The sequence below is a fragment of the Andrographis paniculata genome, unplaced genomic scaffold (assembly GCF_009805555.1).
Source record: "Andrographis paniculata isolate CXL003 unplaced genomic scaffold, ASM980555v1 Contig62END, whole genome shotgun sequence".
In the NCBI taxonomy this organism is placed as follows: domain Eukaryota; kingdom Viridiplantae; phylum Streptophyta; class Magnoliopsida; order Lamiales; family Acanthaceae; genus Andrographis; species Andrographis paniculata.
In genome coordinates this window covers 879959-952047 of record NW_026137598.1, presented here as the reverse complement: position 1 = coordinate 952047, position 72089 = coordinate 879959, and the positions used below count along the sequence as shown (strand labels likewise).

Genomic DNA, 72089 nt, shown 5'->3' with positions numbered 1-72089 from the left:
GTCAGCTGGTAATAACAGGCGACGCTTCAGAACATAAGACAAATGGTCTCAAATAAAAAATTTTTTAGGATCTCTTTTGTAAATTTTGACTTGGTAAATAATATTTCTTTCTTTTTATTAAGGATCACCTTCCAAGATTCCAATCCTCCAGGAAACCAATCAATTAGCCTCCTTTATAAATACTTGCAGTCTTTGCAGACCAGCAAACAAGCATTTATCCATAAATCACAACTTGAACGCACCTGCTAGCATACATTAACAATGCCACCCCACCATCCTCAAGTTCCTGTAAACAATTGGCTAGGTGTTATTCAACCTTTTTTGTGGGTAATCATCCAGTTGGAGGTCATGCCGAAGACCTGCTATTCATCCTCAAACAACTAGATTTCAAATTCAGGTTTTCCCAACGAGGCAGAAAGACCATCCATCATGTCATTCGCCTGATGAAAAACGTACTAGAAGGATATGAGACCCTTCGGGATATCCAAAGCCGCCTTCCCAAAATTGATCATCACATGGATTTGATTGAACACCATGTGACAACCATACTTCAAGACCTTGGCTGGGATCACACCTTCTTCAACTAACGCGTAGTCTTTTCAAGATTACGCACTCTTGTTGATCGTGAACGCCAAGCTTTGACAGACATAAAAGTCCGAACTGACTATGATCTTGAGAAGATGCAGGACCAATGAGAGAAATACCGACCTAGCTTAGAAGACCTTATTGATGAAGAGCCAGAACTTATCCCTAACCATTGGAATGATGATTCTGACTCAGGAGAAAGTGACCCTCTGCACGACTCAACATCTGAAAATGAATGAACCCTTGGAAAATGGGTTCTGAAAACTTACTGTTTCATGGTTTCTTGTAATCTGAAAAGGCAGGAAAATACCTTTTCAGATATCTAGCATTAATACAGTCTACCTTTTTACTTTCTTGATTTATGATAATAAAGGCACCATTTCCAATCTCCTTCTGAATTATGAATGGCCCCTCCCAATTCGGGGACCACTTTTCTAATTGATCAAACTTCTTATAAGTTGGAAGAATAGTCTTCCAGACCAGGTCTCCTTCTTTGAATGTTCTATAAAAGATTTTCTTTCCATAAGTCTTGGCCCTAATCTCATTTTGCTTCACAATCTGATCAATTGCATGAAGTCGGTTGACATCCAGACTTTCCAATTGCTGCAACATCATTTGTTGCTATTCCTCAGTAAATTCATCATTGGTGAAACTTGTACATCCGGATGAGACCTGCACTTCGGCTGGCAACACAACATCTTGTCCAAAAGTGAGTAGATATGGCGAAAACCCTGTGACAGAACTTCTGTTATTCCTATGCGCCCACAATTCTCGAGATAACAACAAATGCCATTTCCTTGGGTTCCTCTCAATTGTTTTCTTGATGATCCCAATGATAATCTTGTTAGCTGCTTCTGCCTGTCCATTAGCTTGGGGATAATAAGACGAAAAATGATTCAGACGAATACCAAACTCTGCCAAGAAGCTTAAAAAACTCTCCTCAGTAAAGACCAGACCTTGGTCGGTTGTTACTGAATGAGGTATACCATATCTATATATGATCTGATTCAGCACAAAATCTACAACCTCCATCTGATCTACATTTTTCAAAGCGACCGCCTCCACCCATTTGGTAAAATAATATGTTGCAACTAGAATAAAACAATGATTCTTGGATGAGGGAGGATGAATTTTACTAATAATATCCATAGCCCAAGATTTAAAGGGCCATGGTTTCACCATCGTTTGCAATTCTGTTACTGGTAAATGAAATAGTTGCCCATGCTCTGACACTCTTGGCAGCCCTTGGCAAATTGTATGCAATCCTCATAAATCTTTTGCCAAAAGAAACCTAAACGATGAATAGCCCATCTCATGTTCAGACCTGCTCGATGAGCTCCACATATTCCACTATGTACTTCTATCATCACCTCCAAAGCCTGCTCGGGACACAAATATTTCAAAAGCAATCCTTCGAATGTCCTCTTATATAACACTCCTTCTACCAATTGAAATCGCAAAGCTTTCAATCGAATTCCAATTGGTACATTTGCTGCTGGATCTTGTAAATACATGATAAGTTCTGTCCTCCAGTCGGTTCCTGCTTCAATCCTCCAGTCGGCTCATGTTTCAGTCTCAGGGCTGACCTCTGCGCACATATCTTTTAGAATTCCCTTGCAAGCTTTTTGAGCTAAATCATCTGCAAACTGATTCTCTTCTCTAGGGACGAACTCTATTATCACTTCGGAGATCTTTGATAGCAGCCGACCTACCAAATCCCTTTACCTCCGTAGGTGGGGATAATTGCAAACATATTTTTTGTTTACCTGGTTAATCACCAATTGAGAGTCTCCTTTTATAATGACCGACTGAACTTTTCTGGCTATCAATGCCTCAAATCCCAAGATCAAAGCTTCATATTCTGCTGAATTATGGGTCATATCTTCCAATTGCAGCTGCAAATTGACCCTTTGGCCGTCTGGTCCTTCCAACAGGACGCCTGCACCGGATCTGTTTCCTGAGGTAGAACCATCGAAAAACATTAACCAATTTCGGGTGCTTACATAAGATATACACCCAGTCGGTTGCTCCTCACAACCTGTAAAGTCTGCCAAAAAGTCTGCTATTGCCTGGCCTTTGACCGCCCTCAAGGGAGAATGATACAAATCAAAAGGGGCTAATTTAATTGCCCACTTCATAAGTCTCCCCTGCATCGTAGGTCTTTGCAAAATTAATTTGATGAGATCAACCTTTGAAATAACCTCAACTCTTCTAGGCAGCATATAATGTTCAAGTTTTGTGCATGCAAACACCAGTAAATAACACATCTTCTCCGGCATTGTATAATTTACTTCTGGTCATGTGAGAGTCTTGCTCAAATAATAAATTGCCCTTTCCTTTCCATCATTTCCATCTTGAGTTAATAAGCAACTGACCACTTCATGAGTATTTGCCAAATAAAGTTTGAGGGGCTGACCTTCCTTGGGAGGCATCAACACAGGTGGTTGAGCCAATGCTTGCTTTATAGCCTCTCAAGCCATCTGTTGGTCTGGTCCCCACTCAAAAGTGCTTCCTCCAGCCTTCAACAATTTAGTAATTGGTCTGACCTTACCAACAGCATTAGAAATGAACCGCCTGAGATAATTTACTTTTCCCAACAGACTTTGAATTTCTTTAACCGTCTGAGGTGGTTGGCTGGTAAGAATTGCCTTGGCTTTGTTAGCATCGATCTCAATACCCCTCTCATGAACCAAGAACCCCAAGAAACTCCCAGCTGATATACCGAAAGCACACTTAGTCGGGTTCATTTTCAATTTGTATTTCTTCATCCGACTGAAAGCATCTTTAAGATCCCTCAAATGTTCCTCAAAACTAGGAGACTTGACAACAACATCATCAATGTAGACTTCCATAGACTTACCAATGAGATCATGAAAAATTGAGTTCATGGCTTTCTGGTAAGTCGCCCCAGCATTCTTCAAACCAAAAGACATAACTGTCCACTCATAAATGCCTAATGCTCTTGGACATCTAAATGTTGTCTTGTGGATGTCTTCCTCTGCCAAAAAGATTTGGTTATATCCTGCATAACCTTCCATCAAACTTAGAATCCTGTGCCCTGCTGCTGAGTCAATTAGCATGTCGGCCATAGGCATCACATACTCGTCTTTAGGGGTGGCCATATTAAGATCTCTGAAATCGATGCATATCCTGATCTTACCATTTTTCTTCACCACTGGTACAATATTGGCCAACCAATCTGCATAATGGCAAGGTCGGATGAAACCCACTTTGAGGAGCTTCTGAATCTCTTCTTTGATCTGAGGCATCAAGTCAGGACTCATACGTCTTGGAGATTGCTTACAAGGCTTGAAATCATTCTTAATTGGCAATCGATGTTCTATCAGACTTCGCTCCAGACCAGGCATTTCTGAATAGTCCTAAGCCAAACAATCAATATTGTTTCTTATAACCTTGAGCATCAATGTTTGTTGCTCTTTGGACAAATAACCACTCATCCTGATTACTTTTGGAACCAAGTCGGTTCCTAAATTAAATTCCAGCAAAGGATCTTTTGCTGAGAAAGTTGGCTCTGTTTTTTCTAACAAATCAGGCCAACGAAATTGTTCATCTTCTTGGAAATGAACATCACATTTTTTTATTTTTTCTACTTTTTCCAAAAGCTGATCTAAATAATACTTTTTAATAAGTAAACTACAATCTTGTAATTCTGTTTCTTCCATAAGAAAAGTATTATATAAAGTAGGTCTGGCTTACTAAAGAGCCATATAGTACAACTGTTCTTTTAAAAGAACATTGAATTCGGGCCAATGAATCTAAAACCCTTCTTTGGGTAGTCATTAGCTATAAAAAACTGATACATTGGAGGTACATGACCAGAATAGAAAACTGATTCTTCTACTTGTTCTGATGCTCCAAAAGGATTGTCATTTGCCTCCATTTTGAAGACCTGGTTGCCTTCCCAGAACATCAATCAATTGTTGATGCAGTGTTGATGGCACACATTTAGATGCATGAATCCAATCTCGTCCAAGCAGGATTGAATATGTGGTATCCGCATCTACCACGAAAAACACAAAAGAAATCTTCTTTGGACCGACTTCAATGGAGGCGACCAGCATGCCTTCTGGTTTGGTCGGCTGCCCTGTAAAGCTAGTCATCTCAAAATCCACATGAGATAAATCTTGAATTCCCTTCCCTAACTTCTTGAGAGTCTTTAATGGCATTACATAGAAGACGGCCCCATTATCTATGAAAATCTTTGTGATTGGTTTCCCACAAATATGAGCATTAACATATAGAGGCTTCAAATGAGATGCCATGCCTTCATCAGACAGGCCCTTACCCTTATTTTGTATGGACCGACCTCCCTTATTGTAATTTGCAGTGTCCCGAATGCTGGTCGGCTGCTTTGATGAGGCAGCGTCAATGAGCCGACCTTCCTCTACCTTATTCGGCTGCTCAAACGAAATGACCTTGATGGATCAACCTTGCTCAGTATACTTGGCAGTGCCTCGGGTGTTATTCGGTTGCTTTGAAGAGGCGACCTTATCTCTGTATCTCGCAGCGTACCTGCGCTTGGCATTCCGAATCTGAGTACGATTCATGCCTGGGAAGCGATGATCCACATCAATTGGTAAAGGTTTCTTATTTCGAGTCCAATTGCTTCCGACTGCACCCGTCCTCCTGGTCGGGTGGTCCCGAACTAAAACCTGGTCCTTAATTTCCACATTAAAAGAACCATCTTGCTTGTTGCCATTTTTCAGCCAATGTTTTTTCACAGACCTTGAGTTTCTCCTCTGGTCGGCCACAGTTTGATGAATTCCCTTTTTCTTTTCTGGAAGTTGCTTGTATATTAACCATTGTTGTGGTTACTTTTGGAAATGGTTGCTGCTCCACTCCAAAAGTAATATACTTGAGCCGACCTGCCTTAATAGCCTTTTGGATCTCATTTTGAAAATGAGTGCATTGACTTGTATTATGTGTGAAGGAGATATGCCACTTGCAGTACGGCCTCCTTTTGATTTCTTCCTTGGTACCCAACCTCTGCCCCTTTGGAATCCGGATTTGACCATCAGTTAACAGAATGTCAAATATCTCATCGGCCTTTGAATTATCAAAGATCGGTTGCCCTTTAGTTTTTGTTCCTGGTGCTGGCTTTAACTTAGAGCATACATAAGGTTTCCCTGAAATTATTTCAGCCGCCATCTCTTCTGTCTGATCATAAAAAGTCATATGCCTCTGTTTCCATACTAGCCATATGTTGGCCTTTATTACGCCTGAAATTCTGATCCCTTTCCCTGAAAAGAGATTCTAAACGTCCAGCCTTGGATGCGACACTTGCCAAATCCTCAACATCATGTGCAATGAGCGCATCCCTTAGGCGACCATGCATGTTTCGGACCACTAAATTGGTCATCTCTTTCTCACTGATTATTGTAGGACAACGTCCTTTCATCAATCGCAATCTTTCAATAAACTGTGAAGCTGATTCCTCTGGATATTGTTTCATCTCCAATAAATCAGTCAGAGAAACCGTTGGGAGAGGATTGAAAAATCTGGCATGAAATGCCATCTCTAAACCTTCCCAAGTTTGTATTTGCCCAGGTGGCAGATTTACAAACCATGAAAAAGTTGTCCTAGTTAGAGACCATCCAAACAGTTGTAATTTGTAAAAAGGATTGTTACTAATTTCCCCTAACTGTGCCGTGAAACGCCCCACATGCTCTATAGTAGAGGATCCATCATCTCCGGAAAAAGCATGAAAATCTGGTGGCCTGTAATTCCTTGGGAGAGGATATTCATTAATAATCCTTTGTGGAAACGGTCTCTGATAAGCAGGTCGGTTGGCCATCTAAGGATTTAGACCAAGCTGAACCCTCAATACGTGAGCAATTTCATCACCAAAACGAAACTGTTAATGATCAGGAACATCAATGGGATTTTGCACAGGAATAAGAATGGGATCCTGCACATGTCCCCCTGGTCTTTCCTATCTTGTAATGTTCGGTTGCACATTTTCAACCCTTGGTCCCAAACGAATATTATTTGGGAATGTCAGAGGAGTATTTTCTCTATCTGTTCGGTTGAAGGTTCTGGCGCTTGGAAGTGTACTGTCCACATATGATGGCCCTGCGAAATTTGCTTGCATTCTTGATGGTGACACCCCTGGTTGCGTCTGAGTGGGTTGAAGGGTAACCCTTGATAACGCTTGATCTAACATGTTCTGCATAAGATTTTGTTGCTCCCGCAACATGTTCTACATAACCACGGTTTTCTGATTGTTCATTTTTTGAACATAAGACAACCAATCGGTCTGTGGTTGGGGAATCTCCCCTGGATTTGGCATGACTGGTGGTGAAATATTTTCTCCCGCCGGTGCTGATGATGATTGAGGTTGTGAGCCTGCCATATTGATCCTTCTGATGATTCGGCCAGACCTCAGTCGTATGAAATTCTCTGGTAATGTAGGATCAGCAATTTTGCCTTTCTCCCACTGTGGTCGCCAATTTGTTGATGTATTTTTTCAACAAACAAAAAGTAAAATTCAAAGATGTAGAAAATATCTTTAAACTTGATTAATTAGCGTCTGAGATTAGGAATCTCTAAACACTGTACGGTACATAAAGACATAAACTGGAAATTAAAATGCTGGAAATTTAAAGTGGTGATCCCCAAATCTGAATATGCTTTGTTGAAGTTGATTGAAGATAATTTCTCCAGAAAAATCCAAATCCTTAAATACTCCTTGAGAAACGGTACCGAAAACCGTCACCCGACGGTTACAAAGTCTCTTTTTCAACCGTCTGCTAACCCTTCTCTTGCTGACACGTGTCCTCAACCGACCACAGTATCATTCTCGCTTACTCTCAACAGTGTCTAACTTCCTGGACCGACCGCAGACCTTCCGCCTCTTTGGCCCGACCGCAAATCTTCCGCCTTATTGATCCGACTGCAAACCTCCCGAACTGTAGACCATCCGACTTGTTGGTCTAGCCGTAGACCTCCCGACTTAAAGACCATCCGACTTATTGGTCCAGTCGCAGACCTCCCGACTTAAAGACCATCCGACTTGTTGGTCTAGCCGCAGACCTCCTAACTTAAAGACCTTCCGACCTACGGACCTCCCGACCTGAGGATTTTCCGACCTGCGGACCTTCCGACCTGCGGATCTCCCGACCTGAGGACCTTCCGACCTGCGGACCTCCTGACCTAAGAAATTTCCGACCTACGGACTTTTTGTCCTGAGGACTTTCCGACCTGAGGACTTTCCGACCTACGGACTTCCCGTCCTGAGGATTTTCCGTCCTAAGGACTTTCCGACCTGAGGACCTTCCGACCTGAGGACTTTCCATCCTGAGGACTTTCCGACCTGAGGACCTCCCGACGTGAGGACTTTCCGACCTGCGGACCTTCCGACCCGCTATTTTCTTAGAAATATATCTATTTTACCTGAGTTTCCCACGGTGTCCCTCAGCTAGTTCGATCAACTTGATTGCTAGGCCCATTTTTTTTTTTACCTTGGGTTTTTTAACCTAATTCTAAATTTCATACGTAACAGTGATATTAATGATGCTTCTTTTATATGTATTGTCCATCTTTGCACTTAATTGCGTTCTTGTAGTCTCTGGGACAAGAAAGTATTAATACCATAAATAGAATAAAAATATATTTAGTTTTTTTTTTTCGCAATTAAATGCATGGAAATGAAGGTCACACACTGCATTATTGCATTATTATTAGTAGTAGTAGTAAAAAAATCATTAAAAAAAATAATCTTTCTGTAACCAAAAAATAATCTTTCTGTAATCTTAATAATAGTGTTTTTCTATAATTAATATGGGAAACTAGCACTTCTAATTGAAATTAGATCACCTTAAACTATGGGTGTGTTCGGTTAAGTGATTTTATTTTATTTTTTTGGTTTTAATTTTTGGAGTAACTAGTAATTTGAATGTGAGTAAATAAAATATTTTTATATAAAATTGTGAAGATTATGCGGTAAAGAAACAACAAATATCCAAGTAAGGAGTGCTATAAGTATGTTTTCGGCTTACAGTAGTTTAAACAATTAGTATATTATAGTATAAATTTTATATATTCATTTAGTCAACATAAATCATTCTAGATTGCTCCAAGTCTGCTGCCTTTTCAGCTCAAAACATAATAGAGGAACAGGACAACCTTGGAAAGGATGGACTTGTCATTAAATACTTATATATATATATATGTTTGCTTGATATTATTTCAATTATCAACATAAGTTCTTGCAATTTTCTCTCTTCTGAATTACTTGCCCGTATGCTACGTACAAGATAAATGTTCTAGTAAGATTGGATGTTAGAAATTAAGTACAATGAGGATGAATGTATCATTAGTCTTTTATCTTGTATTTTGATTCCTCTCTAGTTTCGATGTGTTTAATTAGCCTATGATTTGAATTCTCATGATTTAATTTCATATTTGGGACAAATCATTATTCCTAAGCATTGTAATTGTATGCACTTCATAGAAATTGACCACTGCATTAATTGTGTTTTGATTTCTTATCTATGCCTTGAAAAAAAAAATATATTTATCAGTGAGGTTTAGCAGCATGATTAGAAAAGAGAAGACATCAGGACACCAAAAAGGTTAGCAAGCCTCAATTTATATGGCAGATCCAATACAAATACATAGCTCAGGTTAGTATTTTTTTAGCTTAAATTTTCACTCCGCTTCTTCTATATGTTCATATCTTCGGTTAGTATTTTATGCATGTCTGGAGCTTAACACATTTTGTGTTAAATCTATCGTTACATAGGCAAATATATAATATATATATTTGATTTTTTTCTTTATAAATTTACCATATGCATACACATTTTTTGAATGGTTTCTATTTGGATGCTTTAGATGTTTTGATTTGTATTCGGTTTTTACACCATTTGTGTCACTACAATTCTCTTTTATAAATGGTATTATAACAATATTTAAAGAGTACATCCATATCGTTAGCGTTTAAAACTTTCTAGAGCATAAGAAACTCATAGAACTAATTTTTTCCTAGTTTTATATCCAAACAACTTGCAAGATTTTATAGTTCCATAGGCCTTTGTTAATACAATAATTTTTGCTCATTTGGTTTGTGGCCACCAAACATTACATTTCTATACTTTCACTATAAGGGCTCTTCTTATATGTTTGATGTTTTGATTTTACATTTCATAATCACACCTGCATGAAGAGACATCAAATTACCGTCTTGTAGATCAAAATAATGCCTTGTAAAGTTCGTATTCCTACATGTTACTTTTTTGCAAAAAACTTCACTTTATGCCAAAGATTCCTTGAATGTTACACAACTATCTGTGCAAATTATGTTGTGTGACTTTGATAGTGTGTGATAGTACGATTGACTGCTATTTTTTTCTTAGGTTGTGCATCTATCCTAAAATGCCATTGATAAGTCTTCTTTGGTCAGATATTTGCTTAAAATCTTAAGAAGGACCTTGAGATGAGGGTTGTCATGGTTGAAATTAAAGATATCCATGCCGAATTGTCTACTTGGATGAATTATCCCATTGGAGCATTAGTATGACCCTTTGTAAGGATACAACTATCTCTATAAATCGTATGACATGTTGTCCACTACTGTAGTTCATGTAATTAATTATTCGATGCATTATAAGGAACTAGCGGCACCGAAAGAATGTCAGAGATGTCAAGGACCAGGGTCCATAAACCACTATGGTTATTTTACATGAATATGTGATGGGATTTTAAACTAATATTTAAAGTTCAGTAAATTAGCATTGTCTTCTGCTTATACTTTGTTAGCCCATAATAATGTTGCTAATAGTTGCAAATACTTCGATATAGATTGCGTCTCGTATTTTTTTAATACTTAATAGCCATTAGATTTTAAGTGTTTGCATGATGCTTAATGTGTATTTGTTGTTTGAATAATTGTGGTGCATGATACATATTTATCTACTGTATTTAGATTTTTGCAGTTACCCTTTGTTCCCGTATTTATTTATGCTCGCTTTATAATTTTTTTTGTTGTTTATATGTTTGTAATATTTATTCGCAATTAAATTCTTATAGAACTTACTTATTCATTGTAGTTGGTTCGTCACACCTAAGTTCCTCTCCTGTACTTTTGTCTCTGCATGAGCATTCATATACCATATATATGTTTGGAACTGGATTGATGCTTTGCATGTTTTCTATACTGGATTGAACATTCTGAATATAATTACGTCTTTTGGGCATAATAAATTGATAATTTTTTTAATAAGTATATAGTTTTGGCTTGTTTGCAATCTATGTAGTCTTTTCTATAGTTGACACGATTGTTAGTGTAATTGATTATACGATGCCTTGGAATGTGGTTGGCTCATTTTTGTTTTGTAGATTTTATGATGATTTTTTGGAGGGAATGTCGAATGTTGTATGTTAATTTCTAGGAAATAGATGTTTCAAACACCATCACAATTATATCATTTTCAGTCCAAAACAAAAAGTTATTTTAACCGACAGACTGTATATTTTTTGTTGCGAAAAAATGTTACAAAAACCATTACAAAAAAAAAATTGCGAATGTCGGAACATATTTGCACCATATTATTTTTTACGGTATGCTTCGTTACTAATAGAATTATATTTTTGTCTCGAACAAGAGACCGTAACAAAAATTGTTATGAAAAGATAATGTGATTATTAGAAAATATTTGCACTACATTATTTGTTATATCTATGTTTTGTTACAAAAAGAATTTTATTTTTTGTCACATACAAAAAACTGTAACAAAAAATCTCTCCACTCACATTGACCATCAATCTTTTGTTACGACATTTGTTGCGAGACAAACTTTTTGTTACTTGAAAAAACATACCGGGCAAAATCCGCAACAAAATTGTCACAAATAGTTTTTTGCTACGAAAAATGAGCATTTGTAATGGATTCAAAGCCGCTAGAAATAGTCACTTTTTTGCTAGTGGTTGTATGTTAATAGATGGCTAGGTTCTCATGGATGAAGTAAGCGAATAAGGAAGGTGAGTAAGCGAAACATATATTTATAACACGTAACGACAAAAATAAGAGAATGTAATTGCATAAAACTATGAAGACACAAAACAACTTCGCTGGTACTTGATCTTAAGGGGATTTACAATAAGACTTCAATGAAGCCTAGAATCAGAACATTATAAGCAAGAAAGTCCACTGTCATTAGAAATTTTGTGGCCCAATAGATCCACGCCTATGCCTAATTAAATATTATAATCTCTGTCTCATTAATGGTTTTACCCTTCTGTTACCTCTCTTTAATCATAATTGAATTCAGAATAAAAACTAAACAAGTCAACAAGACTCCCGCGTACTTAGCTACATTGAACTACTTAGAATCTGTTAGTGAATACGATGCAAAATTAGGCTAAAATAGTTGGTTCTTCTATATTTTTCCACAGCAAAATAGAATTCTAATCCTAACATTTAGACACAAATATGATTCTTGAATAGAAGTAATAATGGAGATATCTTGATATTTTATTACTTATTACAGAAAACAGTAAAAGACTACATTATGGAAGCAGTAAATCAAAGCAGGAATAAAGCAGTAAACTATACTAAAAACCAGTAAGGTGAGCAGCCAGAGGAGGAGAAAAATTCAACTCCCTTGACCATTCCTAACTAGAGAACTCCCTTACAGGGTTGGAGCTCTCGAAAAGCACTAAAAATCTTCAAAATTGGACACTTGAAAAATATGTATGCGTATGTTACAAAAATGATTCTTGCCCTATTTATAGATCTAAGGGATTCGGCAATTGCAGAGCAGTTGAGCGGCAGTGGAAACTGTTTGGGCAGTTAGGCGGTTGACGGTGGATAATCTGTTGAAGCAGTGCACCGGCCATAAGTCCTGGGTGACGCTTCGCTTGCTTCAGAGTGTAAGGGCGCATAACTTCCTCGCTTGTCTGAGTGGCTGGAGGGCATTAACGCAACTCAAGTGATATTGTCATTGCTGGCTAGTATTGGAATTGCTGGACCGCTAAGAGATGAACACTTAGTCAATTTCTGGGTGTTTTACTCTCGCTTCATTACGGTAGATGTCTGATCGCTGGTGCTGGCTCGAGCGGAAAGAGCGTCGCTTGCCGAGCTGAAGCGACGTCGCTTAACTTTCAACACTTAACTTTTCTAGACCAGAATCATCGTTTAAATAGGCCAAAAATATTAATAATCTCAACAGACGCACTTTGGATCATAGCAAGCAAAACAATTCAATAAAGTATGCCATAAATAAGGTATTGTGATAGTTTTCACATAAAACTTCAAGTAATACACAATTTTTTAAGCGAAAAATATGCTATTATCTGGAGTTATCAAACCTCCTCACACTAAATATGTGGGATTTTATTTTATTTTTGCATCGTTTATTATATTTCACGATAGGTCACAGAGTTGTTGGCTCTGTTGTTTTGGGAGACATATGCAAAATAGACAGCGATGTTATTACTGCCTTGACCATGTCGGTTTCTTTAGCAGTTTCAACGGTGGTGGTAGCAGGGACCTCGGTGGCTTGATCTTTGAATGACTCCACGGTTACGTCTATTCCGCCGATGGTTTCTTCAATGATTACGGTCTCCCGCTCTTCCTCAGGTCCAGCAGTAGTTGGCTCATCCACTCCCGGCTGGTTAACGGAAGTGGGTTCATTGCAAGAAATTCCAGCAGTAGTTGGCCCTCATGTCCCCTGCTAGTCGAAGGGAGTAGGTTCATCGCCAGTTAGACTGATCTGGCGGAGTGGAGTCGCTTTCTCCACTCGAGAGAGTCACTCGGGCTGGTCTGTGGGCTCCCTGGTTATAATCCCTTTTCTCAAGCGAGAAAGTGGGACGGTGTCTTCTTTTTCGTGAGCCTCCACCACCTTGCCCTTTCCCTTCTCCTTCCTAGTTGGCTTCTGAGGGGACTCTTATTTTTCTTTGCTTCCATCTTCAGCTTCGGTTTCTTTAAAGCTGGCTCAGAAGCGGGGTCTTCTTTCTTCTTTGACCTTTTCTCTGCAGCGGCCTTCTTCGCGTCCTTTCCACCCTTATTACTCCGGGCCTCCTCCTCGCTAAACAATTTTCTTTGCTCCTCAGCCTCCTAAACAAAAGAGCAGCGATCTTATCTTCCCCAGCTTTAGCGGCTTCCTCGAAGAAAGTTCCTTCCAAATCGGCTCAGCGGCGGCCCCTTCGTCTTCAGCTCCCGACACCAACTCCTCTTCCTCTCTTCTTCCATCGGTAAGCGGACTATCTCCTCCCCTACTACTTTCAACTTCTTCTTTGGCGGGGGAAGGGGGGAGGAGCTGTCGCTTTTTTCTTTTTTTCTCCTTGGGGATCAGACTAAACCCTTTGAACTCCAACCAATTTTTGTGAAACGCTGCCGGCAACAGAGGCTTCATTTGCAAATCAGGGGATGGAGTGGTCATATCGACGCCCGCGTCTACATAGCTCTATAATCAGGGTCTCGTGATCCAGCGTCCTATTTATTTTCTTTCGCAACCAAATGTCTATGCAGATTATCATGCCCATATCGATGTCAGCCTTTTCCTCAAACATTGAACACAGTGCAACCATATATTCGATTATGATGTCAGTCGTGTGCGAGGTTATCATTATCCTGCTCAGTGACCACGTCACTCATTCTTTCTCGTCGTCGTCCACCGACCCATATTTAAAATTTTTTTTCTCGAATTTAGGGGTGGTGTCAAAGGTCCTGTAAAGGAATGATGTTTAGGTTTGTACAATTCATCCCTTGAATGCTCTCTAATAAGATGGTTACAACCCTCATAATACCACTTTGCCATATTCTATGCTTCTCTATTATTATCAACATGGACCTATTTGGATCTAAATATCATGGTACACTACATGAACCTCTACAGGCTTAATTTGTATACAATTTCTCATCCAAGTTTTCTATGATCGTGTTAAAGTTAAACTATATATGTATGGTGTTTCACCTACTAGGCCATGCCATATGTCATATAGATCTTTCCTTCTTGTTTTTTTTTTTTTTTTTTTATCATATCGAAGTTTTAAATGCTAAACATATTATAGAGATTTCAAATTGATTTGGCTGGAATCAGTATGATGGACTCAAGGACAGACCGGATTTGAGAATTATCTGGTTAATTTAGGTGATGAATTATCAATGTTATGTATTCAATAAAATCAAAGGTTCCTTTGGTTAATTTAGGTGATGTATTACAAATGTTATATTTTGGTTCTATATTTAAAAGATAGTCCATATAAGAATTTGATAGAAGATTTTCTCTTGTGCGATATATGTTTTTTATTTATCGTGTGGAAATTAAAATCTTATGTAAGTTCGCATTTTATTGCAGTTGCTTGGCCAATTCTTAAGTGCCTTCTCGGAGATTGGAGCAAGAAGTTTGTTTTTCAATTGCAACTTCTTCATCATCCTTGAGTGACTCCTTGAAAATTGCATAACAACGAGCATGTGTGCTCATTATACTATGTTAACACATATGTTTATTTCTTTTATCTTTTGGATGCTCGATATTCTGGATTTTGGATATGTGTGTTGGAACTCCTTTGATAAGGTTGTTGGGGGGAAAATATTATATTTATGTTTTTGGCGTGTCGGAAACGTTGTTGGCTCGGGGTCATTTTATATGTCATTTTATAAATTTTTTATTTGATATAAAAAAAAAACAGGTATTATGCTATTTGTTATGAAATTAGTTCTATAACAAAGCCCTTCTTTGATGCAAAGAAGACTTTTGTAGCAACATTTTGCTACGGACATTGCCTGACACAAATGGTATTTCACGGTCACATGAACTGTACTTTATTTTTTGATACGGACAAATTCTATAACAAATAATTTTCTAACCAAAAGTCTACTTTTGTAGCGCCTTTATTGTTTCAGATATATTTTGTAACAAGAAGTTTTCTGACAAGATTTCACTTTTGTTCCACATTTTTTTATCCAGACATGTCGTTACAAAAACATGATCGATTCTTTTGCTACGTATAGAAAACGTAACAAATACAATTAACATATGCTTATTTACTACATTGACTACCACTTATTTTTTATGGAGTTTACTGCAACAATGACCTTTTGTACTGTGACTTTTCGTAGTAGTCAAAATCCGTAACAAAGTCGACACAAAAGGCCTTTTTGCATAAAAATTTGGTTTTTTGTTATGAATTTCAGACTGCTACAATAAATCAATTTTTTGTTAGTAGCTAATTACGAGTAGGGAAGGAGAAAAATAATTTCAATAGACCACATATGGTAGATCACCGTGGGTTTTTCTTTTCTTGTTCTAAACCCTCGATCTACGAACTCGTGGTGTAACTTATCGAAATGTAGACTAGACCTCGAAACCTGTTATTTTGATACTTAAACAAATTTGTACCTCACATATTTGTTGAGAAAATTTCAAAAAAAATCCCATATGTATACCAATTTCATTTTTGTCCTGAATTTATTTCTTTGGAAAAATATATCCAACATGTTTGTAAAACTCGCTATTTTTGTTCTTTGTAAAAATAAAATATGGATTTATTTTTAATACTTAGTACAATCGTTTAGGTAAGTACATTTTCTGAAAATATTATTAAATGCGCTTAAATTTGTTAGAATTAATTAATTAGGTGGATGGATGTGGTTAACATAAATTCACAACAAGTAAGTAAATAAATATTGGCTCACATTCTATATATACTAGCACATAAACATAAGTTGTGCACTCAGGCAACCCTTCAGCCCCAAACCCTAAATCACACAAGAGAAGAGAAGAGAAGAGAAGGGAACCGAAAGGAAAGAAAGAGATATGGCTAAAAGTCTACGGCCATCTAAATTCTATAGACATGGCTTGTCCTTTACAAGCACCATTGGCCCTGTATGTTTTCATTTCTTTATTTATTTTTCTTTCTTTGTTTTTTTTGTTGTATCTAGAGGGAGAAATCAATACAAATGATACTAGTCTGATGTTAACTAATTTTATTAACACGTTTGACATGATCATCGATGTGCAGAGGATCCCAATGGCATACCCGTGGAATGTCGTGGGAGAACCATTTCAATTTGAAAGAAACGCGACACTAATTGTATCTCCTAACCAGTCATGGCAAGTGAAGGTGGTACCCTTGGGCATTGGAGGAGAAGGAGAGAAAGGTCCCATACTACATTTCAAAGATGGTTGGGAACTGTTCTACACCGATAACGCCATCACCATCGACAATGTTCTAGTTTTCTCCTACACTGGCAACTGGAGATTTTATGTCGATATATTTGATAATAATGGAATTAGAATCAAATAGCTAATTAATTAGTGCGCTGCCTGTTGGCTTGGCCAGTGTGTGTGGCTGAAAGATTGATGATAGATTAATTTGTATCCGGACATTAATTAATATTTCAATCATGTCAGTTACTTACTTATTGTCAGTCGGCCAGTTACATATTTCTTTGATTTGCTATGTTTTTAAAATGACAAGTTGGATACAATACTAATGTAGCTACACATACCGTCTGGGCTCATTCTGGGGTGGGTTGTAAGATGTGGAAAATTGCAAAATCCTACGCGTATACCCCATTATCAATTTTGTCCTGTATTTATCTTGCAGACAAAATATATGCTACATATTTACAAAAGGCGCTATTTCTACCCTTTCGCCGCACGTGGCCATGGGTAGTGTGAAAGTCACGGAAAGAACAATTTTTGCAAACATGTAGGATATCTTTTGCCAATGAGATAAATACAGGACAAAAATGAGAATGGAGTATACGTGTGGGATATTTTTTACAATTTTCTCTTGTAAAATGTAACCTCATGTCAATTATAAATTAGATATATTATTTTTAATTAGAAGTGGTTTAAAAGTGGTGTAAAACCACTTTATCATTATTCCACGTTGATAGAACGTGGTTTCATTTTTAACATTAGGAATCTGGTTCTTATTCTGCCTATTAAAGGGCCAGAACATTCTAGCACTTAAAAAATTAACTTACGTATGATGGCATTGAGGCTAGGAGGGAGAAATCAGAAGATTCAACTCATCGTCATAACCATAAGATCGTCCTGCTTTTGAGAATGGGTTCGAACCAAGGTCAGTAACATATACATATTTAATCGATTATAATTGCAACAATTTTGTGAGAATCACAAAGTTCAAGGTTCTATGAATTATTTGATTGTATTTAATATTAAACTTACATGTGCTATCAGAGCATGGTTTTGAACTTGGAAATTTTCCGATTAATTGTTAGAATTATGAAAGGATAGATTTTTCCCGCTCCGATCTACGAATGTGTGATTTGCGAAAGTTTTATTTATAAAATTATTATTATAATATAATTGAAATGGTAAAACGTATATATTTATCATAACTTTGTTTATGAATTGTATTGAATAAATTTAGATATATTTCAATGTATTATTTAATTTAATATCTAAATTATGAATAATTTGTTAATCACCAAAGTGATCAGATAAGAAAGATATTTACGTAGATATTAAATTAAATACAAAATTTACTTACTCATTAGCATGAGATATTTTTATAACATTATGTTTTAATAATGGGTAAATTGAAGTTCATTAATCAGCCCAAATGTAGATCAATTATTTTATAATTAAGAACATGATTGAAAATTATTTAAGTATTTTTGTTTGCAAGTTTATCTAAAAATGACATGCATGTTCAATTAAAGTGTGATTAACTGTGTGAATTATGTTAGCGTCGATTATATTTAATTAGTATGTTGTTATTCACCCAAAGGAGAATTGCAACATACATTTATTGACTTTATTTTAAATCTGATTTGAAAATATCAATTATTTTAATTTGTAGTACCTGTGCTCGCTTCGGTTCATTCGCATGGATTATTTGTTCCTATGTTCAATGGGCTCAACTATCCCGAATAGTCTGAGCACATTCAGTTTCAATTTGGTGTTTTAGGTCTAACCTACCACTCCATCTTCAAAAGCTTCCTGCTATTACTGATACTAGCAGCAAATGTGAAAAGTCTTTCTATAATGCTTGAGAGAGATCAAATAGATTAAGTTTGATGCTTATGCGGATGAGTATAGCAAACAATATTAAGACTACTCTTTCTTAAATCAATAATGCTTAAGGAATTTATGAAAGTAGTTGGGGAACGCTCTCAAACTGCGAATAAGTCTCTTGCTGAGACACTAATGGCTACGCTAACCACAATAAAGTTTGATGGTTCACGATCCATTCGTGAGCATGTCGTCGAAATGACGAACCTGGCAGCAAGATTGAAAGCCTTAGGGATAACTATGGATGATAACTTTCTGGTGCAGTGTATCTTGAATTCACTGTCCCCTGAGTATGGTCCATTCCAAATGAACTATAATACCATGAAACATAAATAGAATGTGAATGAACTGCACAGTATGCTAGTTCAAGAGGAAACACGACTTAAAAATCAAGGCTCACATTCAATTCATCTTATTACCAACCAAAGAGCTAGTATGGGAGTCAGGAATAAGAAAGTGAAGGGCAATCATAGACCATTGAAAGTGAATGTGCCGTCTGTCCAAGCGCCCAATAAGAAACTCAATAATGTCAAGGGTCGCTTTTGTGGAAAACCAGGAAACTTTCAAAAATATTTCCTGAAATGAAAGGCTTGGTTCGAAAAGAAAGGTACTAATGCTTTTGTATGTTTTGAATCAAATTTAATTGAAGTTCCTCATAATACTTGGTGGATTGATTCCGGTTGTACCACACATGTTTCCTATTCCTTGTAGGGATTTCTTGCGATCCAAATCACAAAGCCAAATGAAAGATTTGTTTTTATGGGAAATCAAGTCAAAGGTCCCATTGGAACTCTTTATGTAACTTCTGTTTCTCGCAATTTGGTTTCTATTTTTGGACTGTTGGATTTTCATTTAATTTTGGTAATGGTTGTTTCACTTTATTCAAACATAATCATCCCATTGGTTCTGGTGTTCTTAAATGTGGTCTTTACAAGTTCAAACTTGACAGGCTCTTTAATGAAACCCTTTTAACCCAGTATTATGATGTTGGAACTAAAGGTGGTTTACAGAACAAAAAACTCTGCTTACTTGTGGCATAAACGTTTGGGGCATGTTTCCAAAGAAAGAATTGTAAGATTAATGAAGAATAAAATCCTTCCAAATTTAGATTTAACTTATCTTGGTATTTCTGTGGATTGTATAAAAGGAAAATAAACAAAAAACACAAAGAAATGAGCCACAAGAAGCACACAACTTCTTGAAATAATACATGAGAAATCACCTTCATCGATGACTTTTCACGTTATGGTTATGTCTATCTATTACATGAGAAATCTTAGTCAATAGATGCTCTAGAAGTGTTTATTAATTAGGTTGAAAAACAACTAGATGGAAAAGTAAAAATCATCAGATCTGATAGAGGTGGTGAATATTATGAAAAATATAATGAATCGGGTCAATGCCCGGGTCCATTTTCCAAATTTCCTGAAAAGCGTGGCATTTGTGCTGACTACACTATGCCAGGTACACCATGAAAAAATGGTGTAGTTGAAAGGCATAATCGAACGCTCTTGCATATGGTTAGGAGTATGCTCAGTAATTCTTCACTGCCCATATCATTGTGGATGCATGCACTTAAAACTGCCATGTACTTATTGAATATGATTTCTAGTTAAGCAGTTCCTAAAACTCCCTTTGAGTTTGGACTCACAGGAAACCTAGTTTAAGGCAGTTGCATGTTTGGGGTTGCCCACAGAGATAAGAGCTTACAATCCACATAAAAGAAAATTAGACTCAAGGACGATAAGTGGTTTCTTCATTGGTTATCCCGACAAGTATAAAGTGTATAAGTTTTATTGTCCTAATCATAGTACAAGAATTATTGAAGAATAGTGAGTTTTCGCAAAAATAATTTTTGATTATGCGTTATTGAGTTTGAAATAATAATAATAATAAAAAAAAAACCATGAAATCGAGTAATTAGACCAAGGTGAACGTAGATCTTACCTCAGATTTTAGTAAAATCAGTTGAAAAGTGAAGATTTTTTTTATGTTAGGAACATGGAGAATTGGTAGTTTCTCTGTAGCTTACTGAAGAAGTCTTTTTAGGGTAAAAGTGGAGATGACTAAGTGAGGGGGTAGCTCACTTACTGTGTGACATAACCGGCGGACAGTTTAGCTTCTCTCAGTCCAGCATTACTATATTAATATAAAGGCTTAAAGGTGGGTTACTGGACGGGTGAACGGTTAAAGCATTACTTCTAGTTATCCTAAGTGTGGCACACAAGCGATTGGGCGAGCGGTACTGGGTGCGCGGTAACACTCCTCCAGCATGTATCACGATGAAAAAAGCGAAAGAAAGGTTGGCTTGGGTCAGACTCAGGTTAGAAGTTAAAAAACTGCCTAACTTTTACTAGAAAAGCGATAACTCTATTTCTATCAAAGCGACAGACTAACTACGAAAGAAAGAATTTCTATCACTAGGAAAGCAATAAACCAATACTAGGAAAGCAATTAAAGAAAACAAATAAAAATTTCGGCAGATATAAGATTAGGCAATTCTGGATTTAGTTTCAGTCTCGCTTCATTGACTAAGAAGGAGCTGCTCTCCCTGGGGTTATCCACATCACTGATTCTGATGGCTCCGCTTGGTAGAACTTGTCTGACAACATACGGCCCAGTCCACAGAGATTTCAATTTTCCTAGGAATAAGTGAAGCCTAGAATCATACAGTAAAACCTTGGATCCCTTAGTGAATTCTTTTTTCTTCAACTTCCTGTCGTGATAGAAATTCATTCTTTCTTTGTAAATTTTGGCACTCTCATATGCAAGAAATTGGAACTTAGTTAGGTCTAATAATCGTTCGGCATGATTTTGATGGCCAGGTAACCTATCAAAATTTTCAGATATTTAATGGCCCAGTATGTGCTATGTTCGAGTTCCAGTGGGAGTAGTAAGATATTGGCGAACCCCATAGCTTTGAAGGCAAGGCTGCAATGCCTTATTTACAAAATAGGTGCCTTCATCGCTGATAATAGTCCTAGGAACCCTGAATCCTGGAAAAATAGTGTACTTAAAGAAGTGGATCATTGAGTGAGAATCATTAGTAGGGACAGCCTACGCTTCAACCCACTTTCTTACATAATCCACTGCTATTAATATATAGAGTTTCCCATTCGAATTCGGAAATAGTCCCAAAAAGTCTATTCCCCATACATCAAATAATTCCAAAAACAAGATTATAGTCTAAGGCATCTCATCTCTATTCGAGATAGATCCTAATCTCTAACATTTTTCGCAAGCCTTGACAAAGAAATCACCATCTCTTTGTAGGGTTGGCGCCAGACTACAAAACTTTGGCCGCTGTGCGTGAGCCCGCAAAATGGCCTCCTACATGGGAGCCATAATGTTCATTCTAAATCAGTGAGACCTCTAATTCCGCTAGATAGAGATGGAAAATCCCATCAAAGCCGATGTTGAACAAATAAGGTTTATCCCAAAAATAGTCCTTTGCCAAGATGAAAACGCTTCTTTTCCTTAAAGACAATATGACCGAGAAACTATCCCGTGGCCAAGAAATTCGCCAGGTCTGCAAACCATGGCTTCTTACCCTACACACAGAACAATTTTTCGTCAGGAAAAGAATCATTTATACTTGGCGATGTGTCCTCCGGTTGTCGAAGCCTGCTGAAATGGTCAACAACAAATTTTTGTTTTCCTTTTTGGTCCTTGGTCTCCTTCTTCTCCATAAAAAATTTAATTGTTGCATGGTCAGTATAACAATGGTCTCGCTCCCGATTAGATATTTTTTTAACTTCTCGAAAGCGAAGACAATAGCTAACAGCTCATTCTTAGTTGTAGTCTAATTCCTTTGAGCGGATTCCAGCGTCCTACTAGCATAATAATTGACATTCAGCTTGGACTCCACCTTCTGTCCCAGTACAGCGCCAATGGCATATCCGCTTGCATCCGTCATTAACTCGAATGGCTCACTCCACACTAGTGCCAATAATCAAGAAAGCCTCCTCATACTCGCTCGACCACTCAAATTTAGCATCTTTGCACAACAGCGCGATGAGCAGTTGAGTAATTTTGTTGAAGTCCTTGATGAAGTGACGGTAAAACCTGGCATGGACAAGGAAACTTCTAAGTCCTTTCTCATTCGAGGGTACTGACATTCTTTCAATTACTCTAACTTTTGATCTGTCCATCTCAATTCCGGGGAATGAGATCTTATGGCCCAGAACAATTCCTTCATTTACCATTAAATGGCACTTCTCCCAATTCAGCACGAGATCAGTCTCAATGTAGCTGAACAAAACTCTATCCAAATTATTCAAGCATCTGGGAAAGGTCTTGCTACAAACTAAGAAATCATCTATAAAAACATTGATATAGAAGTCCAGGAGATCACTGAAAATGCGGTACATGCATCGCTCGAAGGTCGCTGGGGCATTGCAGAGCCCAAAAAGCATCCTTAAGTAAGCAAATGTACCATATGGACAAGTAAATGTAGTTTTCTCACAGTTCTCCAATTTCATGGGAATCTAGTGGTAGCCTGAGTAGCCGTCTAGGAAACAGTAGTATTCGTGCCTTACAAGCTTCTCAAGGCATTGATCGAGGAACGGAAGCTGTAAATAATCTTTTTTCGTCGCTGCATTTAGCTTTTTGTGGTCGATACAGACTCCCCATCCTGTAACTAGTCTTTTCATGAAGACCTCCCCATCATCCCTTGTCTATTCAAAAAATCCTCATCCTGTGACTGGTTTTGTCATGAAGACCTCCCTATCATCCTTTGTCTGTTCGACAAAGCCTCATTTCTTGGGGACCACCTAGGTTGGGCTGAGCCACTGGCTGTTACTAATAGGATAGATAATACCTGCATCAAAAAGCTTGATTATCTTATTCTTAACAACTTTTTGCATATTCTCATTAAGACATCGCTGAGGTTGTCTGCATTGTTTCGCTTCAGCTTCCAGTCTGATATGGTGCATACACACCGTTGGGCTGATTCTTTTTATATATAAAATTTTCCATGCAAACGCCGCAATTCTTCTCTTGAGTAGGGATATGAGTTGAGTCTCTTGGTCCGGCACAAGCGAAGCAGAGTTTATCAGCGGGTAAGTCTCCTCTTGGCCAAGGAAAAAATTTCAGATGTTTTGGTAGATTCTTCAACTCTTCCCTATTGTTGGATTCGTTTTCTGGTTCTCAATTTGCTTGCTCTATAGACTCAGTGGTTACAGGTGAGCTATCGCTCGCTCATCTGAGTCCTCAAGCTGCCACAGCACAAGAGAATCCTTCTCTGAAACTTTCTCAAGAAATTCTAAAGTTAACCTATTCTTAAGAGAAGTCAATTCATTTAATTCATTGATAAAATCACAGTTTTCTTCTTGAGGTTGGCGTAATCCGTTGTTCATTAAAAATGTGACTTTATCTCCACCAATGCTCAGTGTGATGTCGCCTAGCGCGACGTTGATATTAGTTTGAGCGGTGGCAAGGAAGGTTTTCCTAAAATAATTGGAATTTTGCGGTCTTTGCTCATTTCTATAATTATGAAATCTGAAGGGAAGATAAATTTGTTCACTTTCAGAAGTACATCATGAATAATCCCTTTCGGGAGTCTTATTGATTTATAGGCAAGTTGAATTACAGTTCTACATTGCTCAAGTCCATAAAGCCATAATTTATTGAAAATCGAGAAAGACATAAGATTGATACTAGCTCCTAAGTCGCATAATGACTTAATCGGTTTTAGAATTCCTATATTGAAAGTACTGATAAAATTCCCAGGATCACTGATTTTCTTGGGTAGCTCCTCGTTGAACATGGTGCTGCACACACCCTCCAGCTGCACCACTGCATTCACTTTAGGAATTTGTCGATTTTTATTGATTATATCTTTTACAAACTTAGCGTATTGTGGCATCTGCAGCAAAGCATCAGCAAATTGAATAGTGACTTTAAGAGTACAAAAATTTTGCACAAACTTTCCAAACTCCTTAGAATTGTCCTTTCTCCCGAACCTAGTTGGAAATGGGGCCCTAGCAGGGTTAGCTTCTTTGATTTCTGAGTGGCATCTAAGTGCCTTGCGTCACTCGTGGCTCGGAACGACTGACTTTCTCATTCGGTGCTTGGTTAATGTCATTTTGTACATGTAATGTGTTTAAAATAACAAGGGAAGAAGAGTAATTAATACCTCTGTCACGACTATCCTAGGCAACGTTCCTTTCTTCTTTAGCTTGATTGCTTCAGCTATCTACCCGACCTGCATTTCGAGCATTTTGATTAGTCACTATGGAAGGCTGGCCAAAGACAGGTGCCTACTCCGGAAAGTGAAGGGTCTGATTGTATTGTTGTTGTAGAAAATATTCCCCTTGATAGTATTATTGCGTAGCAAACTGTTGTGGCTGATGAAATTGTTGTTGAGGGCATGGAACGGCAGGCCTTTAAGGTTGCCCCTTCTGGAACTGTTGGTACTTAGGAGGATTTTTGTTCGGCATGTAAAAGATCTCTCATGGATTTTGAGTTTGCTCAAATGAGCTCTCAGCAACCTGCGGTATAGAGTGGTCAACATAGGCGCACTCCTCAGTGGCCATCACTTCATTTATTACCTATTTATTTTTGTTACCAGAAAGATCCTATTTCACGAGCTTAACGAGTTCTTTGACCTGGAAAACAAGTTTTCTATCCGCACAACTTGCGAAACCGTAGCAAGAACCTGGTAAAGACCCCTTGATGGCTCCGGCTTGCTGGTCTCGGGTCAGCTAGCCTGATTGGCCGTTATGTTTTCTATCAGTGCCCTTGCTTTGGAAGTGCACCGCCCCATCAGTGAGCTGCCCGCCGCTATATCCAGAGACATCCTTAACTCTGGAGTAATCTCTGAGTAGGAGATCTGGAACTCCATAAAGTCAGGAATCTCATGGTGAGGGTAGTTACGGAGCAGCTCCTTGTAGCGGCTCCAAGCTATGGGCAGGGTCTCGTCAGTAGCCATCTTAAAACTTAGGATTTCATTCCTCCGGATTATGGTTTTTGACACATGATGCTATTTGCTCATGAAGGGATGAGCTGCTTCCTTGAATGTTCCAGGAATTGGGTAGAGGTCATCAACCACTTCTTGGCTTCACATGCTAAGGACAATAGAAATAGAATTAATTTGACAACATCGTCCATTATGCCATAAGATTTCAAGGTGGCAGCTTGAAGTTCTAAAGGTGCCCATAAGGGCTTTCATTGAGCAGCCAATGAAATTGGCTCTGGCTGGCCAAGCTTACTAGCGCTGTTTCACCTGATAATTTCCAGAGCCACTAGGCACCGAACTTGTAATTAAAGTGTTATCCAGAAGGGACTTTTAGTTAACGTCCATCGAGACTTTAGAAAGTAGGCGATGAACAGCCCTGCATCCCTAAAATTGCCTCTTGGGGGGCTCAACAGTAGGTGGAGGGATAGTGATGGCAGCGGGAGTTGCAGTGGTGTGAGCATCTTGGGACGCTTGGGCAACGATAAATGCGGCATGTGCTGCTTAAGCCTGCTAGACCTGAGCGAGGTGCGCTTGCATTCCAACCATTCCCTGTTGGATACTAGTAAGTGTCCTAACAAGCTGCTCTTCAGTAGCCGTCAGGAGATGGGAAACATTACAAGGCTGGAGTACATTGGGGACATGGACCGGCACCTCCTGTGAAGATACAGATACATCAGAGTTGGACAATGTCCCATCGGCACTCTGGAAAGCCGGGACAATGGTGGCAAGATCAACAGTGTTTCCTTAATTTTCAATAATCCGATCTGTGGTAGCTTTTCAAAATAGACATCTCTGAGTGCGAGAAGGAATGGGACTGGTTTTACACTGAAAACACTTAGGACCCCTGAATTAAAGATTGCCACATCAAAAAAGAAAAAGTTAGTACAACGATAAAAATTATAAAGAATTACAGAATAACAAAATTTAAGGTGAATTATGGCGCATCACTAGATTAATTCAAGATTCAATTTCTTGAGTTTAAAATCCCCGATGGCTCACTGTCAAGCGAGGTGACGTGCAATGAAAAAAAATTTAGTGAGGTGACGTGCAATGAAAAATAGTAAGATGGCTCACTATCAAGCGAGCCCAAAAAAAAAAGAAAACTAAAACAGAAACTAAAGAAAAGCAAGTAAAGAGGAGCGATTGTATGTGCATTCAGTCAAGGCGGTGGGCAAGCAATGGATGTAACAAGAGTGTGGTGAGCGGAGGCGAGCCGATGATGGGGAGCGTTCTATAGTTATATGCATGCATGATAATAGGCTAATGGTGAGGGTGTTTAGATGATGTTGTGTCTACGCTATATGTTAATAGATGGCTAGGTTTTCATGGATGAAGTGAGTGAATGAGGAAGGTGAGTAAGCGAAACATATATATATATAACATGTAACGACAGAAGAAAAGAATGTAATTGCATAAAACTATAAAGATAGAAAAAAACTTCGTTGGTACTTGACTTTAAGGAATTTACAACAAGACTTCAATGACGCCCAAATTCAAAACATTATAAGCAAGAAGTCTACTGTCACTAGAAATTCCGCGCCTATGCTTAATTAATTTTCCCAATCTTTGTCTCATTAGTGGCTTTACCCTTATGTACCTCTCTTCAATCAGAATCGAATTCTGAATGGCAACGAAGCAGGTTGACAATGCTTCCGCGTACTTATCTATGTTGAACTATCTAGAATCTTTTAATGAATATGATGCAAAACTTGGCTGAAATAGTCAATTCTTCTATGTTCTTCCATAGAGAAATAGAATTCTAATCCTAACATTTAGATGCAAATATGATTCTTGAAAGTGATAATGGAGAAATCTTGATATTTCATTACTTACTACAGAAAATTGTAAAGTCGAAATTACGGAAGTAGTAAATCAAAGCAAGAATAAAGCAGTAAAATATACTAGAAATCAGTAAGGTGAACGACCAAATGAGGAGAAAATCTCAACTTTCCTGGCCACTCCTAACTAGACAACTCCCATACAGGGTTGGAGCTCTCGAAAAGCACTAAAAACCTGTAGAATTGGACACTTGAAAAGTATGTATACGTATGTTACAAAAATGAATCTGGCCCTATTTATAGGTCTAAGGGATTCAACAGTTGTTGAGCAGTTGAGTGGCAGTTGAAACTGCTTGGCAGTTAGGTAGTTGACGGCGGTTAATCTGTTGAAGCAGTGCACCGGCCATAAGTCCCTGGGTGCCCGTTCGCTAGGGCGCAGATCTTCCTCGCTTGCCTGGATGGCTGGAGGGCATCAACGCAGCTCAAGAGATGCTTTTGTCGCTTGCTAATATTGGAATGGCTGGACGACTGAGAGATGAACACCTAGGGTGTATTTGACAATTAACTGATAGCTTATTTGATTAAGTGTTAGTTGTTAGCTAATTCAATTAGCTGGTTTGACTAGCTGATTCAATTAGCTATTTGCGTTAAAGTGTTTGGTAAAATAGCGGTTTGATATTAGTTGTTTATACGTAAAATGACAATTAAAGATATTTTATATTTTATTTTCAAAATATTTATTTTTATTATTTTTAAAATATTCTTAATTTTATTATTAATTTTAAAAATCAAAAAAAAATTATCAAGATATTTATTTTTATTATTTTTAAAATATTTTGTAAAGAATTAATGCAAGCTTATTGAAATTATTTTTTCATTAAAAATAGTATAAATATACAAGAACAAAAATAATTAGTAGATGTATTTTTATTAGATTAATTTTTAATTATTATATATTTACAATAAATTTATAATTTTAAATAAATATATTCATTTTTAATAAAAATATTATGTGATAAAAAATACTATATAAAATGAATCAATAATATTAACATTTTTATATTATCTTTATTTTAAAACATTAAAAAAATATATAAATAAGATAATTGACATATAAAAAATAATTATTTTTAATTTATATACATGATTTTATAAGTTATTAGAAGAAAATATATCCGAATAATTAATAAATAGTATACTAAAAAATATATTAATATATGTGATAAAATTAATTAACTTTAAGGATAAATAAGGAATAAGAAAATTGAAATAAAAAACTAATCTGAAACGCTGTGATATATAACTTTCTCAAAATTAACTTTTTTGGATTCAATAAGCTAATTGAAAATGCTAATTTACTAAACATCAAAGTTAGCTGTTTCAGTGGTCAAACATCTAAAAGCTCTTTAATAAGCTAAAAGCTCTTGAAAAAGTTGTTTACCAAACACTCTTCTTTGTGAATTTCTGGGTGGTTCACTCTCGCTTCGTTGCGGTGGATGTCTGGACGTCGGCGCTGGCTCGAGCAGAAAAAGCGTCGCTTGCCGAGCTGAAGCGCCGTCGCTTGACTTTCAACACATAAATTTTTTGGACCAGAAATATCGCTTAAATTGGCAAAAAAAAATGTTAATAATCTCAACATATGCACTCTGGATCATAGCAAGCAAAACAATTCAATAAAGTATTCAATAAATGAGGTATTGTGATGATTTTCACATAAAAATTCAAGTAGTACACAGTTTTGGCAAGCGAAAAATATGTTATTATTTGGAGTAATCAAACTTCCTCACACTAAACCTTTGTTCATTCTCGAACAAACTCAATCGTGGAATAAATAATTAACCTTTTCAAGGCAGTTAAGTATTGCATAAGATGAATGTCATGGTTGTGAGTAGAGTGAATCTCAAATATAAGCAATTGATCCTTAAGCATTCATAACTTGTCAAGCTGATTTAACATGAGCGGAGTCATCAAGGCATAAACAACTTTGCACTCCCACTGACTTTCAGATACACACATCTATCGACAGTGTTTTCGTTAAGTCCAAAAGAAGTTATGGTATCATGAAACTTGAGATACCATTGTCGGGAAGCTTGTTTAAGCCCGTATATTGATTTCTTAAGTTTATACACCATATTTTCCTTTCCTTTAATGGAGAAGCCTTCAAATTTCTCCATATAAACTTCCACATCAAAATTTCAAAAATGTTGTTTTCATATCCATTGGTGTAGCTCTAAATCATAATAAGCCACCAAAGCCATGATAATTTTAAACAAATCATTCTTAGACACTGGCGAAAATGTCTCTTTATAATCAACAAAAAGATTTTGAGTAAAACCCTTGGCAACTAGTCTGGCCTTGTATTTTTTTATATTGCCGTTTGAGTCGTGTTTGGTCTTGAAGACCCATCTACACCTGACTCGTTTATAGATTTTAAGTCATCATTCATGGCATCTAACCACTTATTAGAATGATGCCGGAAAATTAGAGAAGTAGGAGGTACCACAAGAAAACACTCACCACTCACCACTCACCACTCTAGGAATCCACCAAAAGAGTTTAGAGTAAAATATAAGAAGACAATATCTTCCAACAAGCTTAATAGCTTAAGGTAAATTTTTAATTCCCCAAAACTTCTTCTTCAAACTTACAAATGATAGTCATAATATAGGCATCAACTTAAACTCCAAATAAATGTAAACTTAAATAAAGATGGATAAATACTATGAATATGAAGAAACCAAGGTTCATAATGAGGAGATGAATCATCAAAATCAACAATATCAAAGTTGGTTCGGTGACTCTTTGCAGTCTGCCACGTTTCAGTGAAATGGCCGTAACGTTCAGTAGAAGTTTATTTTTTAGATCCGTATTTTTTGTTGAAAAGTAGAGTGGAAGAGATTTCCAACCATATAGGATATGCACCATAACGCATTTCCAATCAAAGCATTTTAATTATCTAAGTTGATGGACTGTTGGTGATCTTTTGCTGCGTTTATGCTGCCAACTTTTCAGCTTCTTCTCCCGCTCCTACGTCATAGAATTATCACTTTCCATGGCTTCTGAAATGAAGTTAGATCGTCATTGAGTCCTAAATCACATTTAAAGTCTTATAGGTATACCACATAATCATTGTAAATAGTCGGGTGTCTTTGTCTTTTAGACCTTCGCAACACTATTTCACGTGGTTCATCTACTGCAAGTTCATTATCTTCATTGTGGGTCAATTGTTCATTAATTTGTTGTTCGTGTCTAGTGTTATGGGGTTCAACAACAAGAGGAACAACAACATTATTAAAAGTCAGTGGTACAGGAATGTGCACCCTAACTTCTTGAATGTCAATCTTTCGAGGTTCTTGACTCCTACTAATTTCACCATTCTTAATGAAATTTGCATTTCCAACTTCAATAATTCTTGTACTATGACTAGAACAATAAAACTTATACCTTTATACTTGTCGGGATAACCAATGAAGAAACCATTGATCGTCCTTGAGTCTAATTTTCTTTCATATGGATTATAAGCTCTTATCTCTGCCGGGCAACCCCAAATATGCAGGTGCCTTAAATTAGGTTTTCTGTCAGTTCACAACTCAATGGGATTTTTAGGAACTACTTTATTAGAAATCCTATTCAATAAGTACATGACAGTTTTAAGTGCATGCATCCACAATGATATGGGCAGTGAAGAGTTACTAAGCATACTCCTAACCATACTCCAAAAGCATTCGATTACACCTTTCAACTACACCATTTTGTTGTGGTGTACCTGGCATAGTGTAGTGAGCGCATATACAACGCTTTTCAAAAAATTTGGCAAATGGATCTTGCTATTGATCCGATTCATTATATTTTCCGTAATATTCACCACCTCTATAAGATCTGATGATTTTCACTTTTCTATCTAGTTGTCTTTTAACCTCATTAATAAACACTTCTAGAGCATCTATTGACTGAGATTTCTTATGTAATAGATAGACATAACCATAACGTGAAAAGTCATCGATGAAGGTGATGAAATATTTTTCTTTTTCAAAAGAGGAAACATCAAATGGTCCGCAAATATCAATGTGCATTATTTCAAGAAGTTCTGTGCTTCTTGTGGCTCATTTCTTTGTATTTTTTTTGTTTATTTTCTTTTATACAATCCTCGGAAATACCAAGATAAGTGAACTCTAAATCGGGAATGATTTCATTCTTCACTAATCTTAAATTCTTTCTTTGGAAATATGCCCCAAACATTTATGCCACAAGTACGCAGAGTTTTCGATCAGTAAACCACCTTTAGTTCCAACATCATAATGCAGGGTTAAAAGGGTTTCAGTAAAGACCTTGTCAAGTTTGAACTTGTAAAGACCACATTCAAGAACACCAGAACCAATGGGATGATTATCTTTGAATATAGTGAAACAACTATTGCCAAAATTAAATGAAAATCCAACAGTCTAAAAATAAAAACCAAATTCCAAGAAACAGAAGTTACATAAAGAATTTCAATAAAATCTAAATGGTGTCCAAAATCTAAAATTAAACGGTAGGTTCCTACGGCTTCAACGGAACTTTGACTTGATTTCCCATTTAAAAAAACTCTTTCGGTTGGCTTTGTGCTTTCAATTGTAAGGAATCCCTGCAAGAAATTGGAAACATGAGTGGTACAGCCGGAATCAAGCCACCACGTATTATGAGGAACTTCAATTAAATTTGATTTGAAACATACAAAACCATTAGTACCTTTATTTTTTAACCAAGCGTTTCATTTCAGGCGATCTCTTTGAAAGTGTCCAGGTTTTCCACAAAAGCAACACTTGACATTATTGAGTTCCTTCTTCGGGGCTTGGACATACAGCACATTCACTTTCAATGGTCCATGCTTGCCCTTCACTTTCGTATTCCCAACTCTGGTATGAGCTCCTTGAATGGTAATAAGATGAATTGAATGAGAGCCTGATTTTTAAGTCGTGTTTCCTCTTGAACTAGCATACTGTGAAGTTTATTCGCATTCCATTTATGTTTCATAGTGTTATAGTTCATTTGGAATGGACCATACTCAGGGGGTAGTGAATTCAAGATACACTGCACCATAAAGTTATCATCCATAGTTATTCTTAAGGCTTTCAATCTTACTGCCAGGTTTGTCATCTTCGACATGCTTATAAATGGATCGTAAACCATCAAACTTTATTGTGGTTACCGTAGCCATTAGTGTCTCAGCAAGAGACTTATCCGTAGATTGAGAGCGTTCCCCAACTGCTTTCATAAATTCTTTAGCATTATTGATTTTAGGAATAGTAGACTTAATATTTTTCGTTATACTCATCTGCATAAGCATCAAACATAATATGTTCGATCTCTCCCAAGCATTATAGAAAGACTTTTCACCTTCCTTGTTAGTATGAGTAATAGCAGAAAGCTTTTCAACATGGAGTGGTAAGTCAGACCTAAAACACTAAATTGAAAATGATTGTGCTCTCAAACTATTCGAGATGGTTAAGCCCATTGAACATATGAACAAATGATGCATGCGAATGAAGCAAAGCGGGCACAAATACTGCAAATTAAAATAATTAGATTTTCAAATCAAATTCAAAATAAATGCAATAAATGTAAGTTGCAATTCTCCTTTGGGTGAATAACAACGTACTAATTATACATAATCGATGCTAACATAATTCACACAGTTAATCGCACCTTAATTGAACATGCATGTCATTTTTGGATAAACTTGCACATTTAACAAAAGTACTTAAATAATTTTCAATCATAATCTTAATTATAAAATAATTGATCTACCTTTGGGCTGATCCTTTAATATTTTTATAATTAATGAACTTCAATTTATCTATTATTAAATTATAATGTCACAACAACGTCTCATGTTAATGGGTAATTAAATTTTGTATTTAGTTTAATGTCTACAGATTATTAATAATTTAGATATTAAGTTAAATAATACATTCAATTATATCTAAATTTATTTAATACAATTCAGAAATAGAATTATACTCCCTCCGTTCCATATCAATATATCAATTTGCTTTTTGCACGAAGTTTTAGAAATATTAGTATTATATTGAGATAAAGTAGAAATAAAGATAAAAAAACTAAATTGACCCTATTAGTATTGTATGATATAAACGTTATGATATTTGTGTAATATATTGTAAATTGGAAGGGTATTTGTAATGTTAGGTAGATAATATAATTAATAAAAAAGAAAATGGATACTTTGTTATGGGATAGACAAAAATGAAAAATGAATAGATTATTAAGAGACGGGGGGAGTATTAATTTAATTGTATTACTCATAATTTAAATACCAAACACTACAAAAAAAAACTCTCATTTGTAGCAATTTTATAGTCGCAACAAATAATCCGTAGCAAAAGTTAATTTTAGTAGTGAAAATTACCTTAACAAAAAGTTTTATAATTAGTCAAGCTAAATGTTTTATTTGTTTTGCTTATTTTCGTAACAAATAAAATTATGACAATATACGATACTAAATACATTTTCTAAGCATACAATCCATAAAAAAAGAATAAATATAATATTTAAAAGTAAAAATAAAAAAAAAAATTAAAAGAATTAAAAAATAAATCCGAAAATCCTTAATATTAATTCCTAGCCCTAATACCCAAATTTAACACATTTCAACCTGCAGTCATTCGTCCTCCTCTGCTGCCCGTTGCCCCACCGCCTCACACTGTCCGTCGCCGCACCACCATCCGGGCGCTTTTACCTCCGGCCTCAACCACCGCGACGTTGACGGATGTCCACCACTTCCGCCAACACAATTAGTCCGAGCAACGCCATCACCACTTCTCCACCACGCTTCAACCTGTCGACCAACAACCGAGCCACCGCAACCGCCCGACTCCACTCCGTCACGCGCCTCCACTACGATAGTCTCCATACCGAGTCCAACCACCTCCGAGCCTGTGCCCAAACCCGCGCTCACCCGGACCCAGCTGCGCCGACCGCCGCCGCCGGTCTTCATCCTCCGATATGGTGATATCCCTTTGTGGACCAATAATTGTGTTATTTTTAATAAATACAAAATTTGTACAAATTATATTTGATTTGAATTTAAAGCGGATCATATTCTCTAAATGGGTCATTTGATTCTCCTTCCGGGTCGATTTGTTTTCCAACTTGATTTTCGATTGCTTCTTTGATCCGAAGAGATTTGGTCTTCGGTTTGATTTTGCCGGACTTTGGAGGGCTTTGGTCTCTATGTGGGCGACTTGATCGTTGGTATTGGATTTGGTGTCTTCTTTGGACGATCCGCTTTGATCTTTAATTTGCCTTTGACGCCTTTTGGAGAGCTTCGATCTCCGTGTGGGAGATTTGATACTCAGCTTTGGATTTGATGTCTTCTTTAAACGATCTATGACTTTGATCTTTGCTTTGGCTTTGCCGCCTTTTGGAGAGCTTCGGTCTCCATGTAGGCGACTTGATAATCGGCTTTGGATTTATTGTCTTCTTTATACGATCCGAGACTTTGATCTTTGTTTTGGCTTTGCCGCTTTTTGAGGACTTTGGTCTCCGTGTGAGCAGTTTGATCATTGGCTTTGGATTTGATGTCTTTTTTGGACGATCTGCAGCTTTGATCTTTGAGGAGGTGGATTTCGTGCTCCATAATGCTTTTGGCGGCATGTCCCTTTGACTTTTGGATCGAAGAGGGACGAGTTGATGCTTTGGTGAAGAACGCGATGAACAACTCGAAGCTTTGGGATGAATTTTGGATGCTCTTCCTTGGCTTTGATGGATTCTTCAACGGCTTTTGGAACTTTGATCTTTGAAGAAGTGGATTTGGTGCTCCATAACACTTTTGGCGGCGTTTCCCTTTAAATTTTGGATTGAAGAGAGGCTAGTTGATGCTTTGTTGAAGAACGCGATGAACATCTTGAAGCTTTGAGAGAAACTTTGAAGACCTTCCCTTGGCTTTGACGAATTCTTCAACGGCTTTGAGAACTTTGATCCTTGAAAATGTGGATTTGGTGCTCCATAACATTTTTGGCGGCGTGTCCCTTTGACTTTTGGATCGAAGAAGGCCTAGTTGATTCTTTGTTGAAGAACGTGATGAACATCTTGAAGCTTTGAGAGGAACTTCGGAGACTTTTCCTTGGCTTTGACAAATTCCTCAACGGCTTTGAGAGCTTTGATCCTTCCTCCGACTTGGACATAAGACGAAGAACGTTAACTTCATTGATTTGTCAACCACTATTGGATCATTTGTCCAAATTAGTGATTTTCGATGAAGAACGCTTCGAAGGACACGAAGAACATGAAGAACAATACATAGAGAGTCTAGAGACTTACCCATTTTCTTGAATCCTCGATGAAACTTCGGTGTCTCAAATGAACTGGCCATGACTCCTATTTATAGGGGAGGGGTGGCTTCGACTTCCTTTTTTAATGGTGTCACGTGGTGCGTTTTGATTGGCCAATAGGAATATTTTATAATCTTTCATTTTCCATCAGATGTTTTCCATTCTTGACGGATTTGATTGTGCACATTCCTTTCTCGCCATGATCTTTATATCATTGCTATTTTTCGGAAGATATTAATTTATATACTTTCTTTATTGACAAGATTAAGTTATTTTGCTGCCAAAATTATTATGACTCTGTTTATGCACGTAATATTTGTACGATATCTTCCATTTTAAGCAAATTTTTGCATTAATGGTTGATATTTATTGTACAAAAATTAACATATGTGCATAATTAAATACCATATATTTATTTTATTGGAATTTTATTTTCTTCCAAAATACATGATATTTAATTGATTTTAGACATATATTTTTACACTACAAGAAAAAATAATTTTTGTAACAAAATTTTTTTGTCTCTAAATTTACTTTTTCCGTTACTAATGACATTAGAGACGGAATTATGAACGGAATTACGTTAGCTACGTAAACTTTAGGGACGGAATTTTGTTACAAATATATTATTTTTTTGTAGTGTTAGTGTCTACACCTTCATCATTGTTCTTTTAATATTTTAAATTTTAGGATAATTATTGGTCAGCAACTGATATTGTTGCTTGCCAATTAATATTGAATTTATTGCCAGTGATCATGAATTTTGTGTCGATAATTTAAGAAGTGATAGTAATGTTAAAGTGTTAGGCATGTGATTTGCTAATTCAATTTTTGAATATTCTTCCTTAGACTAGTTATATTGGTGTTATGAATTTTGTTGAACTTGTGCGCCCCAATTTTTTTCTGTGATGGTTGAATTGCATTGCCTAGGAATTTTATGTGATATCTATGTTGATTTATCTCTCTCTCGACTCTTTTATCGGCTATTGGTTGTGATATAAAACTGATTTGATTATCTTGACTTGGTTTGGCATGCTTGAATTGAAAATTGAACTTTTTTTTTATGCTGAACCTTGATTATCAGTGGTGTCTTTGCTGCAATTGATTCTTTCGCGTGTTAATTGAGTGTTTTTCACTTCATTGCCTTAAATGTATGATGTGAATTTTTATTTTTATTTTTATTTTTTGTATCAATTATTCGGTGTGGCGATACTTTCATGTGACTTGTTAGCTCACATATTGCTCTTTGATAGCTAGTTGTGTTGGGTAGTCTGTTTTGTTATTTTCTTCCACACCTGATGTGTATTTCTCTTGTTAGTTGTAATGGCATCTGACATGTTGAAAAACTTTGAATCTATTTTGACCAACTAGTCTAAATTCAAATTATGGGACTTAGATTGTAAGTGCAATGAGTTTTGTCGTATTTTTCAATAATATGTAGTAGTCTATAAAATTAGGGGTTTATTTACACTGATGGAACAAATTTGATATTTCACTTGCAATGAGTTTTGTAAATAGAACAAATTTTATATTTCTCGGCTTTTAAATAATGCGTTTTGTATTATGTCTGATGTACATTAGGCTATTTTATTTTCCCTTGATATGTTTGTGTGTGTTAATCATCTTTGGATGAATGTGATGTATTGATGCAAAAAGATGTGATTTCACTTACTGGTGTTGATCTAGACAATAGTTTCTATACACCCTAGAGCGTTGTTAATTATCTAAAATTATGAGGCTTAATGGTTTGAAACTATGATATGTGTAAACTTAATGTAAGTTGTGTGTTATGGTGCAGATATGTGATGCATACCCTTTGTTGTTCAATTACTTTATAAATATGTGTATTCAATAAATATTGAATTATTGCAACCATGAATATATTTAGTTGTGTATTAGTATGTATTATTGAATGTTTTGAATTTAAATTTTTTAAAATAAAGATATATTAGATGTGATATTCTAAAAGTAAATTAAATGATTCATGTGTCAACAACATTGTCTTATGTGTGTGAACTTATAGATGTCTTCCTTATTAACTTAATATAGATGTTAGTGTACTTATCTGTGAAAAATGTTATTCTATCTTGAATGTCGATTATAAAATATTAAAGTCTTTTTTTTCTTGTTACGTCAATTTCATCAAAAATCTCTGATGTTAATGGTAGAAGGATCAAATATTATTGATAGACTAAATGCATGCTGAACATTTTTGGTGTTCCAAGTTCCCAAACTTTCTTTACTCAATTTGTCCTATTAAATGCATTAAATGGGTGGCGTGTGGAAAGTTCGCAATGAAGAAACATTAGATGTGAAAGAACTTAAACATAAGTGCCACTCAATAAAAATTGATGAATCTTTTTTTGTTTACCACATACTTTCACTATAAACATTTTGTATATGTTTATATTTGTGTCGATATGAAGAAGATATTTGCTTGCTTTCTTCTCTTTTCCATTACACTGTTTGTTTCAGAGTTGTGGATTTTGCGTTGCTAAAAATACATCAATTGGTTGCATTGCAGTAAGAGAGGAAAACTCTTCTCAAGTTCAAATCAAGCCTTGATGATCCTGCTAATATTACACTGCCTTTGTGGAGGTGCATTGATTGCTGCACATGGGAAGGTATTACTTGTGATGAGACTACAGGGTATATCATCCTACTTAATCTCAGATACAATGGTATGTTGTTGAGTAATATCTTAAGTAGTGAAAGCCTAGATCCTTCTCTAGTTTAATTAAAGTATCAGAACTCACTGGACTTGAGTGGAAACTACTTTCCATCCAAAATGATTCATGAGTTTTTAGGATAGCTGAAGCAACCGCATTATCTTAATATCTCTTTTACTGCCTTTGGAGGAACTGTCCCACAACATCTTGGCAATCTTTCAAACCTGCACACCCTTGATCTGAGCCAAACTTTACATCCAGTGATAACTCATGGCTTTGCAATCTGTCATCATTGGAGCGTCTTGACGTGGATGGGATCGACCCTTGTTGTAAGGCCTGTTTGTTGGTTATTTTTTGCTATAGAGGCTGTTATGTTATTTATGTTGTATGAGGATTTCATTCGTATGGTTTATTTATTGTTGTACGGACTGATATGGATTATAGTGTTATGGTTTATAAATGTTGGTTTATTGTTGTTGTCCGGCCTCATATGGACTTATGCTTTTATGGATTATTCATTATTTGGTAGTCATCCGGGTTGTTTTAGTTTGTTGGTGTTGTATGAGCTGTTTGGTGGTTTATTGTTGTTGTTTGGTTTGACTGTGTTAGGTGGTCAATCTGATGTTTATGTTTTAAACATTGCTATATGCTTATTTAGGATATGGTCCTACAATAAGTTGATGGATATTTTTTTTTGTTATACATGTCTGGATATGTTATTTACTTTCGTATGCCGTTACAATTTTACAACTCATATGTATTTATAAATCTGTTTACGAAAGTCATTTTTTGTCATAACTATCACATGCTTTTTGTATTTATATAGATGATACCCTAGTCATTGTTAAAATGTTTGTCACGGCTGTTACGGTCCTATATATCCCACTTATACTCTCAATGAATGTCGGAGCGAGGATCCTCGGTGAGGTACTCGACGAAGATAACAAAAATGTACATATATTTTAATTAGTTGTATTCTTTTGAGAATTAAATGATGCAATTGCAATAATAAATTCTTGTTTAACTTGAAAATTCATTGTAGTTGGTTAACCGCCTCTTATCGCCTCATTTGTGATTCTACAATCAATGTGCTTGGTTGTCCCTAGTTGTCATTCTTAGATGGCTTTAATATTGTATTGCGGTATGGTATTGGATTGATGGGTGTAGGGCATGATGGCCGTAGTTACTTAGGTAACTACATTTTGAAATTTGGGGATAGTATATTAGGTGGATGTTAGATCGGTATAGGGCATAATGGCCATAGTTGAGATGCTTTAAAGTACTTTTGACAGTTAATTTTTTCTTTTGGAATTTTTATGGAAGTTGTTGGATTGATGTTATTTTGTCGGGTTCATTAAGGATTTTGGATTAATTATGATAAAGTTATGCATTAAGTTATTTTGTCATGCAACTGCTTCTTTATGAAATACCAATTTTCATTTGTGGTGACGAAAATTTTATTTGACGTTGAGACGGTTTTTGTACCGCAGTTTTTGTTACGGAAATTTTTTGTAACAAAACGTTTTTTGACATGTTTCACATTTTTTGTTACAAACATATGTCGTAACAAAACGTTTTCTGACAAGATTTATTTTTGTTTCACATTTTTTGTTACAGTTATATCTCGTAACAAAAATATCTCTGACAAAATTTCACTTTTGTTCCGCATTTTTTATTACGGACATATGTTGTTGCAAAAACATGATTGATTTTTTTCTTACATACAAAAAAACGTAACAAATACATTTAGCAAGGGCTTATTTAGAGCGTTGACCGTCATTTATTTGTTACAGATTTTGCAATAATGATTTTTTGTGCCGTGATTTTTCGTAGCAATTAAAATCCGTAACAAAGTCGACACAAAAGACTATTTTGCACGAAAAGTGGATTTTTCAATAGCGAAACAAATTAATTAATACAAATAGCATGTATTGAATTTGTGACATGCAATAACAAAAGGATGATCACATTCACTTTGACAATTAATTAATACAAATTCCGCAAATATATTATTTATTGTTTATTTCGTTTTATTCATATTGCGTATTGGATTATACATAAAGAAATTGGATGTTTATTATGCTATAATACTCCATAATTTGTGTGATAAAAATTTAACTAATTATGATAAACTAATCCCATGATATTATTATTAAATGTAAACATTAAAGAATAATTAATAAAATTTATTTAACATACGCATATACAGAAATATATCCCATAATGATACGTTGAAATTTTTTTAATTTGATATACTCAAGAAGAATTATTTTGATATATAACAACAACCCTATATAAAATTACACATAAACTCTAGTAGATAATCAATCTCATAAATATAATCGCATAAATTAATTCTCAACAAGTCATAACAATATTATTATCAGCATATCTCAAATTAATATTCAAAATCACAGAGTTTTCAGAAATGTACACGTATTATCATTTAAATTATATTATAATAATAATTTTATAAATAAAACTTTCGCAAATCACACATTCATAGATCGGAGCAGAAAAATCTATCCTTTCATAATTCAGAAAATTTTCAAGTTCAAAACCATTGTCTGATACTACACGTAAGTTTAATATTATACAATCAAATAATTCACAAAACCTTAAACTTTGTGATTCTTACAAAACTGTTGCAATTATAGTCGATTAAATATGTATATATTACTGACCTTAGTTCAAACCCGTTCTCACCCATTCTCATAAGCAGAACAATCTTTTGACGTTGAGTTAGATCTTCTGGTTTCTCCCTCCTAGCCTCAATGCCAGCATACGTAAGTTAATTTTCTTAAGTGCGGCCATTTAATAGGCAGAAGAAGAACCATATTCCTAACGTTAAAAATGAAACCATGTTCTATCAACGTGGAATAATGATACTTTTAATTTGACTTGACCAAGTCCCACCTAATAATAACAATAATAATTATGTTATTATTATTAATTTATATATTTTGCAATTTTCTCAACAAATATGTGATGTCCAAATTTGTTAGGTATCAAAATAGCAGGTTTCGAGGTCTAGTCTACATTTAGATAAGTTACACCACGAGTTCATAGAGCGAAGGTTTAGAACAAGATAAAAAAAAAAAGTACCCACGGTGATCTATATGGTCTATTGAAAAGTTTTTCTCCTTCCCTATTCGTAATTAGCTACTAACAAAAAATTGCCTTTTTGTAGCGGTCTAAAATTCGTAACAAAAACCCAATTTTTGTACAAAAAGGTCGTTTGTGTCAACTTTGTTACCGATTTTGACTGCTATGAAAAGTCACAGTACAAAAGGTCATTGTTGAGGTAAAATCCATAACAAATAAGTGGTAGTCAATGTAGTAAATAAGCATCTATTAATTGTATTTGTTACATTTTTTATACGTACCAAAAGAATCGATCATGATTTTGTAACGACATATGTCCGCATAAAAAAATGTGGAACAAAAGTGAAATCTTGTCAGGAAACTTTTTGTTAGAAAATATATCCGAAACAATAAAGGCGGTACAAAAGTAGACTTTTGGTTAGAAAATTATTTGTTACAAAATTTGTCCTTAACAAAAAAATAAAGCACAGTTCATGTGACCGTGAAACACCATTTGTGTCAGACAATGTCCGTAATGAAATGTTGCTACAAAAGACTTCCTTGCGTCAAAGAAGGACTTTGTTATAGAACTAATTTCATCACAAATAGCATAATACCTTCTTTTTTTTTTATCAAATAGAAAAATTATAAAAAGGCATATAAAATGACCCCGATCCAACAACGTTTCCGACACGCCAAAAATATAAATGTAATATTTTGTCCCGAACAATCTTATCAAATGAGTTCCAACACATATCCAAAATCCAGAATATCGAACATTCAAAAGATAAAGAAATAAATATAAGTATTAACATAGTATAATGAGCACACATGGTCGTTGTTCTGCAATTTTCAAGGAGTCACTTAAGGATGACAAAGCAGTTGCAATTGAAAAACAAACTTCTTGCTCCAATCTCCGGGAAGGCACTTAAGAATGGCCAAGCAATTGCAATAAAATGCAAACTTACATAAGATTAATTTCCAAATGATAAATACAAAGAATATATCGCACAAGAGAAAATTTTCTATTTGCTTAACACATTGAACAAACCAAGATACACATATAATATACACAATTACAAATTATAATAAAAAATTTCTATCAAATTCTTATATGAACTATTCTTTTAAATATAAAACCAAAATATAACATTTGTAATCCATTACCTAAATTAACCAAAGCAACCGTTGATTTTATTGAATACATAACATTGATAATTCATCATCTAAATTAACCAGATAATTCTCATATCTAGTCTGTCCTTAGTCCATCATATTGATTCCATCCAAATAAATCTGAAATAACTATAATATATTTACTATTTAAAACTTCGATATGATGCAAAAAAAAAAAAAAAACAAAAAAAAAAAGATGGAAAGATCTATATGATATATGGCATGCCCTATGGGTGAAACACCATATAGGTATAGTTTAACTTTAACACGATTATAGGAATCTTGGACGAGAAATTGTATACAAATTAAACCTGTCAAGGTTCATGTAGTAGACCATGCTATTTAGATCCTAATAGGTCCATGTTGATAATAATAGAGGAGCATATAATTTGTCAAAGTGGTATTATGAGGGGTGTAACCATCTTACTAGAGAGCATTCAAGGGATGAATAGTACAAACCAAAACATCATTCCTTTATAGGACCTTTGCCATCACCCTCGAATTCGAGAAAAGAAATTTAAAATTTGGTCGGTAGACGACGACAAGAAAGAATGGGTGACGTGGTCGCTGAGCAGGATAATGATAACCTCACACATGACTGACATCAGACTCGAACATATGGTCGCGCTGCTTTCAATCTTCGAGGAAAAGGCTGACATCGATATATATGGGCACGATAATCTGCATAGACATCTGGTTGCGAAAGAAGATAAACAGGATGTTGGGTCACAAGACCCTAATTACAAAGCTATGCAGACGCGCGGGCGTCGATATGACAACTCCGACCCCTTATCTGCTTATGAAGCCGCGGCTTCCGACAGCGTTTCACAAAAATCGGCTGGAGTCCAAGGGGTTCAGCCTGATCCCCAAAGAAAAGAAAAGAAAGAAAAAAAACGACAACTCCTCCCCCTTCCCCGCCTAAGAAGAAGATGAAAGTAGTAGGGGAAAAGATTGTCAGCTTACCTCCAGAAGGAGAGGAGGAAAAAGAGTTGGTGTCGGGAACTGTAGAAGAAGGGGCCGACATCTTTTCAGCTTTTCAAAACTTTGCCTCGAATGCTATTTCTCCAACGCCTTGAATTTCTTATGACTTGGCATCCCCAATGGTAACCTTTCCGTTGTTGGTTTCATCAACTGTGGAAAACAACTTCTTATTTTGTGTCATGTGTTTGCTTGCTCCACTATCTAAGTACCAAATATTCTCGTCATATCCATCGGAAGCAATCAACAAAGTTTCTAATTTTTCACCTTCAGCATGCATGAATTCACTCATATGTTGTTTTCCTGGAATGAGTTTCTTTTCAAGGTGCTTCACCCAACAATCATTTTCCTTATGTTAGGGGTTCTGACAATGATTGCACTCAATGTATAGTATGATTCCTCTATAATTTCCTTTTTCTTTACCTCTTTGACAGTGTTGGAATGATGATCTCTCCTCACATCTAGGTTCTACATTTGTTCTCTCATGTTGGTTTGAAGGATTTTTTCCTCCATGGCCTCAAGTATGTCTACGGTATGAGTTCAGGCTTGTGATTTGAGATTTCAAAGATTGATCATAAGAAAAATAAGATTCGATGTTTCTCTGCAAAAGTCTAGCTTCATGCACTTCTAATCTTACTTGCAGTCCTTCGAGCGACATCGCAGAGCTTGTGATTTGAGATTTCAAAGATTGATCATAAGAAAAATAAGATTGGATGTTTCTCTACAAAAGTCTAGCTTCATGCACTTCTAATCTTCCTTGCAATCCTTCGAGCGGCATCGCAGAGAGATCGCTAGATTCTTCAATGGCACCCGCAATATGGTCAAATTTCACTCAAATCATTTGCACTCAAATGTATGAAAATAGTAAAAATTGGGTTTGTTGCCTTTAAAGATTTGATATGGAGTTGAGTGTGTGTGAGGTCTCATCAAAGATACATCAAAGATTTAATGAAGTCTTGAAGGATTTTTTTTTTCTATTTTTTTCTCTTGATGACTCCATTCTATTGAGATGTTTTGGTATACATCAAAGATTAATCCTCCTTAAGTTGAATTGATGTTTGGACTTCTTTGGAAGTTAAAAGTAAGGCTTTAGAGGAAAAACTCCAAAAGGACCCAAAAGAAAATTCCAAAAGGAGTGTTCGGTCCAAAAGTTGTCGGATACATGATAAGGAAGCCATTAAGATAATACTAATGAGGTTTTATAGTGAGTATTAATAGTGAGGATGCATATGATAAATATAAAGAAGATAAATGAAGTTTTATGAGTGTTGAGAATGTTTAATGAAAGGGTAGTTACAATAAAATGGATGTGAGAATCAATGATTCTTTGACTAAGAAAGTTACAAAGATGCACTGAAACTTTCATTCAGAGGACCCAATGAAGAAGTTACAGGGCTTAATGGCATAATTAGAAGAAGAGGATTAAGAATATACAATAATTACTATATCAAATTAATATTTTTATAATATTAATGGGACAAAAAATTAATATTATGAAATAAATTTTATTCTTATTTTCTATGTCAAGTATAATTGAAAAGAATATAAAATGGATAAACATCAATGAAGATAAAGATAAAGATATAATACAACATAATATAATAATATAATAATATATATTGATAATAAGGATAATGATGGATAATAATAATAATAATTACAATAATACTAATATAATTATATATAACAAAAATTTAAAAAAATCCCGCAGAAGGAAGCAAACGCTTGGGAGAAGAAAAGAAGAAGAAAAAAATTTGGCCGTTCGATTTTGATTTTAATTTTCTTAATTCATTCCTAGAGGTAAGTAGAATTTAATTATAATTTTAAATACGATTTAGATGATTTATTTTATAAATTGGATATTTGACAAAAATTCTTTAAATTTATAATTGAGTATTGAACTATCAAACCACGATAATTTTTAAAGTATTATGCTAGATATAACTCCAAGTTTATATTTGAAGAATTTCACATTAATTTGAATTCAAGTTATTTCAGCAGTATCTTAGACATGTCTGCTTATTCATAATTTAAAATATTTTTAGTTTGAAATATGTCGGTCAAACTGATATTAGCTATAAGGATTTTATGATTATGATATAGTATTCTATTACAAGAAAAAGTTTGGAAGCTAACCGATGAGTTTAAAACTGTCATTTGAGCAAGCTAGTAGCTCATTTGATTAACCAAGCAGTTCATCTCGTATGTAAACAAATTATCTTTGCAATCTTATTACTTTATGATTTTATGTCAATTGCATAAAAGTGAATGTATTGAAAAATTTATAGTTTATATTAATCTAAGTCGTAAAAAAATAAGAGATGTATTTTGCTTCCAAAGGTAGCAAGCTGTCAGTCACAACAATATACTGGTAGTCTTGTATTCGTCAAGCTCGTTAGCTTCATCTGACTACCGAAACGGATAACTAATTATATGGGAATAACATACATTTGACAACTTAATTTTTTTATTCGAGATATAATTTTGATGGTCTAATAATTGTATCATCGTGATTTAATATAAAAAACGAATGCATAGTACCTCTTTGTTGGGAGTTTGATAGTAATGTGATCCACTTGGTTTGTCATTGCTTTTATTTCGTGGATCTCATATCTTATACATACAGTGTGATTGTTATGTATGATTTTTTTTTATATTAATGTTATTTCCAATGTACGGTAGTGCTTGGTGATGGCGCCGTCTTACGTACATATATTGACGTACCGTTACATTTTCCAATAACAGTATTCCGTCAGACAAAAGATTGACCTTCGCAGGGTCTTTCAGAGATTAGATTTGGTTATTTATTCCCCTATCTGATCATTATCGTACAAGTTTTGGTCTACTCATTAGATTGATCACTTGTGGGGTCTAGAGGTAGTTCAGGATCATTGGACAACTCCAAATGCGATCCCAAATGGGAGCACGAGGATAAGTAGAATTTTCGGGTTCCCTTTGGGTGATTTTTGGGGTGCACAAATTCAACTACCATACACGGGATAGATCATTGGATAGGTCTATATTCACTACCACGACCTTTGGATAGTTTTGTGGTTAATGGCTATACTTGTCGACTATCCATATGATTGATTGGCATACTTTTATTATTTCTACCTTATTGGTTACGCCTTTGATGTTGGGGCTGGATGCCTATCTGATTATGTCAAACTTTTTATATTATGTCTCGAGAGACATTCTTGCTGACTTTTTTTGTCTTATCTCATGCTATTGATTATATTCATGAGTATTTTGGATAATGAAAATTGTTGATTGGTGGCTTTACTTGCTGCCAATATTAACTAATTGAACATTTACATTGAAAGAATAAAAGATGTTTTGTACAATGCACAATATCACAAATATATACTGGACCTGGCTACTTATATCTTTAAGCATAATAAGTATAGTGAAGTATCAATGATGTAATTATAACACATGTAACATCAAAATTATAAATGTGTATGATTTAAATTGTATATACTTGTGTAATTTTATTCTACTTACTCAACAATTTGCTATGTCAAATTTACATTTTGTAGGTAATCTGCATGAGAAAGACTCGCCGTATGCATCATGATGAGCTTTATTCAGTGTTGAGAGCGCCTAATTAATTAATTCTTATTTTAGTTATAATGGTCTAAGCAATTTAATTGTGAATAAAAACACTAACACGTGTTTCATTTTAATGCTTATAAAAAGAAAAATATATTTATTTAGATGCTGGATTTTATATTTATATTATATAAGCCTTAGCATCGCACTAGACGGGCCGGTTTGATAAAACCGACCCCTTAGCTCAATGTGACGGTAATATTCCGGTTTGAGCTGCCACGATGTTACAATTTGGTATTAGAGCCTAGATTCTAGGTTTTAGGCTCCTCGATCTAACGATTGAATGATATTTTAAGTTAGAAAGAAAAAAGATGGATTAGACCTAAATGTGAGTGGGGTTGGGTGCATTCATGTTTTTATTATTTTGTATTTGATTTTTGATACTTGTTAATGTGTTGCTGAATCCAAAAAGTTGAAGAGCAGCATTGAAATTTTGAGAGATGGTAATTTACATAGGGTTACTCGGGAACCCAAAGGTGGATACTTCATCTGATAAGTTACCATATCATGTGCCAGAATTGGTAACCAAAATAATAGAATTTTGTTGATATGTTTTATGTGTGGTGGCAGTGGTCATATTTCAAGATTGTGCCAAAGTGCAGTGGGGTGGCAAGAACCTTACATCAAATTGCACTATTCGGGCTTTATAAGGTCAAGTTGTCAATGTAGAAATTGTTAGACAATGGATATATTTATTCAAGTACATTACCTTGAAAATAAGCTTTAGTTTATTTGTGAAAAGGTCGAAAGCTTGAGGTTGTTTATTGACTATTGTGGGCTAAACAAGATTACGGTGAAGAATAGATATCCACTTCAATTGATGATTTATTTGTTCAACTAAGAACTAAAAGTATATTCTTAAGATTTAGTTGAGATTTCGATATCATCACCTAGGGATTGCATAATAGAATATTCCAAAGATAATATTTCGGATTGGATGCGGGTGTTATGAATTCACAATTATATCATTTCGATTGACTAATGTGCTGGTTGCATTCAGGGAATCGATAAATAGAGCTTTTCAACTGTATCTTGATCTCTTTGTCAATGATAACTTGATATATTCCCTAGATAAAGAGACAAATGTAAAATATATGTCTGGGATTTTAAAGGTATCATGTACGAGGAAATTATATGCAAAGTTATCTAAATACGAGTTTTGATGGACAAAGATTCCTTTATTGGGGCATGTTTCTAGAAAATGTATCTTGGTGGATCCTTCTTAAGTGGTGGCAATATAGGATTGACTAAAGCCTTCCAATGAATCAAAGGTACGAAGTTATTTTGGAGTGTTACAATATGAAACTGAAATTCTCTATTTCAATCCTAAGAATACGTATATATTTATAATTGTTGATGTATTTTTTCAACAAACAAAAAGTAAAATTCAAAGATATGGAAATATCCTTAAATTTGATTAATTAGTGCCTGAGATTAGGAATCTCTAAACACTATACGGTACATAAGAAAATTAAATGGGAATTAAAATGCTGGAAATTTAAAGTGGTGATCCTCAAATCTGACTTTGCTTTTGTTGAAGTTGATTGAAGATGCTTTCTCCAAAAAAATTCAATTCCTTAAAATATTCCTTGAGAAACGGTACTGGAAACCGTCGCCCGAACGGTTACAACACCTCTTTTTCAACCGTCTGCTAACCCTTCTCCTGCTGACACGTGCCCTCAACCGACCGAAGTATCATTCTCGCTCACTAGCAACAGTATCCGACTCTCTGGACCGACTGCAGACCTTCCGCCCTTTTGACCCGACCGCAAATCTTCCGCCTTGTTGGTCCGACTGTAAACCTCCCGACTTGTTTAGTCCAGCCGCATACCTCCCAACTTATAGACCATCCGACTTGTTGATCCAGCCGCATACCTCCCGACTTACAGACCATCCGACTTGTTGGTCCAGCCGCATACCTCCCGACTAACAGACCAACCGACCCGCATACTTTCCGACTGCGGACTACCCGACCTGCGGACCTTCCGACCTGCGGACCCTTCGACCTACGGACCTTTCGACTTGCGGACCTTCCGTCTTACGGACTTTCCGACCTGCGGACCTTCCATCTTACGGACTTTCCGACCTGTGGACTTTCCGACTTACGAACCTTCCGACCTGCCGACCTTCCATCTTGCGGACTTTCCGACCTACGAACCTTCCGACCTGCGGACCTTCCATCTTGCGGACCTTCCGTCTTGTGGACTTTCCGATCTGCGGACCTTCTGTCTTACGGACTTTCCAACCTGCGGACCTTAGAAACATCTCTATTTCACCGAATTTTCTCACACTACCCCTTGATCAATCCAACCAATCCAATCATTGGCCCATGTTCTCCTTGTAACTTGGGCTTTTTAACCTAATCATAATTTTCATACGTAAAAACTTGCCCGCCGCCAAGGGACTTTCAAACACCATTTCTCAATCGCCGTTTGGAAGTTCATAAATCACAACCCTATTGAGAAATCGCCTCTGCAACTGCAATCAATTTTTTACAACACTCTCCTTATCTTCTAAACCACTCATGTTAATTGCAATTCCTGCAACTCCAAACCATGGCAAATCAATACATACCTACCCTTCCCTTCGACGGATCAAACCCTGAAACAGCTTTGGTGGCGACAAAAATGCTTACTCCAACCATTCGCCCCTACTGCACTACCCCTGAAGACTCCAATCGAATGAGAGAAGTCTTGGAGGCAAGAAATCTGCTAGCTATCAACAACCCTAACTACAGCGCAATCCGTCTCCATGACAACATCAAAACTCATTTGACAGACCCGAAGGATCCATATCGCACCTGGTACCGAAGAGTAGCAGAACACTTCCAGGGTCAATGAAAAAAGCAACAGATTGACCAGGCCATATGTCTATCTACACTCTCATGGCACTTGCATGAGAAAGTCCTTCTAGCAATGGCGGCGTTTTGGCACCCTGAGATTTGCACATTCCTTCTTCCACCAGCCCCCATCGGCCCCACCCTCATGGATGTGGCCATGATTGCCCATCTGCCAATCGTAGGGGAAGACCCTGTAATGGGTACCCTAGATGGGCAAGAGCCCAATGCAGACCATTTGGGCTGGTCTATGACAGACGTGAAAGAATGGGGCTGGACTAAATTTCTAATCGACCAGCAAGGAGTAGACGGGACCTCTGTAACCGACCGAGAACACACAGCCTTCCTGCTCTTTTGGCTCTGTAAGTATGTTGTAATTTCTCCTTCAAAATGTGTCCTCCCCCGTCACCTTAATCTTGCTATACACATAGCCTCGGGTCTTTTCTTTTCATTAGGCACCCTTTTTCTTGCCAATATTTTTTAAGGACTATCCAGAGTTAGCGCCCGCCTTACAGAAAAGGATGGTAGAAAATTAGACACTGCAGCGTCGGGTCTTTCTGGTTCCTGGAACTATGGTTCCGTCTCTATTTTCCCGACGCTTTCCAACTCGGTCATCCTCCCATTGCCCCCACACTTGAGAAGTCTCTAGAAGTAGCCCTTAACCGACTTTGCTTAGGTCGTAATAACCTCCAACCGTCTGATCCGATCATAACTGTCATTCTTACTGATAATCGAACTGATACCCATTTCTATATACATAAAAGGTATATTGGTTATGCATCTGGCCTGTTTTGGTCATTCCCTGTTCCGTCACCTTTGTCTAGACCAGACCCACTTCCATATCCGACTTACCCCTTCTCCTGGGATGTTGCTCTTAAGCCCAGGTCTTTATTCACTAGTAAGAAAATTGATAAAAAGGGTCCCAAAGTCTTTTATACATTCAGGTACCAGCCTCAATTCTTGGCCCGTCAATTCGGATGCCAACAAGGCTTACCTGGTCCCATTGCTCATCCACATTTAATAATTCAAAGTCCGGATGGGAGAGCCATTCCTGATTCGATTGCCCCATACATGTCCCAACTCACAAATTACATAACTTCCAACTCTTACATTCCTTACAAATCTTCTCCAACTTCAGTTGAATCCTTTCGCGAATGGTGGTCGGTTACTTGGGCCTTGATTGCTCCTGACAAGGATCGCTTGCTAAGCATTCTCCTTCCCCCACCTGCGTTAACATAAGGGGCGACCCTTCTGACCAACACCCAAAGGAACTTGATTACTCAAGGCACTGGGTCGGGCACTCCTCAGAGGAAAAGAAGAGCTCCTCAAACTCAAGCTATTTCCCCCTCTGGGGACAATCAACCGTCCTTAACAAACCGCCCATCAGGTCGGCCCCTTATAAAGACCCGACCCCGTCCACGTATAATCTCATACTCTCAACTTAACTTGATCCTCTCCTTACCATGGTATTAATCCTTATTTTTATACTCAGGTGTGGCTTCAGCCCGAGCGACCGCCCAACCTGCTTCCAGACCAACTAAAGCAGCAAAGCCACCAACCAACCAACTACCAGAACCTGAGCCCCCGACCAAGCGCAGGGCTTGGAATAAAATGCCTTCATCTGCCAAGCAGGCAACAACAAGGGTTTCATCTCCCAGTGAGGCGACTACTTCAGAGATTGGCAGGTTACCTCATGTCACTTCAGACCCATCTCTGCCTACTATGGCACCGATGGCCACGCCTATGCCTGCGTCTGCTGCCTCTGATACAATCGCTCCAGATACATCAAACCAAAAGAATAGCCGACTTAGGGGTAGCCGACCCAGGGACAGCTGACTTGGAGGTAGCCGACCCAGTGGCAACAGACTTAGAGGCAGCTGACCCAGTGGTAGCTGATCCTCTTCCAGAGGCAGACAGGCGGGAAGACGAACCTGCACCTGTGCCACCAAGAGGTCTCTTACAGAAACTACAAAAAATCCCCTCATCTGACTCGGAGACCTCTGTTAACCTGGTACACACTCAAACTCTTCATTCCAAATTAAAATCTGGTGTTCACATGATATTAAACACATCTCATTCTTGTTGTTCAGGGACCCAGATCCAAACCTCAACGCCCGTTAGAAGCAGCCGACGAGTCGGCTATTGAAATACCAGCTGACCAGCCTTCTAAGTTCATGGCTATTCTGGCACCTTTAGTGACCACCATTCGTCCAGAAGTAAGAACAATTTTCACAATAAATTTTCAATATTCATGCTCCATTTAGTCTGAAACAAACATCCTTTCCTCCAGGGATGTTCCGACCTAGCCCACCTGTCGGCTGTCCCCATTCCGACGGATGTCAGAACTATAATTGCACAGGCTTTTGACCAATCTTTCCCCGACCTCGGGCCGCACTTGCTTGACAGCCTTCTTCAAGCCATTGGTAGTCTGTTGTTCCAAATATCTTCAGAGTCTGCTGCTACCTCCATTCTTTACCAACTGATGGAACGCCTATCCGAACTCCGGAATGAAGTTTTGTTCGCTCAACTTCTGACAGCTGAAACGCCTCAACCTGATCTGAATCAAACAAGTCTGGAGGCTTCCCTGACCAAAACCCAAGAATCTATTCAACAGGCGACTGGCCGACTAGAAGGCCTTAATAATGCCAAGGCACAACTAGAGGGATCAATCCAGCAAAAAGAAATAGAACTGAGGGCGCTTCATCAAGAAAAGTTAATTCTGGAAGGCCATATAAATGACGAGCAACGTCTGATTGAACAATACCAAAACAATGCAGCCGATCTGGACCAAGAGTTAAAGATTCATGCCCGATCCCAACTTATCAAGCAGTATCAGTCGGCTACCAGTAACAGACAACGCTCCAGAAAAGAAGACAAATGGTCCGAAATAAAACTTGTTTTAGGATCTCTTTTGTAAATTTTGACTTGGTAAATAATATTTCTCTCCTTTTATTAAGGATCACCTTCCAAGATTCCAATCCTCCAGGGAACCAATCAATTAACCTCCTTCATAAATACTTGCAGTCTTTGCAAATCAGCAAACAAGCATTTATCCATAAATCAAACCTTGAACACACCTGCTAACAGACATTAACAATGCTACCCCATCGTCCTCAAGTTCCTGTGAACAATTGGCAAGGTGTCATTCAACCCTTTTTTTGTGGGTAATCATCCAGTTGGAGGTCACACTGAAGACCTGCTAAGCATCCTCAAACAATTAGATTTCAAATTCATGTTTTCCCAACGAGGCAGAAAAACCATCCATCGTGTCATTCGCTTGATGGAAGCTGTATTAGAAAGATATAAAACTCTTCGGGACATTCAAAATCGCCTTCCCGATATTGATCATCACATGGATTTAATTGAACACCACGTGACTGCCATACTCCCAGACCTTGGTTGGGATCATACCTTCTCCAATCAACATGCAGTCTTTTCCAGATTACGCACTCTTGTTGATCGTGAGCGCCAAGCTGTGAAAGACATGAATGCTTGGACCGACTATGATCTTGAGAAGATGCAGGACCAATAGGAGAAGTACCGACTTAGCTTGGAAGACCTTATTGATGAAGAGCCAGAACTAATCCCTAATCACTGGAATGACGATTCTGACTCAGGAGAAAGTGATTCTCTGCATGATTTAACATCTGACAATGAATGAACCCTTGTTAGGTTCGAACCCTTGGCAGACGGTTTCTGAAAAACTTACTGTTTCATGCTTTCTTGTAATATGAAAAGGCAGGAAAATACCTTTTCAGATATCTAGCATTAATATAGTCGTGTACCCTTTTACCCTATTGATTTATAATAATAAAGGCACCATTTTTTATCTCCTTTTGAATTATGAATGGTCTCTCCCAATTCGGGGACCATTTTTCTAATTGATCAATCTTCTTATATGTTGGAAGAATAGTCTTCCAGACCAAGTCTCTTTCTTTGAATGTTCTGTAAAAGATTTTCTTTCCATAAGTCTTGGTCCTGATCTCATTCTGCTTTACAATTTAATCAATTGCATGAAGTCGGTTGACATCCAGACTTTCCAATTGCTGTAGCATCAATTGTTGGTATTCCTCAGTAAATTCATCGTTGGTAAAACTTGTGCGTCCAGATGAGACCTGCACTTCGGCTAGCAACACAGCATCTTATCCAAAAGTGAGTTGATATGGTGAAAACCCTGTGGCAGAACTTCTGTTATTCCTATGTGCCCATAAGGCTCGAGATAACAACAAATGCCATTTCCTTGGGTTCCCCTCAATTGTTTTCTTGATAATTCCAATAATAATCTTGTTAGCTGCTTCTGTCTGCCCATGAGCTTGGGGATAATAAGGCGAAGAATGATTCAGACGAATGCCAAACTCTGCCAAGAAGCTTAGAAACTTCTCCCCAGTAAAGACAGACCTTGGTCGGTTGTTACTGAATGAGGTATACCATATCTATATATGATCTGATTCAGCACAAAATCGATCACCTCCTTCTGATCCACATTTTTCAAAGCAACCGCCTCCACTCATTTGGTAAAATAATCTGTTGCAACCAGAATAAAACAATGATTCTTGGATGAGGGAGGATGAATTTTACCAATGATATCCATAGCCCAAGATTTAAAAGGCCATGGTTTTACCATAGCTTGTAATTCTGTGACTGGTAAATGAATTAACTGTCCGTTCTTTTGACATTCTTGACAGCACTTGGCAAATTGTATGCAGTCTTCAAAAATCTTTGGCCAGAAGAAACCTAATCGATAGATAGCCCATCTCATATTCAGACCTGCCCGATGAGCTCCACACATTCCACTGTGCACTTCTGTCATCACCTCCAAAGCCTCCTCGGGCCCCTGACATTTCAAGAGTAATGCTTCCAATGTCCTTTTATATAACACTCCTTTTACCAACTGAAATCGCAATGCTTTCAATCGAGTTCCAATTGGTACATTTGCTCCTGGATCTTGCAAATACAAGATCAGTTCTGTCCTCCGGTCAGTTCTTGCTTCTGTCTCAGGGCCAACCTCTGCACATATATCTTTTTGGATTCTCTTGCAAGCTTTTTGAGCTAAATCATCTGCAAATTGATTCTCCTTTCTAGGGACGAACTCAATTATCAGTTCGGAGATCTTTGATAACAACCGACCTACCAGATCCCTGTATCTGCGTAGGTGGGGATAATTGCAAACATACTGTTTGTTTACCCGATTAATCACCAATTGGGAATCCCTTTTTATAATAACCGACTGGACTTTCCTGGCTATCAAAGCTTCCAATCCCAAGATTAAAGCCTTATATTCTGCTGAATTATGCGTCATAGCTTCCAATTGCAACTGCAAACTGACCCTTTGGCCGTCTGGTCCTTCCAACAAGACACATGTGCTTGACCTGTCTCTTGAGGTAGAACCATCAAAAAACATTAACCAATTTCGGGTGCTTACATAAGATATACACCCAGTCAGCTGCTCTTCAGGACCTGCAAAGTCTGCTACTGTTTGGCCTTTGACCGCCCTCAAAGGGGAATGATACAAATCGAAAGGAGCTAATTTAATGGCCCACTTCATGAGTCTGCCTTGCATCGTAGGTCTTTGCAAAATCAACTTGATGAGATCAACCTTTGAAATAACCTCAACTCTTCTAGGCAGCATGTAATGTTCAAGTTTGGTGCATGCAAACACCAATGAATAACACATCTTCTCTTGCATTGTATAATTCAATTCTGGTCCTGTGAGAGTCTTGCTCAAATAATAAATTGCCCTTTCCTTTCCATCATCTCCATTTTGAGCTAGTAAGAAACTGACCACTTCATAAGTATCCGCCAGATAAAGTTTGAGGGGCTGACCTTCCTTGGGAGGCATCAACACAGGTGGTTGAGCCAATGCTTGCTTTATAGCCTCTAAGGCTGTTTGTTGGTCTGGTCCTCACTCAAAAGCGTTTCCTCCTGCCTTCAATAATTTAGTGATTGGTCTGACCTTGCCAGCAACATTGGAAATGAATCGCCTGAGATAACTCACATTTCCCAGCAGACTTTGAATTTCTTTAACCGTCTGAGGTGGTCGGCTGGTAAGAATTTCCTTGGCTTTATTAGCATCGATCTCAATGCCCCTTTCATGAACCAAGAACCCCAAGAAACTCCCAGCTGATATGCCGAAGGCACACTTAGTCGGGTTCATTTTCAATTTGTACTTCTTTATCCAACTGAAAGCATCCTTAAGATCCCTCAAATGTTCCTCAAACCTAGAAGATTTGACAATAACATCATCAATGTAGACTTCCATAGACTTACCAATGAGATCATAAAAAATTGAGTTCATGGCTCTTTGATAAGTCGCCCCAGCATTTTTCAAACCAAAAGGCATAACTGTCCACTCATAAATGCCTAATGCTCCTGGACATCTAAATGTTGTCTTGTGAATATCTTCCTCTGCCAGAGAGATTTGGTTATATCCTGCATAACCATCCATCAAACTAAGAATTATGTGCCCTGCTGCTGAGTCAATTAGCATGTCGGCCATAGGCATCACATACTCATCTTTAGGGGTGGCCATATTAAGATCTCTGAAATCGATGCATATCCTGATGTACCATTTTTCTTAACCACTGGTACAATGTTGGCCAACCAGTCTGAATAACGGTAAGGTCGGATGAAACCCACTTTAAGAAGCTTCTGAATCTCTTCTTTAATCTGAGGCATCAAGTCAGGACTCATGCATCTTGGAGATTGCTTACAAGGCTTGAAATCCTTCTTAATGGGCAATCGATGTTCTATCAGACTTCGCTCCAGACCAGGCATTTCTGAATAGTCCCAAGCTAAACAATCAATATTGTTTCTTATAACCTCGAGCATCAATGTTTGTTGCTCTTCAGATAAATAACCACTCATTCTGATTATTTTTTGAACCAGGTCGGTTCCTAAGTTGAAATCCAGTGAAGGATCTTGTGCTGAGAAAGTTGGCTCTGTTTTCTCTAATAGATCAGGCCAACGAAATTGTTCATCTTCTTGGAAATGAACATCATGTATCTTTTTTATTTTTTCTACTTTTTTCAAAAGTTGATCTAAATAATACTGATTAATAAGTAAATTACAATCATGTAATTCTACTTCTTCTATAAAAAATATATATTATAAAAAGAAGGTCTGCCTTACTCAGGAGCCATATAGTACAACTTGTTCTTTTAAAAGAACATTGAATTTTGGCAAATGAATTTAAAACCCTTCTTTGGGTAGTCATTAGACATAAAAAATTGATACATTTGAGGTACATGACCAGAATAAAAAACTGATTCTTCAACTTGTTCTGATGCTCCAAAAGGATTGTCATTTGCCTCAATTTTGAAGACCTGGTTGCCTTCCCAGAACATCAATTGTTGATGCAGTGTTGATGGTACACATTTAGATGCATGAATCCAATCTCGTCCAAGCAGGATTGAATATGTGGTATATGCATCCACCACGAAGAAAACAAAAGAAATCTTCTTTGGACCGACTTCAATGGAGGCGACCAACATGCCTTCTGGTCTGGTTGGCTGCCCTGTAAAACTAGTCATCTCAAAATTCACAGGAGATAGATCATGAACTCCCTTTCCTAACTTCTTGAGAGTCTTTAATGGCATTACATTGAAGACGGCCCTATTATCTATGAAAACCTTTGTGATTGGTTTCCCACAAATATGAGCATTAACGTACAGAGGCTTCAAATGAGACGCCATGCCTTCTGGAATGGGAGGGAAGACTATTGGAGGGACCTCTGATTGAAAGTCTGGATCCGCAATTTTTGCCCATTCTGGCTCTTCTATAGACTCATCCACCAGACTTGCCCACAAAGGCTCTTCCTCAACCCAATTAATTTCTGTCATTCGGCAGGGGATACGTGGCCCAAGTCGAGATTTGACAGACCTTGAATCCTTGTCTGGAATTTCGTCTCTGACTTTGATTTCGGGTTGAACAGTCAGAGATTCCAAACGAAATTCCTCCAAAGATGGGTTAATGTTAATCTTCTTACAATACTGACATCTGAAACCCTCAACTCTTTCATCAGACAAGCCTTTACCCTTCTTTTGCAAGGACCGACCTTCCTCATTGTAATTAGCAGTGTCTCGTCTGCTGGTCGGCTGCTTTGACGAGGCGATCTCAATGGGCCGACCTTCTTCTGCCTTATTCGGCTGCTCAAACGAAACGATCCTGATGGACCGACTTCTTTCAGTATACTTAGCAGCGCCTTGGCTATCGTTCGGTTGCTTTGCTGAGGTGCCCCGTATGTACCGACCTCCTTCCGAAGAACTTGGTTGTCTTGAGGAAACAACCTTGTCTCTGTATCTTGCAGCGTACCTGCGCTTGGCATTCCGAATCTGAGTACGATTCATGCCTGGGAAGCGAGGATCTACATCAATTGGTAAAGGTTTCTTATTTCGAGTCCATTTTCTTCAGACCGCACCCGTCCTCCTAGTCGGGTGGTCCTTAACCAAAGCTTGCTCCTTTAATTCAACATTAAAAGAACCATCTTGGTTGTCCCATTTTTCAGCCACTGTTTTTTCACAGATCTTGAGTTTCTCCTCTGGTCGGCCACTGTTTGATGAGTTCCCTTTTTCTTTTATGGAAGTTGCTTGTATATTAACCATTGCTGTGGTTACTTTTGGAAATGGTTGCTGCTCCACTCCCAAAGTAATATACTTGAGCCGACCTACCTTAATAGCCTTTTGGATCTCATTTCGAAAATGTGTGCATTGACTTGTGTTATGTGTGAAGGAGTTATGCCACTTACAGTACGGCCTCCCTTTGATTTCTTCCTTAGTAACCAACCTCTGCCCTTTTGAAATTCGGATCTGACCATCAGTTAGCAGAATGTCAAATATCTCGTCGGCCTTTGAATTGTCAAAGGTCGGTTGCCCTTTAGCTTCAGTTCCTGGTGCTGGCTTTAACTTAGAGCACACATAAGGCTTTCCAGAGATGATTTCAGCCGCCATCTCTTCTGTTTGATCATAATCAAAAGTTGTATGCTTCTGTTTCCATACTAGCCATATATTGGCCTTTATTACGCCTGAAATTATGATCACTTTTCCTTAAAGAGACTCTAAACGTCTAGCCTTGGATGCAAGACTTGCTAAATCCTCCACATCATGTGCAGTGAGCGCATCCCTTAGGCGACCATGCATATTTTGGACCACTAAATTGGTCATCTATTTTTCATTGATTATTGTAGGACATCGTCCTTTCATCAATCGCACCCCTCTCAATAAATTGTGAAGCTGACTGTTCTGGATATTGTTTCATTTTCAATAAATTAGTCAAAGAAACCATTGGCAAGGGATTGAAAAATCAGGCATGAGTGCCATCTCTAAACCTTCCCAAGTTTGTATTTGCCTAGGTGGCAGACTTACAAACCATGAAAAAACTGTCCTGGTTAGAGACAATCCAAAAAGTTGTAACTTGTAAAAAGGATTATTACCAATTTCTCCTACTGTGCTATAAAACGCCCCACATGCTCTATAGTAGAGGATCCATCCTCCCCAGAAAAAGCATGAAAATTTGGTGGCCTGTAATTCCTTGGGAGAGGATATTCATTAATAATCCTTTCTTAAAAAGGTCTTTGATAAGCAGGTCGGTTGGCCATCTGAGGATTTAGACCGAACTGCACCCTCAATACGTGAGCAATTTCATCACCCAAACGAAAATATTGATGATCAGGAATATCAATGGGATTTTGCCCAGGAATAAGAATGGGATCCTGCACGTGTCCCCCTGGCCTTTCCTCTCTTTTAATGTTCGGTTGCACATTTTCAACCCTTGGTCCCAAAGGAATATTATTTGGGAAAGTCAGAGGAGTCTTTCCCCTATCTGTTCGGTTGAATGTTATGGCGCTTGGAAGTGTGCTGTCCACATATGATGGCCCTGCAAAATTTGCTTGCATCCTTGATGGTGACACCCCTGGCGGCGTCTGGGTGGGTTAAAGAGTAACCCTTGATAATGCTTGATCTAACATGTTCTACATAAGATTTTGTTGTTCATGCAACATGATGTTCTGTTGCTCACGCAACATGTTCTGCATAGCCACAGTTTGCTGATTGTTCAATTGTTGAACATAAGACAACCAATCGGTAGGTGGTTGGGGAATCTCCCCTGAGTTTGGCACGACGGGTGGTGAAACATTTTCTCCCGCCGGTGCTGATGATGATTGAGGTTGTGAGCCTGCCATACTGAGTTTTCCGATGATTCGGCTAGACCTCAATCGTATGAAATTCTCTGTTGATGTAGGATCAGCAATCTTGCCTTTTCTCCCACCGTGGTCGCCAATTTGTTGATGTATTTTTTCAACAAACAAAAAGTAAAATTCAAAGATATAGAAATATCCTTAAATTTGATTAATTAGTGCCTGAGATTAGGAATCTCTAAACACTGTACGGTACATAAGAAAATTAACTGGGAATTAAAATGCTGGAAATTTAAAGTGGTGATCCCCAAATCTGACTTTGCTTTTGTTGAAGTTGATTGAAGATGCTCTCTCCAAAAAAATTCAATTCCTTGAATATTCCTTGAGAAACGGTACTGGAAACCGTCGCCCGAACGGTTACAACGCCTCTTTTTCAACTGTCTGCTAACCTTTCTCCTGCTGACACGTGCCCTCAGCCGACCGAAGTATCATTCTCGCTCACTAGCAACAATATCCGACTCTCTGGACCGACCACAGACCTTCCGCCCTTTTGGCTCGACCGCAAATCTTCCGCCTTGTTGGTCCGGCTGCAAACCTCCCGACTTGCAGGCCACCCGACTTGTTTGGTCCAGCCGCATACCTCCCGACTTACAGACCATCCGACTTGTTGATCCAGCCGCATACCTCCCGACTTACAGACCATCCGACTTGTTGGTCCAGCCGCATACCTCCTGACTAACAGACCAACCGACCTGCATACTTTCCGACCTGCGGACCACCCGACCTACGGACCTTCCGACCTGCGGACCCTCCGACCTACGAACCTTCCGACCTGCGGACCCTCCGACCTACGGACCTTCCGACCTGCGGACCTTCCATCTTATGGACTTTCTGACCTGTGGACTTTCCGACTTACGAACCTTCCGACCTGCCGACCTTCCGTCTTGCGGACTTTCCGACCTACGAACCTTCCGACCTGCCGACCTTCCGTCTTGCGGACTTTCCGACCTACGAACCTTCCGACCTGCCGACCTTCCGTCTTGCGGACTTTCTGACTTGTGGACCTTCCGACCTGTGGACCTTCTGACCTGCGGACTTTCCGTCTTGCGGACTTTCCGACCTGTGGACCTTCCGTCTTGCGGACTTTCCGACCTGCGGACCTTAGAAACATCTCTATGTCACCCAATTTTCTCACACTACCCTTCGATCAATCCAACCAACCCAATCATTGGCCCATGTTCTCCTTGTAACTTGGACTTTTTAACCTAATCATAATTTTCATACGTAACAATAATGATATACAAATCATTTAAATAAGGCAAGAATCCTACGAATCTCTTAAATAAGATAACTACCATAAATATAATATATTGCTTCTAAATATATTTTAACAACCCTCCTCAAACTCAAGATATGATCGAACAAATTTGAGTTTGTCAGAAGTGACCGAAAAATATATAACCAAGATCTTCTACGTACGAATTTGAATTTGCCAATATTGACTGAAAGTGGTGTAGCCGTCCATTGGATTAGAGTCAGAAGTAGAACTCTCAACACTGTTAGACTTGGAAACAGGACTCGCTCGCTCACAACGGAACTAGAGTCGAAAATAAGACTCTCTTACTCTATAGAGCTAGAGTCGGAAACAGGACTCGCTCGCTCACAACAAAGCTAGAGTCGGAAACAAGACTCCCTCGTTCTCAATAAAGTTAGAGTTGAAAACAGGACTGTCAACGGCATTAGAGTCGAAAGTAGACTCTGTCAGTGGAGTAGTAGATATGGAGATGACATGAAAATAACAAGATGATTGTGGATAGAAGCAAATACATTATTAAAATATAAAAATATATACGGGATATAACAGGTTATGGAGGTACCCGGAGAGAATTTGGCTCTGATACCATGTTAGAATATGAAACTAAAATTCTCTATTTCAATCATAAGAATACGTACATATTTATAATGATATACAAATTGTCTAAATAAGTCAAGAATCCTACGAATCTCTTAAATAAGATAACTATCATAAATATAATACATTGCTTCTAAATATATTTTAACATGGAGTTTGGTAGGAAATTATCAGAAGTTCTTTCTTGAAGGATATAAAGCCTCTGACTAATTTGTTGAAGAAGAATGCAAAGATTATTTGGGATCGTAAGTGTGAGTCAGCTTTTGTACAATTAAAACATTGATTAATTGTTGCACTAGTTTTGGCTTCACCCCTGGAAGTTGCGGATTTTGAAGTTTCTAGTGATGTATTAAAATGAGGATTATGAAGATTGTTAATGAAGGATTAAAGATTTATTGCTTATGCATCATGAAAATTGGAACACGAGGAGAATTATTTTACACTTGTTTTGCCGATGGCAACAATTGTGGTTGCTTGGAATAATTAGAGGCATTGTTTTTATGGCAGCCATTGCAAAGTGTTTATTGACCACTAGACTTTGAAATATGTATTCACCAAAAGAAATTAAATTTGAGAAGAAGAAAATTGTTGGAATTGGTGAAAAACTTTGACCTTAAGATTGTATGCAATGAAATGCAAAACAAATATTGTAGGTGATGCCTTACATCGAAAACCAAGGCATAAATTGAGTTCCATGTCGATTGTTGATGAACTGTGCCAAGATTTGGCACGGAAAGAAATTGAGGTACTTGGACGAGCAATGACTTGGTAATACTTGAAAATTATGCAAGTTAGGCTTGAAATATAGGATCATATTTGAGTGGCTCAATCGAAAGATAATAACAGGAACAAGTTGCTATAAAATTTCAGCATACTTAGATCCAAAAATTTAATATTGCTCCAGATGAGAGTCTTTTTTTTTTTTTTTTTATCAGAAAGATCAAGGATTTTATAGATATAAAATATAAAGGAATATTTACAAGTATGCGGGGCGTACCTGGGAGATAAAAAAATAGTAAAAAATGAGGTGCAACCTCAAATGAGTCTACGAGACCACTGACCGAAACGAGAATTACAAAACTAAGTCATTGATTCTATTGAAGATGTTGTATCTGAAAGGATTGAATTGATTTGAAAAAGCAAATAATGAGTGAGACTCACAATACACCGTATTCATTGCATTCTAGATAGATTAAAATGTATTATGATTTAGTCAGCATTTTTTGTGGGAGTGCATGAATAAGGATATAGCCAAGTTTGTTGCATAATGTTGAAATTGATAGAAAATGAAAGTAGAACATCATAGAAAATGGAATTGCTATAATATTTAGAATTTCCACTCTAGAAATGAAATTCTTTTGCAATGGACTTTGTGAGACAACTTATAAGAGCGAAGTCAATAAAATATACAATTTTGTTGATTACATATAGATTAAGTTAACAGTAAATATTTCAGTATATATGACCAAATTATATGTTTATCATGTATTTAAAAGACATGGTATTTATGAGATGATCATAGCATATTATGATCATATTTTTAATCTAGATTTTGGCAAAAAAATGCTAGACTTCTCTTAGTTGGATTTGTATGCATGATCAGTTGATATTGCATCCTGAAATAATCGATAAAAAAATAGAAATTATTTTTAATTATTAGAGAGAATATGAAAGCAACTCAAGATCATCATAAGAGTTATGCAGATAGAGTCTGATGTGAGAATCAAATTTTAAAGTGGAGGTTTCATTCTACCGAAAGTATCTCCGGTGAAAGATATCAGAAGGTTTGGTATAGAAGAAAACTTAAGTGTGCATTACGTTGTAATCTATGAACTATTGAGCGATTTGGTGACTGGATTTATTGTTTGGGACTCGTAGAACACCAGAACCAGTGGGATGATTTTTTTTTTTTTTTAATATAGTGAAACAACCATTGCCAAAATTAAATGAATATCCAATAATCTAAGTATAGAAACCAAATTACGAGAAACATAAGTTACATAAAGAGTTTCAATAAAATGTAAATGGTGTCTAGAATATAAAATTAAACGATAGGTTCCTACGACTTCAACGGGAGCTTTGACTCGATTTCCCATAGAAACAAATCTTTCATTTGGCTTTGTGATTTGAATCGTAAGAAATCCCTGCAAGGAATTGGAAATATGAGTGGTACAGCTGGAATCAAGCCACCAAGTATAATGAGGAACTTCAATTAAATTTGATTCAAAATATAGAAAAGCATTAGTATCTTTCTTTTTGAACCAAGCCTTTTGTTTCAGGCAATCTCTTTGAAAGTGTCCGGGTTTTCCACATAAGCGACACTTGACATTATTGAGTTCCTTCTTCGGGGCTTGGACAGACGGTACATTCACTTTCAATGGTCTATGCTTGCCTTTAGGTTTCTTATTCCCGACTCTCCTACGAGCTCTTTGGTTGGTAATAAGATGAATTGAATGAGAGCCTTGATTTTTAAGCCGTGTTTCCTTTTCAACTAGCATACTGTGCAGTTCATTCACATTTCATTTATGTTTCATAGTATTATAGTTCATTTGGAATGGACCATACTCAGGGGGCAGTGAATTCAAGATACACTGCACCAGAAAGTTATCATCCATAGTTATCCCTAAGGCTTTCAATCTTGCTGCCAGGTTTGTCATTTCGATGACATACTCACGAATGGATCGTGAACCATCAAACTTTATTGTGGCTATCGTAGCCATTAGTGTCTCAGCAAGAGACTTATTCACAGTTTGAGAGCGTTCCCCAACTACTTTAATAAATTCCTTAGCATTATTGATTTCAGAAAAAGTAGACTTAATATTGTTCGCTATACTTATCCGCATAAGCATCAAACTTAATCTGTTTGATCTCTCCCAAGCATTATAGAAAAACTTTTCACATTTGCTGCTAGTATCAGTAATAGCAGGAAGCTTTTCAAGATGGAGTGGTAGGTCAGACCTAAAATGCCAAATTGAAACTGAATGTGGTCAGATTATTCAGGATAGTTGAGCCCATTGAATATAGGAACAAATGATGCATGCTAATGAAGCGAAGGGGGCACAAGTACTACAAATTAAAATAATTGAGATTTTCAAATCAAATTCAAAATAAAGGCAATAAATGTATGTTGCAATTATCCTTTGGGTGAACAACAACGTACTAATTAAATATAATCGACGCTAATATAATTCACACAGTTAATCGCACTTTAATTGAATATGCATGTCATTTTTAGATAAACTTGCACATTTAACAAAAGTACTTAAATAATTTTCAATCATGTTCTTAATTATAAAATAATTGATCTAGATTTGGGTTGATCCTTAAACATTTTTGTAATTAATGAACTTCAATTTACTCATTATTAAAACATAATGTAATAAAAATGTCTCATGCAAATTAGTAATTAAATTTTGTATTTAATTTAATATCTATGCAAATATCTTTCTTATGTGATCACTTTGGCGATTAACAGATTATTCATAATTTAGATATTAAATTAAATAATACATTCAAATATATCTAAATTTATTTAATACAATTCACAAAAACAGTTTTCAGAAATATATACGAATTACCTTTTCAATTATATTATAATAATAATTTTATAAATAAAACTTTTGCATATCACACATTCATAGATCAAAGAGGAAAAAACCTATCGTTTCATAATTCTAACAATTAATCAGAAAATTTCCAAGTTCAAAACCATGCTCTGATAACACATATAAGTCTAATATTAAATATAATCAAATAATTCGCAGAACCTTGAACTTTGTGATTCTCACAAAATTGTTGCAATTATAATCAATTAAATATGTATATGTTACTGACCTTGGATCTTCTGGTTTCTCCTTCCTAGCCTCAATGCCAGAATATGTAAGTTAATTTTCTTAAGTGCTAGAATATTCTGGCCCTTTAGTAGGCAGAAGGAGAACCATATTGCTAACGTTAAAAATGAAACCACGTTCTATCAACGTGGAATAATGATAAAGTGGTTTTAAACAACTTTTAATTTGACTTGACCAACTCCCACCTAATAATAACAATAATAATGTTATTATTATTATTAAATTTATTATTAATTTCATTATATTTAAATCATTAATTAGATATCATATATCTAATTAATAATTGACACGAGGTTACATTTTACAAGAGAAAATTGCAAAATATCCCACACGTATACTCCATTATAATTTTTGCCATGTATTTATCTTGTTGGCAAAATATATCCTACATGTTTGCAAAAGTCATTTTTTCTATCTTTCTGCGGCGCGTGACTTTCACACCACGCACGATCACGCGTGGCCACATACGGCCAAAGGATAGAAATAGCGCCTTCTGCAAATATGTATGATATATTTTGCCTGCAAGATAAATACAAGACAAAATTGATAATGGTTTATACGTGTAGGATATTTTTTGCAATTTTCCACATCTTACAACCCACCCCAGAATGAGCCCCAGCCCCGACTGTATATGTAGCTAGATAGTATTGTATCCAAGTTCTCATTTAAAAAATATAGCAAATCAAAGAAATATATAACTGGCCGACTGACAATAAGTAATTAACTGACACAATTGAAATATTAATTAATGTCTAGATACAAATTAATCTATCATCAATCTTTCAGCCACACACTGGCCAAGCCAACAGGCAGTGCTAATTAATTAGCTATTTGATTCTAATTCCGTTACTATCAAATATATCGACATAGAATCTCCAATTGCCAGTGTAGGAGAAAACCAGAACATTGTCGATGGTGATGGTATTATCGGCGTAGAACAGTTCCCAACCATCTTTGAAATGTAGTATGGGACCTTTCTCTCCTTCTCCTCCCATGCCCAAGGGTACCACCTTCACTTGCCATGACTGGTTAGGAGATACAATTAGTGGTGCGTTTCTTTCAAATTGAAATGGTTCTCCCACGACATTCCACGGGTATGCCATTGGGATCCTCTGCATATCGATGATCATGTCAAACGTGTTAATAAAATTAGTTAACATCAGACTAGTATCATTTGTATTGATTTCTCCCTCTAGATACAACAAAAGAAACAAAGAAAGAAAAATAAATAAAGAAATGAAAACATACAGGGCCAATGGTGCTTGTAAAGGACAAGCGATGTCTATAGAATTTAGATGGCCGTAGACTTTTAGCCATATCTCTTTCTTTCCTTTCGGTTCCCTTCTCTTCTCTTCTCTTGTGTGATTTAGGGTTTGAGGCTGAAGGGCTGCCTGAGTGCACAACTTATGTTTGTGTGTTAGTATATATAGAATGTGAGCTAATATTTATTTATTTACTTACTTACTTGTTGTGAATTTATGTTAACCACATCCATCCACCTAATTAATTAATTCTAACAAATTTAAGCGCATTCAATAATATTTTCAGAAAATGTACTTACCTAAACGATTATGCTAAGTATTAAAAGTAAATCCATCTTTTATTTTTTACAAAGAACAGAAATAGCGAGTTTTACAAACATGTTGGATATATTTTTCCAAAGAGATAAATTAAGGACAAAAATGAAATTGGTATACATAAGGGATTTTTTTTGCAATTATCTCAACAAATATGTGAGGTACAAATTTGTTTAAGTATCAAAATAACAGGTTTCGAGGTCTAGTCTACATTTCGATAAGTTACACCACGAGTTCGTAGATCAAGGGTTTAGAACAAGAAAAAAAAACCCACGGTGATCTACCATATGTGGTCTATTGAAATTATTTTTCTCCTTCCCTATTCGTAATTAGCTACTAACAAAAAATTGATTTATTGTAGCAGTCTGAAATTCGTAACAAAAAACCAAATTTTTATGCAAAAAGGTCTTTTGTGTCGACTTTGTTACGGATTTTGACTACTACGAAAAGTCACAGTACAAAAGGTCATTGTTGCAGTAAACTCCATAACAAATAAGTGGTAGTCAATGTAGTAAATAAGCATATGTTAATTGTATTTGATACGCTTTTTATACATAACAAAAGAATCGATCATGTTTTTGTAATAATATATGTCTACATAAAAAAATGTGGAACAAAAGTGAAATCTTGTCGGAAAACTTTTTGTTACAAAATACATCCGAAACAATAAAGGCGGTACAAAAGTAGACTTTTGGTTAGAAAATTATTTGTTACAGAATTTGTCCGTAATAATAAATAAAGTAAAGGTCATGTAACTGTGAAACACCATTTGTGTCGGGCAATGTTCGTAACACAATGTTGCTACAAAAGACTTCTTTGTGTCAAAGAAGGGCTTTTTCATAGAATTAATTTCATCACAAAAAGTATAATACTTGTTTTTTATATCAAATACAAAAATTATAAAAAAGACATATAAAATGACCCCGATCCAACAACATTTCCGACACGCCAAAAACATATATTTAATATTTTGCCCCCAACAACCTTATTAAATGAGTTCCAACACCCATATCTAAAATCCAGAATATCGAACACCCAAAATATAAAGAAATAAACATAAGTATTAACATAGTATAATGAGCACACATGCTCATTGTTCTGCAACTTTCAATGAGTCACTCAAGGATGACGAAGCAGTTGCAATTGAGAAACAAACTTCTTGCTCAAATATCCAAGAAGGCACTTAAGAATGGCCAAGCAACTGCAATAAAATGCGAAGTTACATAAGATTTTAATTTCCAAATGATAAATACAAAACATATATCACACTAGAGAAAATCTTCTATTTGCTCAACACATTGAACAAACCAAGATATATAATATACACAATTACAAATTATGATAAAAAATTTCTATCAAATTCTTATATGGACTATCTTGTAAATATAAAACCAAAATATAACATTTGTAATCCATCACCTAAATTAACCAAAGGAACCTTTGATTTCACTGAATACATAACATTGATAATTCATCACCTAAATTAACCAGATAATTCTCAAATCTGGTCTGTCCTTGAGTTCATCATACTGATTCGAGCCAAATCAATTTGAAATAACTCTATAATATGTTTAGCATGTAAAACTTCGATATGATACAAAAAAAAAAACAACAAAAAGAAGGAAAGATCTATATGATATATGGCATGCCCTATGGGTGAAACACCATACATGTATAATTTAACTTTAACACGATCATAGGAATCTTGGATGAGAAATTGTATACAAATTAAGCCTGTAGAGGTTCGTGTAGTGTACCATGATATTTAGATCCAAATAGGTCCATGTTGATAATAATAGATAAACATAGAATATGGAAAAGTGGTATTATGAGGGGTGTAACCATTTTACTAGAGAGCATTCAAGGGATGAATAGTACAAACCCAAACATCATTCCTTTACAAGACCTTCGACACCACCCCTAAATTCAAGAAAAGAAATTTCAAATTTGGGTCGGTGGACAACGACAAGAAAGAATGGGTGATGTGTTCGTTGAGCAGGATAATGATAATCTCCTACACGACTGACATCATACTCGAATATATAGTTGCGCTATGTTCAATCTTTGATTAAAAGGCTGACATCGATATGGGCATGATAATCTGCATAGACATCTGGTTGCGAAAGAAGATAAACAGGACGCTGGATCACGAGACCCTGATTACAGAGCTATGCAGACGCGCGGATGTCAATATGACAACTCCAGCCCCTGATCTGCATATGAAGCCGCTGCTTCCGGCAGCGTTTCACAAAATTTGCCGGAGTCCAAGGGGTTCAGCCTGATCCCCAAGGAGAAGAAAAAGAAAGAAAAAAGCGACAGCCCCTCCGCCCTTCCCCCGCCGAAGAAGAAGATGAAAGTAGTAGGGGAGGAGATTGTCCGCTTACCGGCGGAAAGAGAGGAGGAAGAGGAGTAGGCGTTGGGTGTTGTAGAAGAAGGGGCCACCGCTGAGCATGATTCGGAATGAACTGTCTCCAAGGAAGCCGTTGAAGTTGAGGAAGAGAAGATCGTCGCTCTCTTTGTTTAGGAGTCCGAGGAGCGAAGAAAAATTTTTGGCGAGAAGGAGGCCTGGAGTGATAAGGGTGGAAAGGACGCGAAGAAGGCCGAGAAAATGTCGAGAAAGAAAGAAGACCCTGCTTCTGAGCTGGCTTTAAAGAAATCGAGGCTGAAGATGACAACAAAGAAAAGTAAGAGTCCCCATCAGAAGCCGACTAGGAAGGAGAAATGAAAGGGCAAGGTGGTGGTGGCTTACGAAAAAGAAGACACAGTCCCGCGTTCTCGTTTGAGAAAAGGGATTATAATCAGGGAGCCCACAGACCAGCCCGAGCGACTCTCTGCAGTGGAGCAAGCGACGCCACTTCGCCAGATCAGTCCAACTGGCGATGAACCTACTCCCTTTGACTAGCAGGGGGCAGGAGAGCCAACTGCTGCTGGAATTTCTGGCAATGAACCCACTTCCGTTAACCAGCCGGGAGTGGATGAGCCAACTGCTACTAAAGCAGAGGAGGAGCGGGAGACCGTAATCACTGAAGAAACCATTGGCGTCATAGACGTAACCGTGGAATCATTCTAAGATCGAGCCGCCGAGATCCCCACTGCCACCACCATTGAAACTGCCGAATAAACCAACAGGGTTGAGGCAATAATAACGTTGCTGCCTATTTTGCAGGTGTCTCCCAAAACAATAGAGCAATAACTCTAGGGGCAAGGGAAGAAGAATCTCTGCCATATAGCCCCCAGACACCAATGGAGACATCGACCCCTGCAACAGCTCAAACTCCATCCTCAGATAAATTTGACAAAACAATTATTGATGAGGAGGAAAGAAAGTTTAAAGAGCGACAAGCTTGGCTACTCGCAGAAATACAAAAATCTTGAACAAGAGCGACAGTGCGAGGGGAGTAAGAAGAAGAAGATGAAGGTGTTGACAAAACTAGTTAAATGGTGAAAACCGTTGACCCAACTCCAGCTGTGCTTCATAAAAGATTTTGAGGCAAAGAAAGCAGCACAACGAGCGTATGAGACAACGAGGTAGTTAATATTCCTGAAAGACGTCACCCCAGAGCCAGCATCCGATTCGGTGAAAGAGGAGACGGAGCCAGAGCTAGTGGACATCGGTTCCTCCTCCGAGCGACAATCACCAACACCGGCCGAGGCTTGCATATCTTCCCGTCACACAGAGTTTGAATCAATTAAAAGACAATTGGATGACCTCGATGCAGATCTTCTTAGCCAGTATGTTCTGCTGCAATCACAGATCGACAATCATGTCGAAAAGTTGGCTAAAGTCCAGGTGCTGAAAGCTCATGACTGCCGCATTGGAGCCGTGTGTTGGGAGGCTGGAAGCACAAGCTACAAATATGGGAAGGACACTGGGGAGCCTCGAAAGAGGAAAAAACAAAATTTTATAGGCTCTCACAGCTGTCACCCAGCATAATGCAATGTTAATGAAGCAACAACTTGATTCAGCCCGGAGCCAGCAGCGACTAGAGGAACTAGTGCGGCAGCTTGTCAAGCATCTTCCTCACATAGGACATCGATCCTTGGAGCCCTGCGAGAAATGACTTAGGATCCTACCCCTGTCTTGTACATATTTTTGGAAAAGAATGGCAAGGCATGTGTAGAAATTTTTTATGATCAATGACACGATGAATTTTTGGTAACAAGTTGAATCTTTCAATATTGTGTGCTTATTGTAATTGTAAGCATGCGTTATTACTTGAAATTCTTTTAATACATCGCTTTGTTAGACCTACGATATGCTTTAGAGTAGGGTTAGACAACTTGCAAACGCTGAACTTAGTAATTTTTCCTTTACCTTATTCAATAATATGAATATTGCGTTAAACCAAGTACCCGGTTATATGACATGAAAAGGTTAGTGCACCCTTCGTAAGGCAAGCGAATGTTTGTCTATCGACTTTGCTCAAATGGAAGTTCTTAAATTTAGTTTTAAAAATGATCTAAGCAAAGCGGGAATGACCTATTATTAAAAGGACTGAAAAGGCCTAGGTGAGATAAAAATCTAATAAGGTCATGAGCAGACACAATGTTTGTTTGAAACTCTGTAACCCATCGTGAAATATAATGGGTGATAAAAAAA

The 72089-nt window shown here is 37.0% G+C and overlaps 1 protein-coding gene across 3 annotated transcripts; it reads left to right on the top strand.

Annotated features, from left to right (window-relative positions):
* The first annotated feature begins 33992 nt into the window (after positions 1 to 33992).
* On the top strand, positions 33993 to 38862 carry LOC127261339 (uncharacterized). 3 transcript variants are annotated; one of them, XM_051289653.1, is made up of 3 exons: positions 33993 to 34340; positions 38190 to 38346; positions 38524 to 38862. In XM_051289653.1, exons 1-3 carry the CDS (start codon positions 34102 to 34104, stop codon positions 38575 to 38577), a joined length of 450 nt encoding a protein of 149 aa, XP_051145610.1. In that variant the 5' UTR covers positions 33993 to 34101; the 3' UTR covers positions 38578 to 38862. The 3 variants fall into 3 exon arrangements, 1 of the variants encoding a protein (XP_051145610.1); XR_007840890.1 differs by having other exon boundaries at positions 34937 to 38862; XR_007840891.1 differs by having other exon boundaries at positions 33993 to 35763; positions 38190 to 38862.
* Positions 38863 to 72089: the final 33227 nt, after the last annotated feature.

Coding starts and splice junctions, on each gene's coding strand:
- LOC127261339 (XM_051289653.1), top strand. CDS start 34,102: ATGTCCACCACTTCCGCCAACACAATTAGTCCGAGCAACGCCATCACC. Junction 34,341..38,189: donor GGTCTTCATCCTCCGATATG/GTGATATCCCTT, acceptor GTTGCATTGCAG/TAAGAGAGGAAAACTCTTCT. Junction 38,347..38,523: donor ACTTAATCTCAGATACAATG/GTATGTTGTTGA, acceptor CTGCCTTTGGAG/GAACTGTCCCACAACATCTT.